The sequence below is a fragment of the Tyto alba genome, unplaced genomic scaffold (assembly GCF_018691265.1).
Source record: "Tyto alba isolate M040663 unplaced genomic scaffold, T.alba_DEE_v4.0 Super-Scaffold_8, whole genome shotgun sequence".
Classification (NCBI taxonomy): Eukaryota; Metazoa; Chordata; class Aves; order Strigiformes; family Tytonidae; genus Tyto; species Tyto alba.
Genome location: NW_024881329.1, coordinates 22,064,843 through 22,123,147, shown reverse-complemented (window position 1 = coordinate 22,123,147; position 58,305 = coordinate 22,064,843). Strand labels below are relative to the sequence as shown.

Sequence of the window (58,305 nt, the reverse complement as noted above, 5' to 3'; positions counted from 1 at the left end):
TCCCGGCTCCTCCATCACCTTCCCCGTCCCCAAAATCCAGCATCAGGCTCCGTTTTCTGCTTGTAACCTAACCCATGTGCCAGCGGGTTCTGTTTGGGGGTGCACATGGGGTGGGGGAATTCATGTCAAGGACAGAGCAAGCATCCGCCACCCTCCTCCTCGGTGGGGCAAAGCCACCCCTGCTTCTCTTCTCCCCCCTCTTTTCACAAACCTCTTGTCATCAAGCAAAGGGCTCAAATATTAGGGCAGGGGGAGGCAGGGCTGTTGCACAGCCCCGTCTGTTCCCCACCTGATTTTCCTGAGGAAAAAACAATTCTGTTTTTTAAAAATAACCCTCTTTCTGTGCCTAGTCAAGCATTTGTCAAAAATAGCTCAAAGAGCGCCGGGCCTTCCTTCTGAGAGCTGCTGTTTGATTTCTGGGGGTGCCACTGCGATTTACCTGCAGCTTTTACCTCGTCCACACCCAGTTTTGGGTTGGGTTTTTTTGGGGGGGTGGAGGAGGACATGCCCTGCCAGGCCACCTCTTGCTGGAGCAGGCAGATGAGCCTCCTCTGCACACCTTGGGTTCTCAGAGCTGTCAGAACAGGCAGAAGGTGGGTGCAGCCTCATCCCAGCACTTTTACCCCAAACCCTGCGGGCACTCCTCACCCCAGGGGAGCTCTCACTGGCCACAGCGGGGACACCAGAGTGTGGCTCTTCTGGGAGACCCAGAAAACTACATTTACCCATTGGAGAATGAGAAATAGCACAAAAACCTTCAGGAATCACCTTCCCTGAGCCAGGAGCTGCTCAGATTTTCCCCAAACCTTGCCAGAGGTGAGGAGGAAACACCTTACACCCTGCATCCCTGGGGTGAGCTGAGCATCCCAGGCTGCTCCGCTTGGATGGAGAAGAGAGGTGGCAAGGGACAGCTTGGAGTTCAGGGGTGAAAATACCTCGGTTTAGCACCCAAACACCCCAAACGTCAGCACTCAAGAGCTGCCCCAGTGTTATCTTGGCTTTTACCGGTGTCAGATGGGGAGTTTGACTCTCTGGACTGGCACAGGGGTGGAAGCGGGGACTGAAGAGCTCTTCTCTAGTTGTGCACAAACTGAAGCAGTTGGGGATATCACCAACACATGGCTTAGTGGGTGGAGCTGGCTGGACATTTCTCTGATGGAAAAATGACAATTCATCAAAAGCAAGATGTTACGCATAAACACAGTCCATTTCTACAAAGAGTTTATTTTGAAAGAGAAATTGGGAGGGGAGAAGCACTGAAATGAGATCAACACATTTTGCTTTGGGCTTTTCAAGAAGGAGCACTGAGTTTGTTTTATAAAAAAAAAAATCACTTTTCATTTTAATATTTCACATTATAGAGTCTAAAGTAATTTGCTTTGCAATTTCACTCAGAGAAAAACATTGAAGTTCCAACTCTTGTTCTTCCTCAGAAGTGGAAGAAAGGAGGAAGGAGAAGGGAAGAAAAACCTCAAGTATTTCCAATGAATTTAAAACATCCAGTTCCCCTTCCGGCTGTCTTAATGAGATCAGTCTTGAATCTATAGGAACCCTGCTCAGAAAAAAAATCTCATTCGAAATGTTTTCTCAACAACAACAAAAGATTAGGAATGGAAATGCCCATGGGAAAGGAGCAAGTTGGAGAACACATTTTTTTTTTTTGGTGGGGGAGAGGGAGCTGTTGGAGAGGACAAGCATGAGAAGGCCCCATGGGATGGGGGAAGGGACCATCTGGAACTACTTGTTGTAGACGATGCAACATCACAGGGAGAAGCACCAGATGAAGCGTGTTGAGCCTCCCCTGCAGCCATTTCAGCGGGAGCAGTCCTGATTTACCCCACCAAAACCAGCCCAGGATTTACCCCGACAGTGGCGCTTCTGTTCCCAGCTACATCAGGGAGCACAGGCCCCAGACCTTCAGGGAGCTGATGCTGCCAGAATAGGCAGCTTTAACTCTGGGTAAAAAGCAAATTCAAAGCCTTTCTATGCAAAAAAAAAAAAAAAATATCTAGAGGAAACACAGCAGCAAAGAGGTCGTGGATGAGACCTCCCGAGCAGAGCTGATCCCAGCCCGCTTCCCTCGGAGGAGGCGGCCGCAAAACGTTGGAGATCTGCTGCAAACCTGTGCTAAGATGGGTGATCCAGAGCCCTGCAGCATCCCCGAGGACGAAGCTGGGGCTCACTCTCCCTTCCACGCAAAGTGCCACCATCACCACCTCCTCACATCAAAACTCCTTCCAGGAGAAAGCAACGACAACAAGGGAGGCTCTCGGTCCTCCCTACTCATACCAGACAAACCAGTACTCGAGACAAGCAGCGTAACTGGAGGGGAAAAAAAAAAAAACCACACCAATCCTTTCAGACTTTTTTTTTGGAAAACGCTTCCAACCATGGGAAAATAAAATCGGGTAGAGTTGGAGGGATGGCCAAGTCCTGGCAGTCAACCCCCTGCTCCTCCTCTTCATCCCACCCTTCCAGCACCCGCCTGGGGGTAACGCTGCCTCCTGCTCCCCCTGGCACGCGGCTGCTTCCCCGGCAGATTTTTAGCCACCACAATGGTGTAAGGCAACGGTGCCGGGCCGATGCCAGCCACATCCCGGGCTAACGCTGCCGCCCCTTTTGTCTGAGGGGCATTAAAACCCCAGAAACGTTGGGGTGGTGGTGGGGGACCGGGAGGCTGTCAGCGCGTGATGAGTGGCTGCGCAGCGTTTACCCGTCTGGCACCGGTGCCCCTCGCCACAAATGCCATTGGCAAAGCTCTGCACAAACATCTTTTCAGGGCTCGCCTGGTTCTCCCGGCTGCCATAGAAACCCCTGTTTAGCTGAAAGTATATTAAAGGGTGGCGCTGGCCCTCGCGCTGAATTCATCACATTGTATTCCCCCAGAAAAAAAAAAAAAAAAAAAAAAAAGAAAGCCCACCCCTTTGTGCCTCTGCCTTCGCTTTCTCTGTCCAAGGGAGATGGTCGTTCTCTGGTTTATTTTGTACTTGCAATTGCATCCCCCCACCCTCCCCAAGTGCGGCATGGCCCTGGGAAGGACCGCTGCATCCCACCAGCCCTCACCTTCTGGCCTCCTCTCTCTCCACCTCCCCAAACACCACCAAGGAAACACCAAAAGGCTCCTTAGAATTAAAAATAAATCAGATCTGAAAAAGCTGGTGTGGGGGGGTAAATCCCTCCCTGCTCTTCTCCACCCGTTCCTCCCCAGCACTGCTGACAACCATGGACTAAATCCGGAGTTGCAGTCAACTGGTCCCAATAGGGTTTTTTGAGAGGCAGGGAGAAGCAGGCAGAAGCATATTTAGTCACATACATCCTTTTCCTTACAGAACTGGGTTGAATAGGAAGTTTCCAACTTGAACAGCAACAAAAATGGTATGGAATACATCTCAAATACAGATAAACCACTATGGAAGGCATGACTTGTTAAGGTATAAGCCCATTTTTCCCCAACAGCTGAGCAAGCACATCCCCTCAACACAAGCAAGGACCTGGCCCCCAAACCTCGCCGTTTGCAGAGCAGCTTTGCCCACCCTCATCAGCCCAGGAGGGACCTCGGGGGCAGCAAAGAGGTAATTTAGTCATTTCAGGCGCATCGGACTGCGCGAGCTGGGAGTCACCTATTCAAGCAGATTTCATGCCCTGCCACGGGACGTATCTCTCTATCAGGGCGGCCGGTGGAGGTCTCGCAGCAGCACCCGTGATCCACCTCCAGCCTGCTTTGCACAGCAGAGCCCTCAGCCCACCACGGCAAAGACCCAAGCAGCCCTAGGATACTCCAAATTTACACCAACGGGTCAAAAGTCCAACTGTGCTAGTCAAAAAGCCCCAGCGCTTTGGGGTTATAACCTGTGCTTTCACTTCCAGAAAAGGGAAACCTCTCTGTTTCTTGCAGAATTTGCTCATGGCTTGTGAAAAATTCTCCTGCAGTTTTTTTCCCCCCTAGAAGGTCTAATTTTGTTGGACATCTCCTCCCAAAGCTTCCCATTTCAGCAAAAAAGAATCAGTTTTGCCCAAATTTATTGGCTGTTATTTTTAGCCAGTTCCCTCTGCAGAGCAGTCCCTCAAATCGAAACTGAACTTACTCCTTATTGCTCACATCAGTGCCCGCAGAGGTGGCTGAACACAGCCGCTACCTCAAATCTGCCGTAAAAGTATTTTGTAAATTTTCAAAAACCTCTTACCAATTTAATTTTTAAACCATTTATTTTACCTCCACTGACAATAAAAGCAGAAAGGATCAAAGCCAAGCCCCTTTGTGGCTCAGGGTGCCCCTGCCATCAGCGTGCTTTGTTCAGAACACCCTCAAAGAAACTCTTGTTTTGGTCAAGAGCCAATTATAAAAATTGGGTTGGGGGTTTGCTAAGCTTTAGAGGTGTAAAATTGTCATCACATCAGTAAAGCTACCAAATGGCCATGCACAGGCAGTGTCTAACTTTGCCTGAGCAGAAGGAGAGCGGATGGAGGGGACATATCGTTGCCTAAAGGCTGATGGAGAAAGGCAATTTCTCAGCTCAGGAATGAGCCCTGCATTCCCCATCCCTCCTGCATTTTCCCTTCCCCTGCCACACGCAGCAGGTCCTGGGTTAGGTCCTCAGGAGCACAACCTGGGGTTTGCTCCCCCTCAACAGCTCAGCTGAACCCCACAGACACCCTGGGGGGCTCGGGATGGAGGTTGGGGTCCACCTGAGCCCCACACAGCTCCCCAGATCCCAGCAGCAGGGCCAGGACTGCAGGCATAGCCCGGATCGACCTGACACAGGTGCAGCAGTGTGACCCAAAAGCCGTCCCCTTTCCCAGCCCCACGGGCAGGCAGGGGGGAGCTGGGTGTCTGCTCCGAGGTGACACCAGCACCGAGCATCCCATGGCCCCGCAGCGCCCTACAGCCTCGCTGCAGGGATGCACGCACCCCAAATGGTTTGCTAACCTCCTCCTTGTACTGTAGGAGCACCCACACCCGGAGCCTCCAAACCCACCCCCTGAACCAGCACAGGGCAGCCATCAGTGTCCCCCACCGTGCCCCCGGGGAGCAGAGGAGCCCCCTGCTCAGGCCCACGCCGGCGCATCGGTCCCACTCGACGTCACGGTGGTGGGGGGACCCTGCCATGCTCGTCTGGCCGCTCTCCGCCGATCTGCATCACAAAAGCCCCATTCTTGTGAACTTGGGCGACCTCCCGACCTCGCCAGCTCGGGGAGTGAATGGCTTTAGTCTGCCACGACCATCATGTCACTTTGATTAGTGCGTGAATAAACTCTCAATCCCGGGCTGGGGGAGGCAGGGCTGGCGGGAGCCGCGCTGGCTCGCAGCCCTGGCCGTGGGGATGGCACCCTCAGCCCAGAGCACCCTCACCCCTCTGCCAGCCAAACCAGACCACGTAACCCACTGCCCTGCGTGCAAGGAGCCAGTGGCACCAAATCCCACCTCAGTGCTTGGAAGTGGGGGGAACCCCAACCCCTTCCCCACCACTGCCACCTTCCTGCAGGACCTTGATGGCGAGCAGAACAGCCAAAATTAAAAGTTTAAGGACGCCCAGGGAAATATCACCAGTAACCCTCGTTACTTCGGTGCCAAAACTCAGGCAGCAGCACCAAAAGCATCGGCGGGGAAGCTCCCTGTGCCAAACCCCGCTGTAAGCACTATTTGAGCAGACGGGCTGGATCCAGCCCAGGTCCCTTCAGCCCCCGAGGGGTTCACAAAGGGCTGCAGGAGCCTCCGAAACATCTGATTCTTCCCCAGTTGCACAGGGAAAGAGCAGAGAGGGTAACGACCTCTCCCCAGCCCAGGGCAGGATTTTCTGAGCACACGGATGCCTCTGGATCCACGGGAAGCTTGGCCGTGTGTTTGTGACAACAGGCAGCCAGTTCCGACTCACCCAAAGGAGGGATGGGTGCTGCGGGACAAGAGGGCTGCCCCTCACCCCGAGGATGCTCCGAGCTCGCTCAGGTCCAGCGACCTCATCCAGCTCAGTGGGGGCTGGCCACGCAATCCACCACCACCCCACGGCTTCACTTCAGAAATCAAACATCATCTCAGGGATCAAAAAAGTTTGCAAGAGCTGACAGCAAGCTTTTGGGCATGCAGAAGCTCATGCTTTTGGGGGAATATCTGGGGGATTTTGTATTTCAGGAGGCCCTGAAGTACATTTCAATTTACAAGCCAACCTTCAGTACATAATGAGTCTCAAACATCTGCTTTCGAGGAGAAGCTGAACTCTTTCACATCCCTCCCGCTCACTACGCGTCCCACAATATCTAATAAACCCAGAGTTGTTCAACATCTATCAAAACTGCCAAAATATCACCATTTTAAGTCTAAAAATGCGAGATCTGTGGAAAAGGGTTAGGAAGACAGTAAATTAGGCCCTGCACGAAGGGCTCTACATGGGAAGCTAATGACCTTTTGTCTCTCCTGTCTACAGACGGGCCTCATTTGCATGTATGCAGTTGGAATAATCTCGCCCATATTTCAAGCGCGTGGCTGCATCCCCGCGTCCTCCTCCAGAGAGGTTCCCTCCCGCTGTGCATGCCATTATAATAGTGCAGCCACTTCAGACTGCCTTTAAAGCCACCTAGACACCAGCCAGGCTTCTCCAGCCCGACGGGAGGCTTTCCCCATGGAAGAGAGAGAGAGGTTTGAAGCCCCATATGGGACAAAACCGAGAAGTCCCAATGTGGCACGGCTGGGAGACACTCTGAGCTGTGAGACCCCCACAACAGTGCCCCTACCTCGGCTGTGGGGAGCACCCCTGGGCTTTGGGGGAGCTGCTCCAGTAACAGCCCCCATCCTCCTCATCTCAGATTTACAGGGCTCAAGTGTTTTACCAGATCCCTGTGCTGCAAGCTGAAGCCCTGGGATGCCCTTTTTTAGGTGCTTTGGGGATATTTTTGAAGCAATTCCCAAAGGTCAGATTAAAAATGTTGGGAGGGGAAAATCTGGGTGGCACTTGAGGTCTCTCCCTGCTCATGTTGCTTCTCTTCAAAGCTTGGGGGTATCTCAGAGCCGGTTTAACAGCCCAAGGAGGAGCTCTGAGCCTGACCAGGGGAGGCGGTTGTTCCTGGGGCCAGAGCAGCTCTTTGCAACATCCACAAACCCAATTCCCACTCTAGATGTGCGGCAGGAAGGCGGCTGCGCGACACCTTGCCCAGAAAAACCACCTGGCAGCACTTGGCTTCACACTGTCCAGCCTCACCCACTCGCCCCACAGAGATCCCAAGAGCAGGATTAGCCCCGGCTCAGAGAAATCAGGATTACAAGAGCCAGAGCAACGCAACTCGGGTAAACCCTGGCTGCACCCTCCATGCCAGGACCCCAAAACACTGAGCACCAACCCCCTCACTTCCCCCCCAGCCCTCTCCAAAGCTTCCAGTGTTAAAAAAAAAGAATTCTCTCTCATTTATACCAAGGTCCCGCTCTACTATGCCCCAAGACCTGGTCTCAGCCCCTCTCCCTGCACCAGGATCAGGCCCGTCCAGGAGCAGAGCGGCTCCACTAACAATGATGCCTCCGGTTCGGGCGCTGGGAAGGCAGCGCCGTGGCAAACACAAGACCTCAGACAGGCAGAGCTGTCAATCCGGCCCCGATCTCTCAAAAGATTGATTAAGGACAAAAAAAAAACAAACAAAAGAGAAAAGGGAACTTATGGACATGAGCTGAGAGGCGGGGAAAAAGGGGAGGGGAAACGAGCCTGGCCAAGTTAAAATTCCGACGGAGAAGTTGCAGCTGAACTATAGAGTCTAGACAACCATTCACGGCCCCGGCCCCAATTGTTATATAGCCTCTATTGTCTTAATTAACCATTTTAGCTGAAATGGGAGCAGACAAATCTTTTCTTCTCCGTTCCACCCCTCCTCTGCTGCACACTCATGCAGACAAACACACAACCGAGTCAAGTGCTTTGATTTAAAAAACCCCTCAGCATACACACACACACACACCTTCTTTCGGGGAGATCTTTGCAAGGTTCCTTGAGAAAATCACTCCCCAAACAAGCACGGGGAGAGGGGCTAGTTGGAGGTGGGGAAAAAAGAAATGCAAATCCTGACGCAACGTGAATGGGAACAAATGGGTTGATTCTTTTAATCTCCTAATGTGCTTAATAAAGCATTATTGCAATGCAAATTTTATTTTAATGCTGTACATATTTTATTTGACATGCTGGTAATTTTAGTTGGCTGAACAATCCACTGCTTTGTTTTACAGAGTTATTTCTGTTTGGGGGGATATTTTTGAGGGTATCATGGGACTTCTGCCAACCGATACCCCCTGGGAATCTCTGCAGCACTCTTCAGAGGCTTAAGCTAAAAAATAAATAAATAAGAGGGCCAAATTCTCCTCTCATGACCCCAGTAGAAATGCAGAAGCAATTCAGAAGCGCTTCTCACCCCCCTCTCTGAACCTTCGCAAGCCCCACAGCCTCTTTTCACTCCTCCCACCGGTTGCCTTCCTGCCCACTACATCACATTTATACTGATTTAACAGAATTTCAGTGGAAAAAGCCCAACCAGCAAAGCAGGCGGTGACCCTCACCAAGGCCAGCAGCAAGAGACTCTGCCCTGGGAAGGTGCATCATGGCAAGAGGACCTTGGTGCAGAGCCCTGCCCAGTCCTGGGACTCTCCACCCCAAATCAAAGACAGGGCAGAGCCTTTCATCCCTCCCATCCAGCCTTCCCTAGGCTTGGTTTGGGATTTGTCTTCTCTGAGGAGTGTCTGCCCCTTCCAAAAGTGTTTGCATGAAACGTTCCCAGTCCCCAGCTCATGGTCTGCACGTTGCTAATACTGCCCCTTCCTCACCATCAGCTGAAATTGGGCATCTCAGCAGAGACACCAGAGCTGCACCAGCTTCCCCTAAAGAAATCAGGGCTTTACAAATATTTTGAGAGCCAGCCGTGCTCTGAAGGGGGGGAATCTGCCTCATTTTATGCCAGTGTGTCAAGGTACAAACCTGATTGCAAAAGAAAGAAATTAGTGACAATTATAATCATCGTGTCGGGCTGCAGCTCTCTAATAGAAAACTGTCATTTTGGCAGGATAAATGCAGCTCAAAGAGCTCTGTAAAACAAACATAGATGTGTGCAAATGTGCAAGTTTGTGAACGCTCCCGAGTCCACTCGGAAAGGTTTTTTTTTTTTTTTTTCTCTCAACACAGAACTGAACATCAAACTGGTCCCCAAATGGAGCGAACCCAGAAACTATTCTGCTCCCCCATTGAAACCCCCAGAGAGGAGCTAAAGGGCAGGGAGCAACCACATCAAACACTTTAGGAGCCAAGAGGCACGGGTGGAGAAGCCCAGAAAAAAAAAGAGATGAAAAAGCCTTTACTAAATGCATCTGTGGGGTCCTGGAGCTGGAGACCCCCACACCAGTCTGCAACCCCTTCCCATTTTCCTGACCTCTTCCTGCCACAGCATTTCATCAGCACCGCTCTGACGATGGGGATGGGCTCTGGCAGGAGAGGAGGGAGCCAGAACTTTTGCAAAGACCTCAAGCGCCGAGGAAGCATGCCTGTAAATCCAGACCCCAAATTCTGCGTGGTAACAGATTTAGGATCAGGCAGGGAGCTCCCCCCATCCTCCACACCGCCCTCTGCACATGCAAGCCTTTGCTGCTGGAGGGGTAGAAACCAGAGGCACGAAGAGGGTCAACGGTCTTCCCTTCACTTATGGGGGAGGTTGATCCCTCCACAGTTAAACACAGCAGCTCAGAGATGGTGTCAGGAAGCCTTCTGGCTGCTGATCACCACAAGGGAACGGTCGCAGGAAGAATTAAGGGGATTAATGTGGTCCAGGAGCTGCTTCTAAGAGGTTTGCCACAGCCCAGAAAGCTGATCTGCAGGGCAAGGAGGGCCAAGCAGGGACTCCTGCCCTCAACCGAGGGAGCACAGAATCTGCAAGTCAAGAGAGGTCCAAAGTGTCTCCTGGCCTTTGACAGTCCTCCTTCAAGACTCTCCACGGCTGTGCAAGCCCACCGAGCTGTCCTTCGTGCCCCCTCAGCATGCAATGAGCAGCATTTCTAGGGAGAAAAAGCCAGTTCTGCCTACTCACATTCACAGCCAGGACTGCAAATTCCCATCTCACTTCATTCCTACAAGGTACCCAGGGCACATGGGAACAAGGACGACAGAGACCCCACGCTTTGAGCCCTGCTGGGGATACCTGAGACCCATTGTGCCAGTTTGGCCTCCAGTCACCCCACGTCGGGGGTCCCACTTTCCAGCTACTCAGAGCCAGCAAGGCCAACTGTGCTCCCCTTCCCCCCTACATCACCTTCACCTGGGCACTGCAGCCACTACAAAAACAATTTCGTGAAGGTCTTCCAGAAGAACAGACCCTACAAATACAAGCAGGGTCACCAACTGCCTCAGTAAAACTGTTCTCATCCTCAATAAAATTGCCAGACCCTTAAGAAACCTAAAAGTAACAGAGACCAACCTGAGAGGCAGGAGGACCAGCGCTGGAATGGATGCCCACCACAGCAAGGGCAGCAGCTGAGATGAAGGTAGAAAGAAAGCAAAGCTCTTCTGTGCCCTCCTTTAAATAGGGTAACGGCCCCAGGAGCCCAGGCTGGCCCTGCCCTGTTCGCTCATGGCTCTCAGGTGTCACCTCCTCAGGCCCAGGGATTGGATCACAGCCTGTTTCCACCACCCAGGTGATAACACTCCCCTTGCTGCCCGTCCAGCTGGGGTGCAGGAGGCACCTAGGGCAGGTGGAGCTGGGGTGGTGGGAGCTTGGTGCGTGATCTGACCACTGTGTGCATTCTCCGTGAACCACAACCACACTCCATCCATCACACCTGTGGTCCAACCATCACATGTGTGCTCCAACCATCACATGTGTGCTCCATCCATCACATCCATGCTCCATCACACCTGTGCTCCAACCATCACATGTGTGCTCCAACCATCACATGTGTGCTCCATCCATCACATCCATGCTCCAACCATCACATCCATGCTCCATCACGTGTGCTCCATCCATCACATGCATGCTCCATCCATCACATGTGTGCTCCATCCATCACATCCATGCTCCAACCATCACGTGTGCTCCATCCATCACATGCATGCTCCATCACATGTGTGCTCCATCCATCACATCCATGCTCCATCACATGTGCTCCATCCATCACATCCATGCTCCAACCATCACATGTGTGCTCCATCCATCACATCCATGCTCCATCACATGTGTGCTCCATCCATCACATGTGTGCTCCATCCATCACTGCATGCTCCATCCATCACATCCATGCTCCAACCATCACATGCATGCTCCATCACATTCATCCTCCATGAATCACAACCACACTCCAGCCATCACATGTGTGCTTCATCCATCACATGCATGCTCCATCACATGTGTGCTCCATCCATCACATGCATGCTCCATCACATGTGTGCTTCATCCATCACATGCATGCTCCATCACATGCGTGCTTCATCCATCACATGCATGCTCCATCACATGTGTGCTCCATCCATCACATCCATGCTCCATCCACCACGTGTGCTCCATCCACCACATCCATGCTCCACCACATGTGTGCTCCATCCATCACACCCATGCTCCAACCATCACATGTCTGCTCCAACCACCACGTGTGTTCCCATCATCACATGCATTCTCCATGAATTATAACCACACTCCAACCATCCCATCCATGCTCCATCACATCCATGCTCCATCCATCATGTGCATTCTCCATGAATCACAACCACACTCCAGCCATCACATGTGTGCTCCATCCATCACATGTGTGCTCTGTCCAGCCAGGCCTGGTTTAAGGAGGGCTCAGCCAAGACCTGTGCCCTGCAAAGAGAGGCTGGAGAGGTCCAGAGGATGTCAAGGGTGGTGTTGCCTCTGCACACACACCTCAGCCAGCACACCAAGGTCTTCATCTGCGTTAAAGCCCCCAGGCACGCTCTTAATGTTACCTCTCTAATAATAATATTTCATCTGCCTTATCTGATTAGGTTAGTCTCATTTGATTTTTGCAAAACACCTTTAATCACCTTGCAAATTCCCCATCATTATAAACAGAGCCACCACAAACATTTTCAGCAATTCAAGTTTTATTTTCAGCAATCCTTTTTTTTTTTTTTTTATGCAAGAAAGGCAGTTGTAAAAAAAAAAATATTTTAAAAATATGAACAAGACAGAGGCTGAGAAAACATTAACAAGGCCCTGTGCTTTCTGCTAAAGTGCCTTCATTTCATTATCATTAAATTTGCCTAGTAATTAGATTTCGGTACATGAATATTTTAAAAAAATGTAACAGACAGGCTGTCAAAAAAACCCACGACAACATCAATTCAATAATTTTTTTAGACAGAGACATTCATAAGCAATTAACACAGATTTCCTGGGTTTGGGGACTTTCTTCCTTTCTTTCCTTCCTATTTTTTTTTTTTTTTTTTTTTTTCCTTCCAGCCTCGTGTTATTCACCTGAAATCAAAAGAGAGAGAAAATCACTGTAAACATCAGCACTTCCACGTCTGCTATTTTTTCCCCCCCCGTCTGCCAACACGCTAACAGGATCCCGGTGCCATTTTTCCCTCTCGCCGGCTGCGCGGAGCCCTCGCTTAGCATGCTCCGGCGCTCCTCTCCCCCGCCTCCCACCCCAGCCTTGCTAAACACAGGCAGGCGCAAGGTTGGGTCATCCATCAGACCTCCCCACTCCTGCAGGACCAGATTAAATTAAGGTTGCATGAAGCTTCTGTCTTGATCTTCAGGCATTTCTGCTGAAAACAGTGATTTTGATCACTATTTGCATAATTGTACAGTTACGTATTCAACCGGGTCTCTAATTATACGATCTGTGTTCAACACTGCTCCAGACGAGGGGAGGCTTGCGAGGGGCATACTAAACCAGCTCTCCCCCCAGCCTGATCCTGGCTCCAGGTGAGCTCAGGTACGACCCCCCCCCCTCTTCCCACAGCTCCTCCCTGCAGGTTTGTGACCACCAAATCGCGGTGGGGACAGCCCTGTGCTTGTTCCCCCCCACCACCACCACCCTATTTGTGTGTGAGATGCACTGAGAGCGACGCCGGCCTCGGAAAAGAGGGGTTGTGGTTGGGACGCCAGTCCCAGCTCTGCAGCTACCAAAACACCCCCCCTGCAGAGCCACCACCCTCTGATTTTCGCTCAAAGGGACGCAGTCGAGGTGCAACACCCCAAGCCTCTCTCTTCCCCATGTTGCACCTTTCCAACAAGACCAAAAGGTAGATGGAAAACAGCGTAGTCCCAAATTTCCCCCATTTTTTCCCTCCTCAGCAGTCCCAGAAGAACCTCACATACCGGAAAGAAATCCAGCCTGGGGGCTGTTTGCTGGGACGATTCAAGATCTGAGCAATTTTGGAGGTGGGGGTAGCACGAGGTGGGTTCAGTCCGTGCCTGGAACCAGCACAGACCCCAGACTGAATTTCCCATACGACTGACACGGTGCCACCGACCCCACGGAGATGCCCGGGAAGGAGCTGGTTGCTCACGATCGGCTTCTTGCACTTGCAGGGGGAGGCAAGTTCCTGCTCCCTCCTGAACCCTTCACTTGGAAAGAACCAACATCTGGAGGGATTCTATTTCAGCCAGAGCTTCCAAAGTTCCTGGGTTTAGTCCTAAATCAGAACCAAACACTTGAAATACTCTAGAAAAAGGGTGTCTTTCCTCTGCACATCCCAAGTCCTTCAGAAATCAAGTCCTTATTTTAACTGAGCCCTCGAAAGCCTGGCCAGACCCCAGCGTTATGTCTGTGCTCTCCTACAAGAGTAAGTACATTTGGCCGTAAGCTCCACTTGGGACAGCTCAGGGTTATTGCAGACAGGTAGCCAAAAAGATCTTTGCAGGTCTTAAAGAGCGTGCGTGAGAGCTAATAAGTGTGTTGGGAAGAGAAAACAATAACAAAAATCCCCCCCAAAGCCCAATTATTTGACCTAAACATACACGGGTGTTAAAAATCTATGTCTGTTGTTTTTACTATTGCTATCATCATGATCATCATCTCTGGCAAATTAAGAATACACAAAACAGCCACACACAAAGAAAATCCTAGACCTCAACTCAGGTCATGCCTTCCTAAAATCTCCTTTGCAAGGTTTTATCGGCAAGAGCAGGGAGTAGAAGCAGTTGGTACAAGCAGCTGAAAGACCAAATCAAAAGCATGTGAGCAGATTAAAGAATCAATCTCTCCGTTTGATGCAGAGGAAATCCCACTAATTATAAAGAAGGGGCTTATTTCCTGGAGTCACTCTGTTTGAAGTCATCAAAACTAGTAATACTTAATTACTCTACTTTATGGAATATATAACATCGAGCCCCTTCTCCCCCTTGCCAGTTCTCTGATGCCATCGTTGATGCTTGGGGTTCCAGGGGGTTATGGTGATGTTCCTCCTGTACCTGTGCACTTATTTATTCAAATGAAGCCCTTAACAGCCCTTGCATGAGCCTGCGGGGAAGCATTTAAACGTGCTTTAAAAGGAGGTTATAATGAAAAAAAAAAAAAAAAAAAAAATCCAGAGTGATTTAGCCATGCAAGCTACCTGGCTATTATTGCAAGCGTGTGTGCATTGTGTGCATGCTGTGCCAGCAAACACCTTCAAAATCAGGTATTTAGAATTAAACCAAAGTGAAGGTATTTGCCTCATCCTAATCCTTGTAAAGGGAAGGGGACTGGCAGGGGTTTTAGTGAAACACGGCCTCCACAAGCCCTTAAGTAGCCCTTAGGACCCTGCTGAGCAATCTCTGAATGCCCAACCAAGAGAAGCGTGAGCTGCCAGCTCTTGCTTTATGGGCTCATCTAGATTACGTCCATAGATAGGAAAAAAAAAATACATTCAGGTATTTTGAGGAAAAGAAAGACTGACAGGTAGGCACGGGATCTTCTCAGAAGTGGTACAGAGATATTTAATATCAAGGACTGTCTGATTTTCCTCATCTCTCTAGGTGGCTGTAGGGTAAACCAGGTTCAGGACATGCTTTGCTCAAGGGCCAGCAACTGCCAGTCTCATAAAACACCACGTTAAATCTCCAGTTTCTGGAGCCAGGTGATTAACATGGAGGGGAATCATAGCTTTCATTTTAAAAAAATAGCAATAACCATATTTTTACAGGTCGAGAGAAACCTTGGAAAATGTGACCCAAGAGATTCAGGCAGGGAAAGGCAAGTAAGTTAATTTTCATTAAGTCTTGCCATTCTCGATGCAATCTCAAGGGGAGCTGAACCCTCCCGGGTGCATCCCTGGCACTGGAGCTGCTCCCAGGGCCTGATCCTCAAGCAAAGCCATCCCTGGCAAGGGAGCAAAACCCTCTCCCAGGATGAGATTAGGCTCTCTAAGCCAACCACTCTTCTAAAGGCAACCTCCAGGGAGCAGGTTTCACGCAGAGCTGCCCATTTCCATGGCTGGGGAGCACCAGGACAACCCAGGTTTGGGTTTGACTTGCTCAACCCTGGCTGGTTGTGAGACTTTTTCCAAATCGCTCTCTTTTCCCAACTAAACTGGTAAATTTTGGAGGGGAGAGACAGGAGCACACCTCTTCCTTCATCACCACCTACACCCACCCACCTGGGTCTACGGGTGCTACACAGACATCACTACCACTAGTAGCGATAATAAACCTTGCTGCTCTGTCCTGGAGTTTCTCCCAAATAACTGAGTGCAGCTGGGGGAGCCCACGGGAGACGTGGAGTTATGTGCCGCTGTTTGAAATTCTGCACATACCAATCCACGTCGGGAACGTCCCAGGAATGCTGCTGTGGAGTCATGAGGCTTCGCAGCCAGAAACTGGGGGTGAAAAGGGTATTTTTTCCTAAGACGGAAAGGGAAGAAATCTGCTAAGCCGAGGTTTGACCTGACTGGGAAATGCAACTGGGCTCCACACTGGTTCGGCTGGCCTGAAAAATCCCTTTTAAGATGCCTGAGCTTTGTGAAAGCACCAAGCTGGACCACATCTCTCGAAACCCCTCTGCCTGTAGAAGGACCCTTGCGATTTTGCTGCTGGTGGGAGAGCGGGTGAGTGCCATGCTCAGCAGCATCCTCACCGCGGGGCAGGGGTCGGCATCTCGCTGCTCCCCTGCTCTCGGCTCTGCCCTTCCTTGGTGCTTTTTTTGCAGATTCAGGTCCCAGAAACACTCCAGCGCTGCTGGGCTGTGCGGGAGGATGGACGTGCAGCGTGGCATCCGCACAGACCTGGGGGGATGACAGCTCAGTTTCCAGCCCAGTGACACATCTGCTGTGTCCCCAGTACTGCCTGGCCCCGCCGAGATTTTCTCTGCTTGGGGTTCTCCTTTTGAGAGCGAGCATCCACCTGGAGAGGGACAGTTCGGAGCTCTCTTTGCTGCATCTTTTGCATGCTTGCATAACATGAATCACAATTATATTTCCCTGAGCAACACAGGGAGCATTCCAGGATTTAGCCCCTTGCAGGTGATGGGAATAGTTCGAGCTGGACCTGAAATAAAACGTGCACAGCTCGGTCCCTCTGGAACTGAGAAAAACCCAAGATGAGCCTATCACAGAGAATTTTTCGCCTCGCCTCTTCAGCTCTGAGGTATCAGAGGAAAAGAAGGATCCGCTGCGAGGTGAACATCCCCATCTTTGCTGGCTGGTAGGAGAGCAGCAAGAAAGGAATTGGATTTTATCCAAAGAGGCTTTCTAGGGCTGGAGATCTTCCCCGCACTCTGTCATGGGCACAGGCAGCAGCGAGGAGCAGACCCGGGTCTGAGCTCCAGGTCTCTGACAACCTGCTGCGAGTGGGAAGGAGCCGGGGCCGCAACCCCCTGCTGCCCGAGGGACAGGCCCTGGGCAGACAGACAGACTTAAACCCCCGCCTGGTTCTAGCCCTGTCCTACAGCAGAGCTCCACGCGCTGCTCCTGGCAGCAGAACACAAACTAAAGTTTTGGGGGCTGCTTCTTTGCTCGCTGCCCTGAGGCCACAAGTGATGGACGTTTTCCCCGTGCAACCTCAAAAAGGGATGCAGGCTCAAGCAGAGGGGATTTCTGTCCCTAAAAAAGAAACACACCCACCACACCTAAACCTTTCTACAAGTTAAGGACGGGGGCTTAAATGCCCTGCTCGGAGGGGTGCGGGAAGGGGGTCCCCGTTGATTCTCTCCGGAGGAAGGGGCGAGCAGGTCCCCGTCACCGCTGTCGAGCGAGGACCTCGCCGCAGCCCGGCCGAGGTCTGTTTGTCACTTTTCCTTCATTATTTGCAGTTTGTACACAGGCGTCATTAGGGATTCATTCGGTTTCCCTAGCAGCAGGCATTAGTCTGGCTTCCCTTTCCCCCTTCTCTCGCCAGCGCCCTTTATTTTTAGTGTCTTATTTACAGTTTGACAGAGTAACTGTAACCCTTGCAAGCTACTCCAGCGGCTTTAATCGGGGGAATAATGGGTCCTGTCTGGCGATGAATAGAATTTAGGGGACAGATTGTTCCACACTCGCCCGGTGGGGTAATTTATTTATGTGCGCACTTGTCAGGAGGAGAAAGGGACGGGGGATCTGTATGCGCCGAGGACACTGCCGGCGCTGAAAGGGAAGGGAGAATGGAGCCAAACGCCCCAGATCCCGCTGCCCCCCCACTCCGGCAGCTGAATGCCACCGGTGGCCGTGAACTTGGAAGGGCCGAAAGCCCCATTCCCAGGCCCTCGGCACGTCAGCGGGGCCACCGAGCGGCTGGGCTGCCGGCAGCGGGGCTCGGGGCTCCAGATGGGTCCGGCCGCGGCGGGCAGCCCTCCCCGGCACTGCCCCGCATAGCCGCGGCGCGGGGAGCACGTCCCATAGCAACGGTACAGTAGCAGGAGCACAGCGGGGGTCTGGGAAGAGAGGCAAAGCCCTCGGAAAAATACAGGATGGGTCCAGACAATGGCCCTCTCTCATATCATAAATTACACGGCGGCGACAAAAGGGGACGGATCCTGCCCTCTCCCCCGCGCTCCCACAGCCGGCGTGGTTGCTGGGTGCTGGCGGGCATCCCCTGGGCGTGGGGACGGTGGTGGCATTGCACCTCCCAGCCTGTGGCATCGCCTTCACCTTTTCCCTGTCCCCTGAAGCACATCTCCTTCGTTCCGCAGCATCCCTGCTTTCTGCCCCAAACCGCTGCCTGGGCACCGGGGCCGTCCATCGCACCGTGCCTGGGGTCTCTCAGCCGTGTTACCAGTGCCCAGGAGTGGGGAGAAACAGCTCCTTGGGTGGAGGTGGGATGTTTTCTCCATCTTCTGCTCTTCAGGGAAAAGGACCATTTTGCTCCTTTTTCCTCTCTGTGGCTCGAGGCCGGGGGCATTTTGCAGCTAGAGCTGATGGTGGCAACGTCTCAGCTCAGCTTCTCCCACGAGCTTTTACCCAGTGCTGGTTGGGGCCGGACCAGGCTCCATCGCTGCCATCCCTGCGTTCCCATGCAAAGCAGGACAGCGGGATCCACCAAGGGCCAGGGACACCTCAGCCAGGCCATGGTCCCCCTTAACAGAGAGGGTTCATCCCGCAGACACCCCAGGAAGAGGCAGGACAGACGTGCAGGGGGTCCCTTTGCACCCTCAACTGCCAGGAAGCACCAGGCTAAAAGAGGAGGGGGACTCAGGCTGAGCCCACCGAGACCCAGACATGGAGGTGCTGAAGCTCCATCACAATTTGTTGCTATATCCCTTAAATGTCTCGCCGCTGGGCCTGGCTCTCACCTATGCTTGGTAACTTTGCTTTCCAAAAAAGCCTTAAAATTAGCATGTCATTACACTTTCTCCCCAAAACTCTCATCACTGTTAACAGCAGCCATGTCGGTACAGAGCATCTCTCTGTTCCTGGGGTTTTACCCGTTTACTGATGTACTGGGAGAGATGTTTAGAGCTGGGTGAGCTGTGGGAGTCTGAGCATGGGCAAACATCCAAGCAAGCACCCAGACCCGCCTCACCCATCCCAGGTTCCTTTCCCGCAGGTGAGGATGCTACAAGGACCACGGTTTCTGGCTACATTAGACCTCAAACCATGCGAGCAGCGAGCAAGCGGATGGCACAGGAGGACTAAACCAGACAGAAAGCACCAAGAAGTCATCTCCAGGCCATGGTGCAGAGAAGTGCAAAGTCTTCTCTGGGTCTCCCTGAGCTGGAGAACAGCCCGTGTGATGCTCCCGGCACCGCTCCGCTGTCTCCCTGGGCCCAGAGGTGATCCTGGTTGCTCCGGGAGCAGAGATCTGGCCGATGGCCCCCACAGCCTGGTCCAGCGGCCGCCGAGAGCTCTGAGCCAGGACGAGCGCCTGGGTGTGCCGGAGCAGGGCTGCCCATCCAGCTCTGGCGAGGTGGGGACGACGTCTGCCCGGACACACAGACAGCACCTCGCTCCCGGCGCCCTCCACCAACTCGCGGCTGAGGGACACGCTCAGACCAAGGGCCAGTTTCAGGGGAGACCTTCCCCCTTGGCAGAGGGAGCAAGACCTCTCCTTGCTCGGCTGAACTCAAGCCAAGGCAAGAGTCCTTGCTTACACTTAAAAAAAAAAAAATCAAGAAAAAGGTCTTTGCACCAGAAACCCGTAGGGCTTTCGCTGCTTCGTGCCACGGGCGAGCGCTCCGGCGGGTGCGGGCAGCCCGGCTGCCGGGGGTCAAGGGCAGCCCCTGCACCTCTCCATCCCACCGCGAGAGGAGAGCGGTGACAATCAGCAGCGAAACCTGCGGCACCACGGCGTCGGGCCTGGGGGGGGAAACCCCCTCGTCCGGGTACAATGACTGTCTATTCTGCTGATCACAAGCCTAATCCTCTTTGGTTTTTAATTGGCATTTGGGCTAAGCTGATTTAAACCTCTTCACCTTGTTGGGTCCCCCCCTCCCCACTTCTTTCTTTTCTTTTTTTTTTTTTTTTTTTTTTTTTTTTTTTGACCAAATAACAACGCTGCCATCACCAAGTCCCCGGCACAATGACATCTTTGTACGAGGGCGAGAGGAGAGGAAAGGGGAAGGGAGGGGGAGAAGGGAAATGTGCTGAACCCACTCGGAAACAATGCGGAGTTTGTGATTCAGACTTGACCACTGGCAAAGGACCCGCTTCAGCTGCGCCTCGTTAATAAATGCACTGTCCCTTCCCAGCCCCTCTCCCCCTGCCCATCACCTCTGCCTCAGGCCAGCTGCCCACTGGCACGGGCTCTACCTGCAAACCCCATCCCTCGATGGTTGTGGCATCCCCGCGCCCCGATGCGACCCGCCGGAGCGGTACCCACATCCCACCCTGGTCTCACCAGCGAGCTGCCCACGGGGCGATGCGCAGCGGCGGGATGGGGACATCCTGGTGTCCTCTCCACCCCATCCGTCCCCAAAGAGGTGCTGGTGTCCCCGTGCTGGCCTGCAGCCCCGAGCAGCCTGGGTGGATGCTGGTGCAAATCGCGATCTACGTCGTGCTCCAGGCCAGGGTCTGCTGGCAGGAGGAGGAAGAGGAGGGTGTGGGATCAGCCATGGTGAGGGGCTTCTGCTGAGGGTCCCACAAGACAGGTCCTGCTGGCAGCTCCTGCATGGCCAGGCTCTCGCGGCTTTTGGAGGTTGTTTTTTTCTTCCATATAGCCCCCAGTCCTGGGTTCATGTTATAGTGAGCTGATCTGAGCTAAAAACAAAAGCAACAGAAACACCTTTATTACTCTCTTTCCATCTAAAAGACAAAAAACCCTCAAAAGGACCCCAAAAGGAGCCCTTTATTCCTGCAGGGGGGGAAGATACCTCTCACGGGGTTTGAGGATTACAAGCTAACAAACCTGAGATAACAGAAATTAAATATAGAACAAAAATCCCCAATTGTTTGAGACTTTGGGCCAAGTAGACAGTGAGGAAGGTTCTGGTGATCACAGAGATTTTTGGCCCTTCTTTTTCCCCATCATATGGTCACTGGGGTCTCGCACCAGTCCCCGAGTATTTGCTATAGGGACACTCAGCCCATCCGGGTGGTGTGCTGGTGCTAGAGAGTGCCCAGTTTAAGAGCTTATGGAAAGCCTTTAAAAATCAATCAATCGATCAATCCACTTACCAGGAAATTCCCTGCAAACTTTCACCAGGGCCAGAGACCTGCGATTCGCCAGCCAGAAAATGAGCAGAGCATCACGGGGGGGGTGAACGTGGGTGAACGCTCCTCCCTGACAGGAGAGAGAGAAAAGAGGATGGGAGCGCGTTAAATGTCAGCCCTGTCCCCCTCTGGCTGGATTACACCAGAACAGGGAGATTACGGCCACGTTTCTGGCAGAAAAGGGGAAGGAGGAAGAGAGAAGCCAGTTGGGAAACTCGCAGCGTCCTTGCGCGTTTCCAAAACCGCGCCAGGAGGGGAAGCGTCAGGGAGCCGCGTCGAGGGAAACCGGCGGCCGACCGAGGAGCCCCGTGACCTCAACCCCGGCGCTCGGCGGGGTTTTCCCCTTGTTGCTGCAGTAGGAACCACGGGGGAGAGCTCCGGCACCGGCACCGGCACCGGCACCGGCACCGCCTAAAAATAACAAAACCGAGCAGCCGCGCCCCTCGTGCTGCCAGCCACCGCTCCGTATTGCTTTGGAGCACGCTTACAGAATTATTTTTTATTTTAGCACTATATTAATAGTCACTTTATATATTTTTCATCTGTATAAGCTCTACTTTCATCCACGGCTATTCACAGGCTACACACCGATTTAAACGCCCAGTGCAGAATTTACTTGGCTTGTTTAACACAGGAAGGCACTTGGGCCAGAGAAAGAGTCTTTTCTCCTGCCCATTAGTCCCATAAATCATGGATAACACTACAGAAATCAGAGAGACAATCCGATTCTGTGGAAATGAAGTGATGAAGAGCAAAGAGTGGCACTGGTGGGAGCAGAGCAGGGATGCCCAGACCAGTCTTCTCCTTCCAACCCCACTTCCAGTGTGCTTCATCCCAGGGTAAGAATGAGAAAAAAGATAAAAATGAAAAATAAAAATCCCCCCAGCACGGACCAAAGGTTATAAATAAAAGCAGTGAGAAATCAACTAAGTAGATGCAGCTTAGCCAAATCGCTAAGAGCCTTACTGCATTTTTGGAAGCTTTAAGAAAGTATTTCCCATTCCTGAATGAGCAAGTTTGGCCGGCGGAGGGGAGTGTGGGGTGCGCACCCTTCGCAGCTCGGGCCGGGGACACCCTGTGACCCCGCTCTGCTTCGGGTTCGGAGCGTCACCATCCCCGGGGACAGTGGCCAAGGCCACCAAAAGGGATCTGATGGTGACACTTCCCCATCCCTTCCCACCTTTCAGACCCCACCAGGGACCAGGATTGAGCCGAGCAGCGTTTCCCCGCGGGGATGACCCCAGCCAGGCACGGCTGGGGCTCCGACACCAGCCCACCAGGAAAAAAAAAAAAAAAAAAAAAAAAAAAAAGTAGTGATTTATTTTCCTTCTAAGGATAAATTTCTGCTTATTTTTAATCTGCTTTCAAAATTCCCATTGCACCAGGGTTAAACTCGCTTGGTGTATTTAGGCTTTTCAGTTTCTAGGTCTCATGGCAACAGAGGGATGGGGAGAAATTAAAAAGAACAACAAACCCAGCCTCATGTAACCACAAGCCTCTCACAACGGGATCTTCAGATAAAAACACCCCAAAATATTTCAAGTGCTGTAATAAAATTAATCAGTTCACACCCCACCAGGTTGTATGTTGTATAAAGTGAGTTTTCCCCTCTCATATTCACCTTAGTGCAATAACTTTGTACCCACAAATCATCTGGGCCAGGTGAAGCCTCTCACGCCTCTGCCCATCACGCACAAGGACGGGGTGAATAAACTCGTTTCACGTTGATTTTTCCCCACCCTCTCCTAAAGAGCTATGAAATGGTCTCAACAACCGAAAAATTAAATTTTATAGTCCAAAAAACGGGGAAAAAAATAAATTAAACAGCTGTTTCCCTAATACTATTGCAATACACAAAAAAATAAATGTCATCTATTGAGACTAGGAAAAAATTCTGCAGCCGAGCCTCAAAACCCACAATATCCCCATGTGGTGTGGAGGTCATTTTAAACTATAATTAAAAAAAAAAAAAAAAAAAAAAAAAAAGCAACAATCTGGTAAAAAAGACTGTACACTCGCCTTCAGTACCATCCCTGCTGTGAAAACTGAAGATGAAACAAAAGGAGGTTGATTTTTGGGTGTGGGTTGGTGCTTTGCGCGTGGCCCGGGGTTGGGGGGAGTGGGGGGGTGTTTCGTGGCCACGACGCCCCGTGCCAAGACCATCGCCGGCGGGAAAAGGAAAATCCCCACGGCCGAGGCCGGGACGAGCACCCCACGGAGCCCAAGGCCGCGGCGAGGCCGTGGTACCTGGGGTGCTGCGGGCAGGATCCATCCCCGGCCCCGTCCCCGGGATGCTGCGGGGATGCAGCCGACCGCGTGGCGAGGACCAGGGGGGGAAGAGAATCGGCCATTTTACACGTCAGCTGCCTAAAATGGTGGCTCCCACCTTTTTTTTTTTTTCCCCCTTTCTGCTACCGTTTCAGCACGCATGCACCCGCGGGGAGGGGAGGGAGAGGGGCCGCAGCCCCCCGCGCGTGAGGGCGCCGGGAACAGGAGCCAAGATGGAATTAGAGGGAGAAATTAAAGGAGGGGAAGGGGGGGAGAGGGAAAGGATGCGCTTCGCCTCGACACGGCCTATCTGCCGTTGGCTTTTGTGCGTCCTGCGGAAGGGAGAGGCAGGAAGGCATCGAGGGGGGGAAAAAAATGGGGGGAAAGAAGGGGGAAAAAAAAGAGCATTTGGGCGAGGATGGCGAGGAGCAGGGATGCGCGTGGGGTGCGGGGAAAAAAAATCTTCCCTTCTTTCTTCGCCGACCCCCCTTCGCCCTCCCCGCAATCCCGCTTTGACTTTTCCCACAGAAGTAGCCAACCTCCAAGAATGCAAATGACATTCATTATGCAAATGCATGCAAATCAGGTTTAACTATCGGAAGAAGGGCTCGGAATTTCTAATGGGTTAACTCTTTCGCGCATGACCAGGATAACAAGAGCCCCGTGTCTTCCTTGGGGCTTTGTGTTTCCCCGTCCATCCCTGAGCACCCCGACCTGCACCCCTCAGTGGGCGCCCCGTGGTCCCTGGGGAGGGAGTCGGGTGGAACAAAGCACCAGAAAAAAAAAAATCCCAACAACAAAAAAAAAAAAAAAAAAAAAAAAATTGGTGTGGGAGCGGCTGCCCCTTCGTTAAACGCGCTGGCAGGAGACAAAGCAGGCTTAAATGCAGAATTGGAAAAAAGAGAAAGGAAAACAAAAACAAAAAGAAAATTAAAAAGGAAAACAGAAAAAAAAAAAAAAGGAAAACAGAAAAAATGAAAAGGAAAGCGAAAAGAAGAATGAAAAAAAAGAAAGCGAAAGAAAGAAAAAGGAAAATAAAAAAAATAAAAAGAAAAAGGAAAAAAGAGAAAAATATTAATTCAAAAAAAGTAAAAAATAATAAAGAAAAATAAAGGAAAAGCAGGCCGCTCTCGGCAGAAGCTGGAACCCTCCCTGCGATGCATCGGCAAAAGGTTATGGAGCCACGAGGGTTCGGCTGTTTACATCCACCCCGCTCGCCGGGACGGGCACTGAGCCACCGTCTCTTCGTCTGCTAGAAAAAAAAAAAGTCACGAACCACACTGAAATCCCATGCTTCGGGGTTTTTTTTTGGCTTTTGCATTGCGGGGAAAAAAAAAAAAAAAAAAAAAAAAATGACACAGTTTCGCCCAGTGCTGGATGAGCCCGGAATCCTGCGGGCAGGGAGGGGGGGAGGAGCAGAGGGGGCACCAGGGCCCGATCCGCATCCCCCTGTCCCGCCCCGGGATGCTCCCAGCGTGTCGGAAACGTGCACGGCATCAGCACGACTCGTGGGACCGCCACCCCGCTCTTCTGAAACCTCTGGAAAAATCCCAATTCCCCCCATTCCCGCCCCCAAAACGCAAAGGCCTCGGTGCTGGGAACTGAAACAGAGAAATCCCGGGGGCATAACCCCGCACTCAGCAAACGTAGGGATTGCAGGAATTATGAATATTACAATGAGCTGCAAAGCAGAGAAATAGAGGCATTGCATAGTTCTAAATATTTTATAGCAATGCTGTTATTGATCAGCAATAGTAATGCATTTTAATATTATTGCTGTGGTTTGCCTAAGAATTATGCCTCATCTGCGCTAAAACCTCCTGATTTTTCTGTTATTTTCTATAGCTCCTTCCAATACCCACATTTTTTTTTTTTCCATCTGCTCAAAAACTCTTGTTATTTAAACTGGAAGCTGTTGGGGGCAGGAGCAATAATCTGTGCTAGGGCAAGAATTTCCCAAATTTGAGAATTTTCTCAAATTGGGAGGGGTCTGGCTAGAGACACCGTAAAAATTATTGTTTTACAGGCAGTCTGGTGTGCTCTGAAATGCATGAACCCAGAACTACTGGACAGTTATTAAAAAATAAACCTTTTTATTTCATTAATCTGCTCCCAGCCTGGTAAGGCCTCTGCAGTGTGTAAAATATTCAGCACCCGGCAAACCTCGAGGGTCAAAAAAAAAAAAAAAAAAAAGTGAGTCAGGCCCTTCCCTACTAAAAAAAAAAATGAGGGGGGGAATAAATAAATAAAATAATAATTAAAAAAAAACCCAGGATTATCAGCAATTTGGGGTTTTTTATTTGTCTTCTGGCCTCCAGCACACTGGCAGCTTGACATCTGTGAGCCTTGCTCTGCTCCCTTAATCCGCTTTCGACTCCAATTTCCAGGTTCACACATAATTCCAAAACTGGAACGGGGTGATTTTTTTTTTTTTAATATTGGAATTTTTATATTAAATAAATAAATAAATAAATAAATAAAAATGGAGGCTGAGAAAGCCAAGTCCTGTGCAGAAAAAAGGGCTGGAGGGATGTTGGTGGGTGCACCAGTGTGTGCCCAGCCGGCGAGGCTCGCACTGACAGCTACTTATTGCTAATGACTAATATGCAACATCATTATCATATCACAGTGCTGAGAAAGCAAACTTCTCTAATGCTTCCTTACGAGCACACAAATAGCATGTAAATTGTCATTTACTCTGGATGGTAACTAGTTAGGATTCACTTAGCAAATACCTGGTGTCAAAGGCATCCCTGGAGCTGCGGCAGGACGGGCTTCAGGCTGCTGCAAAGAAAACCAAGTTTGTGTTTTTAGCACGGTGCCAGCAAGGAGCACTGCAGAAATTGCTTGATTTCTTAAAACCTCCCTTGCGAGGTCACATGGAAAGGGGTTAGGCACCATTTTCAAAACTGATTTTTAGTTTATTTATTTATTTATTTATTTTCCCCGAAGAGGGCTCCTATTCATTCTCCTCTCTTTTCCTTCACCTCCCTTCTCCATCAAATTTCATTAATCACATTTATTTCAAACCGATTTGCTCTGTTTGTTCCCCATCCTTGCTGCACCTCTTTGGCCCTGGAAAGCTCCAGCATTTTTACATCCCAAAGGCACCAGGCTGCAGCCTCTGAGCACGGGGGAGAAAAAGAGGTGCTGTGGACATTTTCAGCCTCTACATCTCCACCCCATCAAAAATTCAACTTTCAAAATGTTTTAATCACTTTGCATTAGAAACCGACTGCCAAATAACACACGCTGGGAGTGTTTATCCACACAGGGGGTGGAATGGAGCCTGGCAGCTTTGACAGCAATTCCTTGTGCACAGGGCTCTGGAATATGGCTGGAAAGAAGGAAAAAAAAAAAAATAAAAGAGGGGGCAAAAAAAGAAAAAATGGCAAAGGAAACATATTTCTTGACAATAATTTCAAGCAGCTTCTCAACGAGGCCCAGGGCCTGCACGTCCCAAGAGAAGTGTGCAAGGGGAGCAAAATCCCCCGTGCAGCCGCTTTCTTCCCCATTTTTACCAGCAACCATTTAAAAAGCCACAAGCGACTGCCCAGCCTTTGCCACATGCCAGGCTCTTTTCTGCCAAAAAGCCCTGTTTTCCCCCCAAAAGTCCCATTTTCCCTCTTTGCTGGGGGGGGGGGGTCATTTCCAGGTGGGATGCTCAGCGCTGGGTTTTGCGCAGGGCTTTTCCTAAGCCTCGCTGTGGGGAAAAAACGGGCTGGGAGAAGGCACTGCTGCTCTTTGAATGAATCCAGCATCCGATCAAGAAAAATTAGCAAGGACAGGAAGAAAATATCCTGGAGAGAGACAAGTGGAAGCACCGAGTCCTCGGGATGGGACATGGGGCAGCAGCCACCCCAAACCAACCTATCCAGCAGAGAAAAGCCTTTAAAATCCCAAATGGCTGTGGCAAATCTCTTGGGTTTCCTATCATGGAGGACTTTTGTGGATTTTTTTTAAGACAGATCTGGGTTTGGGGCTATTCTAGGTAGCAGAAGGCATCCCTCCTGCATGCTCACCGGTGCCAGGATGACCCTGCACCAAACACTCGCTAAAGTACTTGCCGGGAGAATCCTGACTTTTCACCACTCCCATCAAGGACAAGAGGAAAAGAGGAATTTTGCAGTGGCGACTCAAACTGCCTCACGATAGTCGATGCTTATCACCTCTCGGGATGCAACGGGATGTGGAAGTGCCCTTAGACCATGAAGCAATTTCCCCTGGGATCACAGAAAGGATTGGGGTTTTGATTATCAGTCCGTAAAAAAGCAGGAGGCAAAGGCTCTCGATACTGTTATTTTTGGAGGCACAGGCTCCTGATACTGTTATTTTTAACCAGTTTTAATACATCTCACCATGCTCTTTTTTAAAGCCAGCTCACCAACCTTTCCAGGGCCAGATTTTTTTTTTTTTGCCAGACTCAATTTTCCAGCGCCTGGGGCTGCTGATACCCCTCCAAAAAAACCCCACAAGAAAAGAAACCACCAAGCCCACCACCCTTTTTTCTAATTTTCCCAAAGAACCGGAGGGGCGTGAGCACTCGAGAGTCAAATTTGCCCAGGACCCACGTCCCCTAAGAAAGCAGGGCTCATTCGCCTTCCACAAACTCCGCAGCGGCAACAAAAGTCCCTTTCAAGCCCTTCCAGACGCAAGTCCTTCAGCTCAATTAGTCAGGCACACAGAGACACAAAAAAGCCTCCCTTTCAGGCTAGTGGCTGGCCGTGGAGGACAAGGGCGAAGAAAGGATCTTTCTCCCACGCTTTCACTGGGTGTCATAACAAGCAGAAAGCCCTCTTACGGGGGGATTATTGGAGATAAGAGTCCAATGGAGGAGCTGGTGCAGGAGCTGGGGCTGCAGAAGTAAGGGAGGAGGGGATGGGGATGGGGTTTGGAGGTTGCAGCTCCCAAGGTCGGGTGAGCACGGCCGCTGGCGGCATCGCGCTCCATCACAAATGTTTAAAAAAAAAAAAAAAAAAAAAAAATTACGATATTCCCCCCCGCCCCGGTACACACGCGCAGAATAATCCCGGTTCTCCATGGCAACCTGCTCCGTGGCCATCCCTCGCACCGGAGGAGGGAGGCAGCTTGCCTTCACCCCGGCCTCACCGCTGGCTTGCCCTGGAAAAAACCTCGGCCGAGATGGGCGGCGGGGCCAGGCAGCACAGGCAAGGCCTCCTCTTGCTCCCTGCTTCTCCAAAAACAAGCAGTTATCTCAAGCAAGGAGCATCGAGAAGGTGCACAGCTCTGTGGCAAAGCTCTCCCTTCAGAAACCCACCCAGCCCTGCTGAGGCTCCTAGAGATGGATGGGTTTAAGATTAAACAGAACTTTCTTTTCATTAGAAAAAAAAATTAAAAAAAAAAAAAAATAAAATAAAAGCACAGAGGCTGGGTGGGTTTTGCTGATCAAAGCCAAAACAAAGGGGAAGAAGGGAGAAAATCCTCCAGAGAATGGGGTTTGTCTGCAAAATCATGAGGTGGGTCAGTGGCCCAGGGCCACCCATCCTCTGTGGTGCATGGCCAGCCCAGCGAAGCATCCCGAGCCCTCAAACCTCCCCGCAGCCAGAGGGGTCAAACCCTGCACCTCCCGGCCAAGCCCCAGCACATAGAAAAGTCCTCTGGATATCATCAGAGCCTTGCAGGATTAATCAAAGTTCCTGAGTGAATTGTGTGCCTAATTCCCATAAACAATCAAAGTTACACTCCTAATTCCCCCCACGGCTTTTCCATTGACTCCATATGTGGCTGCGGAGGCCAGTGCACTTCCAGCCTTTTTCAAAGACAAGTTTCCTCCCCCAAAACAGGGGGCACAGAGGCAAATTCAAAGCAAATGCTAGAAAATGTAGTTTTTTTTTTTCCTCCTGCTCAGCCCTGAGCCCCTGCAGATCGCCGCTGCGGGATGCCCCTACTCCCAGCACCATCGAGGAGCGGATGGCGAGAACACCCAAGTTTAGGGACGTTTTACAAGGACCAGGGAGGAGATATAAACTCTCCAGCTCAGGGACAGAAAGCTGAGAAACTCTCTCAGAATACATTATCCTATAATTGTAGGGTTTCAAGCACTTTTCTCCCAAGCAGCTGGTGCCTGCTGATGCCGGAGAAAGGTTATTTGGCCCAGATGCATTCCTGCCCGGTTCAGCCCAGGAATCCCTAAAACAATCCACTCCTATGAAATACCGTAAAAGCTGAATATTTCACTCTTACCTAAAATAGTAGGAATTTACTAAAAGCCAGAGGGGGAGGAACAGATGAAACAAAGCAGGCTCCTCAGGGAAATCTCTCCCTCCTTTCCAAAGAGCACCCAGTGCCTCCAAAAGTGTGACGAGCATCTGAGGGACCCCCTCTTCCCTCCCCGTAACTCACGCACTGATCCAGGAGCCTTTTATTTTTTCCCCTAAAGGGATGACTTTTGAGCTTCCAGCAGGCAGGAACCTGCTGAAGGTCAAATTAAACCTGGTTTACCTGCATTTACCTGAGCAATGCAAGGCCACAGGATGAGCCAACAGCCCCCACGGAGCAACACGCAAGGCTCAGGGCCAAGCCACCCCACCACAGCAATGAATACCCAGTCTTTTGCATCCCCAACACTTATTAATCAGCTGCATTTTTTTTTTTCCCTTCTAAGAGTCTGCCTTTTCTCCCTGTCCCAGAACAAGCTCAACCTCATGCCCTCTAACTGCCTGCAAAAATTCCTCGCACAAGACCAAGCAGTTAAACCCAGCAGATGCACCCAGTGTGGATGCTCCTTCCTCCTGCACCAGCATCCTGGCATTGCCCGCTTTGTCCCTGCTCTGGCAATACTAAAAGCCCTGAAAGTGGAATTAAAATGATTTTTACACCTAGCCTGGGCTGTTAAAGCTGAAGCTCAGGCCACGGCCGTCACTGCTGGGTGAGGATTACACAGCTTAGCTTTACAGTTACAGATGCCAGGTCCAAGTCTGGTCTCAGCTGTAGCACGATAAATCCTGGAGTTATACGGCAGCACGAGACTCTGATCCACTGATAACCAGAGATGGATTCAGCCAGGAGCACTGATCCAAGGCCTCCCCATTAGCCTTGCAGACTTCAGTACATAAAGACATCCCCCCCCCGGCCCCATCCTGGCCCCAGGATTCAGGGGGTCCATGGCACCGCCTGGCACAGGGCTCCTGAACCAAGATTTCCCAGCTTTTTTTCTGCAAAACTAACCATGGCCATCACAGGTTTGCAGATGGTCAGATCCTGCCTGCTCCAAAGCCCATCGGCTAGCACCCTTTCCCACTTCATTTTGCACCACAGGGGGAAAAGCGGCAAGCAGGGAGGCGTCAGGACTCACACGCACATGTCCCTTCCTATCTCTGTCCCCCCAGATCCCGCAAGGTAAGCCAGAATGCAGCCCCAGGACTATTTTTAGGGTCCTCCCCCCCCCCCCCCGCCACGCTGGCAGCACTGTCACATGAACCTGGGCCAGCAAAACCTCCCGCAGCGGCGGCGGGTGACGGGGAGAGGCGAAGCTGCCACCGCAGGCGGCGAGAGCCGCGGCTCCGCTTTCACATCCAATCACCCCGGCTGCATCTGAGCGACCTGCCCGCCGGCGAGCCGTCGCCTCCGAGGAGCCTGAAGACCACGGAGCTCATCATTTTCCTTCCAGCTGTCCCCCGCCTTGGGGCACTGCCACCCGCTTTTCCCCAGGCTGGGTGCAGGAGAGCCGTCCGGTCCCATTTGCTGGCTGCCCAGCACCACGCTTGTACCCCGGGGTGAGGAGCAGGGGAGGGGATTTGAGAAACCCCCTCTCCTTTTTCGCTCCTGCCATAGAGAGCTTGCTACTGGACATCCCAAAGCCATCGCAGGGCGTTTGCAAACCACCTTGCCAAGTGCCCTGGCAGCCGGCCCATCTGCAAAGCCACGGCGGGGACAGGGACCGGGGTCAGCACGAAGAGGCAGCTGCCCGCACCCCTCCTCTGGTCCGTGCACCGAAATGGGGGGCCCTGGGGCCCAGGGCTCAGACGGTTAATTCAGAGCATCACCCCGGCCTCCGTTCCCACACACCCGCCACTTGCTGAAATTAAAGCAGGGCCTGATCTGATTCCTATGGCGGCTTAGCGCGCCCACTCAGCCGGTTTATCATAATCCCGACATAAAAATCGTTCCCTTGAAAACGCTCAGGGGTTTTGAAGCCCTGATTGTTTGAAGAGGAAAGACTCTGTTCTCGGCACAAAGACGAGCTCCCCTCTCAGCCCCGGTCCAGGGACTGGAGGCTTCAATAAGCATTTTTGACCCCTGTAGGTACTGGTGGCAGGAAGCCTTACGCTTTCTCTTGGCATCACCCCCAAACCCAGCCTGATACGAAGTTCCTGGACTGAGCATCGCACACCCCCAGCACCCCAAAAGCAACAGAGCTTCTGCAACCGAGCCACCGCCGCCTGCCCACCCCTGCCTCAAGAGCATCTCTAAAAACCATCCCATCTCCCATGCAAATCCGGCTGTGAGAGCTTGGAGGGAGGAAACATATCTATAGTTTTCCAAAAAATATAGATCCCCACACATATATATAAATATACATCTATATCTCCTGTCTATAGGACCTCTTTGTGGTTGCACTGCAGTGCCTTTCCACACCTGCCCACCCCACAGCGCGCGGGGCCCACGGGACCGAGAGTCTGGGGAGGAAAAGGGGCAATTCATCCTCCGTGGAGACCTCAAAGGGCTTGAGCCACCAGGGCCTCCTTTTGTTTTCAGTTTAAAATTGGAAAAAGCCAGCAGAAAATTCCTTCAGCCTGGAAATGTCTGCTTTCCTCAAACACAAACAAATCCTGATTTTTTAAAAATATTTTTAAGCTATTTTTCACAGTTTGGGGCTGAGAATTTGCTAATGTTATTTGTAAAAATTACAAATGTTTTATCCTTCACAAAAAAAAAGTTAATATCCACTAGCAGCATTGAGCAACACGGGTATTTCTGCATGTTTGCCAGTCCCCGACCTGCTGTGCCGGCCGCAGCGCATCGCTCACACGATGAGAGTGGTGCAAAGGGGCTTTGGCCTCAACAGCAAAACTGATCTGCAGCATTTCTGCATCCCTGGCATAAGCATTAAAGACAGGAGCTAAAGGCAACTCAGTTGCTAGCTCTTTCCTGGATGGAAGCGATATATTGAATTAAATTAATAATTTTCAAATATTATATTTGTATAGGCTAGTTCTTCTCAGTGACTCACGGAACAACAGAAAAATTAGTATTGCGTTTGCGCCTTTTTTTTTTTTTTCCTCCAAACACACTGTTTCTAAGCATGAAAAAGAACGTGGAGAGCTAATCTCTCAATCCAGAACATGCAAGCATATCTCCTATTAACGTCTCCAGCAGTTATGTAGCCATAAGGGAGAACAGAGTAGACAGTGCTGAGTGTTAACCAGTCAAATCATAGTGTCCAAGCAAGCTTAAACGGCCACATGTAAGCTGCAATTTGGATCAACGTCATGCCAACACACTGGGCTTTCTTATTACTGGTGTACTCCAGCAACAAATTGGAGAGAAAAGGGGGAAAAAAAAAAAAAATATAAAATCAGCTGTTTGCAAGACTATTCCAGTTCATGTTCCCAAAGGCCTTCAAGAGAACCAAGCTCTCAGCCACACAACCAGTCCCGCTGCTGGGAGCGGTCACCCACCACAACAAAAATCCAAATTAAAAAGAGAATCTCCACCCGCCCGGAGAGCGAGCGGCTCTGACAGCGCCCCTGGACTCCGGGGGGGCTGAGGCAAAACTTACGGCCCCGCGACCCCCACGGGATCCACCCGACAATCTGCCCCCACCGAAGGGCAGCGAGTGGGGTGCAACTGGTTCCCGTTCTCCCTGCCAGACTGGGAGCACAGAGGGAACGGCGAAGACCTCGGGATGCTTTAGCCGTGTCCTCGAGGTGAAGGCGGGGTTCACGACCATTTCAAAAGGCCCTTTTTGCAGCAGAGAATGAGGCGCACGAGCTCCGGGCTGGGCACGGTGGGGTTTTTAACCCATCCCCTCCATCGCCAACCAGCATGGGCACCTCCTGCCCCGCCACGCACGGGCTCCCTACGTTGCGCAATTCCCCGCCGAGTTTTTTCGCCCTCGCCCCAGTTCGCATCCCCCCCCCCCCCCCTCCCCGTTCCTGCTGGTGCCTTTGTTATCCCCCAGCAAGTGACACCATCAAACATCAGCCTATGGCGGGGCCGCCTTGGCCCCGCACGGACCACGATTGGCCACCGCGGAACACCAAAAGATGATCGCACCGCAGCGCTTCCAGCCCCTGATTGGCCAAAAGGGGCTTTTTTTTTTCTCCCCCTTGAACGAAGACACCGGCCAATGGTGGGTGGCACGTGGCAGCTCACCAGCGCTCGCCCAGGAATAAAAGTCCCTCGTCCCCTGCGCGCTCGTCCCTGGGCGAGCCACCGAGGGCTTACGGGCCACCGCTCAAGTGCCGGTGTCCGCCCGCAGGCACATCCCAGTCCTGGTGGGCACCAGCTCGGCCGGCAACTGTTCTCCTCCCGGCTCGGTTTGCCTCGGAGGGGTGAAGGAGGAGAGCTCTGTGCGGTGACATCCCGCTGCCACCAAAGCCAAGGGTGTCCAACTCCATCCTATAAGTTGCTCGGGGTACGAGCATCCATGGAGGACGCTCTCTCCCCTTCCACGGACCAAGGCTCGGATGCTCTCTGGAGCCGGTCCCCTATCGCCCTGTCCTCTGTAATGTCCCCTTCCAACTGGGGACAAGCCACCAGGCCAGGAGAGCGGCACTTTGCTCTCACCCAAGGGAGGAGCAGCATCGAGGCTGGGGAATAAAACAAGAGCTTGTAAAAAGTTCCCTACGCCCCTGCCACCGCCGGCGTGGGCTGCAGGAACAGCGCCAGGAACAATAGCAGCACCTAGATGAACCTCAAAGGGAAGACAGAAAGGAGGTTTTCCTCAAGCTTTCCCCAAGCAGATCATTACAGGGTGTCAACACAAGCACTAAATTATTCTGAATTACAGGGCCATGGGTGAGGGGGAAAATGTATCTTGTTTATTAATTTAAAATCATCATATGAGTAGGATAAATCTCTCATATTACACCCAGAACTACAGCCTTTCCCTGAACAAGGTACCAGGGACAGTTTTTTATGCCTTTCTGTTTTGTGGGTTTGTTTTTTTTTTTTTTAAGAAAAAAAAAAAAAAAAAAGATCCCAATGAGCACATAAGCAAAACGAGCGGGTCCAGCACAGGTCAAAAGTCATCTCTTTCTCTACATCTCTCACAAGACAGTTTTCATCAAGTTGCAATCCTATAATTTCTCCTTTCCAAAATTAGTTCAGGTGCTGTCACTCACATTTTGTTCTTTATTACTATGATTTTTTTCCCCCCCCTTGGAATGACCATTCTGAGATTATATGTTATCTTAATCCATCACAAAACCTTTGTGTTCTTCTAAGCAACATCAAGACACCTTCCCAAATAGGTTGTTGTATTTTGCAGGTGGCATCTAAGGCAACCAGTCTGACCATTAAAAGCAAGCGGGAAGCACCCAGTTCACCTCTTTGACCCAAAATTCCCTTCTGTGGTAGAGCAGGTAAAAAAAAAAAAAAAAAAATCTCAGTTTCCATAAGGAAGAGATTGACATATGATCCAGTGAAAGGGGTAAGGACCAGCATGGATTTTCAGCAAGGATAAATTATATAAAATCAAGTTCCCCAATTAGTCTCATGTGGTTTCATACACAAATTAGATAGATAGATAGATAGATAGATAGATAGATAGATAGATAGATAGATAGATAGATAGATAGATAGATAGATAGATAGATAGATAGATAGATAGATAGATATTTTTTTAAAAAAACCCCGATCTTGGAATCTGGAGTCCATTCAAAGAAATGCTAATATACAAAGGGTTAAAAGAAGAAAGAAAGCATTTGAATAGAGGTACTAGGGAAGAAAAACAAAGAAAACTGCAAGAAACCATTTTCCAAATCACCATATCCTTCTTTCTAATCCTGATATCAAGTTATATCTGTCAGGGAAGAAAATGAAACATATAACAGATAGGGAATGGGAGGGGAAGGGGGAAAAAGAAAAAATAATAATTCAGCGCTCATATTTGCAAAACAACCATTAATAAACATTGCTCTGTTGCTGCTTTATTAAATAGATAATCCAACACAGTAATCTGTATTGATTTATGGATTCTCTGATGCTATACGACTGGTTATGCAATGAAAGTTCATCCTTGATCTGTAGTCTGTGTCCTGGATTTAACTAATTCATAATCTGATTGGAAGTTTTACTTTGTTAATTCAATTACAGTTAACAGCCGAGGAGAGAGCGGCAACATCCTTGTCTTTCTCAAGACAGACGTTTTCTTCACATGCACAGAATCAGTAAACTGTTTCTTAAAATCATAGGAGGCAAATAGGTTCTTTTTTTTTTTTGAAAAAAAAAAAAAAAAAATCCTACCTCGGGTTTTAATTCCAGTCTCAAAAAGTTGTCTTTTTTCCCCAGTTTTTTTTTTTTTTTCCGCCTCTCATTTCCTTTCTCTTCCTTTTTTTCCATTTCATTTTTTCTCTTCCTCCTCTTCCTTTTGATGAATTTCCTTTCTTCTCCACATCCTCCTCAGGCGTGTAATGGGGTTATTTTTACTTTCGGTTATCTAGCTTTATGAAGAATTGACACCACTCATACAGCTAGATAACCAAAGATAACAACCAACCCCTGAAGTCTACAGCATTAGCAGGAAAAAGCCAACCTCTTCTTCTCCAGGGGGGCTGGGGGCACATGGCTTTTAAGGAAGGAACGAGGGAGGGAAAACGAATAAAAAGAGATGCAAATATTAGCAGCTAGATCCATAATATCAGCCCACAGCTACACCAGTGGCCCTGTTCCTGCAACCCAGCGAGCCCCGGGCAAAGCTCTCCTGAGCATCAATGGGACAGGCAGGATCAGGCCCCTCGAAAATACAGTTTTGAGCAGAATTACAGGATAACCACGCAGGAGCAGCCTATTTTTCTGCCGCGTTTAAATTTGTTTCATTTGCAAACCAAATGATATTCTGCAGGTGCTGAGAATTAAGCCCGCATTATTTTTAATAACTATCAAATTAATGCATTCAAACTGGTAATAATCAAAGCAAATATAATTTGCGCCCGCAACTTAAAATATGCATAAAAGACCAAAAGGACATTTCCCCACCCATAAATGCGTTTAACGCTCTCTAAACAAAATGACTGCGAAAAAACCTGCCGGTTAAAATAAATAATAACTTGTGATGCTTTGGATTCAGCCAAGATCTGGGGGAACAGAAGCGATGAATAAACACAGAAAACACAGAGGAAATGATGAAAGGGAGGGAAGGGAGGAAAGGAGGAAGGGAGCGACTCCTACTCGCGGCTCAGGACCCCGGCCCTGCGCGCAGAGACCGCGAACCCCGGCCACGGACCCGCACCCCTCCTTTTCTTCGGGGGGGGGCCCCGCAGGTTTCCTCCGGTAGGGATCCGCATCCCTCGCCTTCCTTTCCCCGCATCCCTCGCCTTCCTTCGCGGGGAACCGCATCCCTCCGTCCTTTCTTCCTTCGCGGGGAACCCGCATCCCTCCATCCTTCCCTCCTCGGGTGGCGGGGGGGGGGGGGGATACGACCTGCATCCCTCTCCTTCCTCGAGGTGACCTGCGCCCCTCCACCCTTCCTTCCTCCGGGGAGGCACCTCCATCCCTCCACCCTTCCTCTCCTCCAGGGCAACCCGCATCCCTCCATTCTTCAAGGGAGGAACCCGCATCCCTCTCCTTCCTCCGGGAGCCCCGCATCCCTCCCACCCGTCTCCCCCTGCACCGCTCCATCCCTCCTTCCCCCGCATCCTCCTTCCTCGGGGGGCGGCACGTCCACGCTGCGGGAGCGCCGGCTCCTCCGAAACGCCTCGGCTCCGCTGCCTGCCCCCCGCCCCCCCCCCCCCCCCCGCCCTCCACAGACACCCACACCCACCCGCGCCCGCCCTTCGCTCCTCTCTCCCGCGGAGCGGAGCACCGCGCAGGCAGCGCGGGGCCGCGGTCACGGTCACGGTCACGGTCACGGTCACGGTCACGGTCACGGTCACGGCTCCTACCTGCTGCCCGCCGCTGCCCGCAGCCTCTGCGCTGGGGGGGAGCGGCGCGCGGCACTTTTCATTCATGCTTTCACACTCCCGGCCCTCGCCGCCGCCCCTCATTGGCTCGGCCCCGCCTGACGTCACCTGCCCTGACTCCCACCCCTCTGCAGCGCCTATCGGTTCATCAATGGGCGGGGGAGGGGCCGGCAGCGGCGCGCACACGCGCGTCGCCGCCACCCATCACCCCCCCACCCCCCCCCCCCATCCCTATCACCCCCCATCCCCAACCTCCCCTTCATCAGCCCCCCCCCCCCCCATAGCCACCATCCTCCCCATCATCACCCCCCCCACACCCACCGCCCTCACCGTCATTACGGCCAAACCCCCCCAGCACCACCACCGGCACCCTCAGCACCCTCCTCAGCACCCTCAGCACCCTCAGCACCCTCAGCACCGTCGCCTTCAGCACCACCACAATCATCGGCAACACCCGCAGCACCATCACCACCATCACCACCACCTTCAGCACCACCATCATCACCACCACTACCATCACCCTCAGCAACACCAGCACCCTCAGCACCCTCAGCACCCTCATCCCCCTCCCCGGCCTCCCAGGGGGCTCAGCCTCTCCCACCCGCAGCCACTGCCCGGACTGGGCCGCACTGGGCGGACCCGGACGGAAATCGAACCCTTTGAACCCCTCAGCCTCTCTATTAATCACCCTTCGATTTTCCCTGTTAGAATACAGATAGCATCAAAACTCATAACAAAAATTTTCCTCAAACAGGAACGGGTGTTTGGGAGCGGGTTGTTTGGTTTTGGGGCTTGTTTTTTATTTTTTTCCTTTTCTCTTAAAATTCCTCTTTGCCTTGATTTTTTTTTTTTTTTTTTTTTTTTTTATTCCTACTGTGGAAACAGCCAGGTTGGGGCTGCGGGTTGCGGGTTTGGGGCAGGACAGTATTCATGAGGTTTCCCTCCTTCCCAGAGCCACATTCTCCTGCTGCACGGTCAGTGGCACATCCTCCCCCATCGGGCCCCTCTCTCCCAGTTGCCCCCACTGGGAAAACAGGAGCCCACTGGTCTGGCTCCCGTCAGGCCCAGTGTTACAGCCCTGGGAGTGGGGAAAGGACGACAGGGGACATTTGGGCAATAAAACCCACGGGGCGAGCAGGGAAGGGGCTGGGGTGGCACTATCCCAACCCTGGGGGGGCTCCCAAACCTACCCCGGGGGTGTCCCAGCAGCCTGGTCCCGCTTCCCCCCAGGGCTGGGGCTTTGCCCCGCCCTGGACCCTCCCCGTGGCCTCCAACCTGTGACCCCCCAGCTGCATGAAGGGCTTTTTTTGGGGGGGGCGTGGGGGGGTGTGAGCCTTTCCCCCCGCCCCCCCCCCCCGTGTTCATTTCCAGCCCTGGTTGGGGGAAAACCGGCGGAATTCGGGAACATCCTGCCGACTGCTCACTGCGGGGGGCCCGCAGCACCCATCGGGGACTCCCCTGGGGGCACCCGCGGGCACCCACCCCACCCCCCCCCCCAAGCCACCCCACGAATTGCAGCTCCCAAGCTGCAATTTAGGGCAAACGGCCCTTTCCGACCACTTCCCCGAGCCGTTCGCCCCTCCGAGGCAGGTGTCCCCCGTGATTTCTCCCTCCGCGTTTTCCCCCGTGACCCACCTGGGCCGCTCTCCCCACGCGAGCGGCTGTTCCCCCGTGGGCAGAGCCGTCGGGGCTGGGGGTGAAGCAGCGACCGGAGCCGGAGCCGCGGGGCTGTCCTGGAAGAGAAGAGACGGAGGGGGACGGTTAAAGAGCGGCAACGCCGAGATGGGCGCCCACGCAGCCCCCACGCGTGGCCGGTCGCAAAGTGGCTCCGCGGGGGCCCGGCGGGCCCGACTTTAACCATTCCCCACCCTCGCTGAGACGGGTTTTTGAGGACACAGCCACACGCCTTCCCCTGTTTTTATTCTCCTTTTTATTAAATCCACGTAAAAAAAAAAAAAAAAAAAAAAAACAAAAAAAAAAAAAAAACCAAAAAACCCTATATTTTAGGGTCCTGCAGAAATTAAAATTATTTTTTTAACCCGCCAAAAGAGGAAACACGACAAATATTGCTATTTATCCCGAGACACGCTGCAAAGACACGGATTCAGCTTTCAAACTTATATTCTCCCTGGGATTATCCCGATGACAGTGCATTTTTTTTTTTATTTATTTTTTTTAATATTAACATCGCGTTAGACACATTCCGATCCGGGAGGATTTAGGGTAGGACACCAGCGATTTGCAGAAGATGTTCGGGTGTATTTTGAGTTTCATTAGCAAATAAAAACCTGCTCCACGTTTTGCTGCTTTTCTATAAAGTCGCTTTAGGCAAACTGAAGACAGACAAAAAACGCCAATAAATACAAGGAGCCGTTGCCGCGATCGCGGGATCACACGATTCACGACAGATTTTAAGATTTCCAGCCCTAAAATTAGCACGCAGACCATTGCATAAGAAAAAACTTATTTTGGGGGGGGCTGCCCAGGGCTAAAAATGGAGCTGAGCTGGGCAGGACCTGACCTGGCGGGTATCAAGTGCCGGGAATTCACGCACAAACCGAAAAAAAAAAAAAAAACCAACCGCTGCACGATTTTATTTTTTCCGTGTAACATTTGAGCACGACCTCCTCTCCTTCCCCGCGCCAATGGGGGGAATTAAGGACAGACCTCAGGGATGCGTATTTTTAAGAAAAATAAGGAAAATAAAAATAATAAATAAATTTAAAAGATTCCTTGGCAAAAAAATAAAAAATAAAGCCGGGTGCCCGGGCCGGGAGGAGGGTTTCGGCCGGGGCATGGCCAAGGGCAGCTCCGAGGCTCTTAGCTTGCCCCGAATAGCTGCTAAAAAGCCCCAGAAAACCCCCAAATCCCCTTATTTTCGGTGCCTTCCCGGCCTGCTGCCAGGGGAGCCTCGGCGGAGCCGCCCCAAGGCAGAAACTCGCGGGGAAGGGTCAGAAGCAGCGCGGACCTGAGTGGCGGGGGGGGGAGGAGGGGGGGGGGAGAAATGAAAGCAATTCACCATCACGAGAAGTTTGCGAGGGGGCAGAAATCCCTTCCTTGCCCCTCCGCTCCGCACCCGGCCGCGCTCAGACGCGGAGGGAGGAGGAAGAAGCGCGTAACCTCCGCGCTGGGTCTATTGTAACGCGGATTGCAGCCGCGTCCGGCGGGATTTACTTATCGGATAACGAGGTGCGGATCGGGGGGGTCCCCCAGTTCTGCTTATCGCCCCCCCCACCGCTCCTCCCCCCCCCCCCAAAAAAAAAAAAACGGCAAAAGCGGCAAAACCCGGCCGGGATCGCGGGGAGTGGCCCGGCCCTGCCGCTTCCAGGGCCACCCGTGTGCGTGTCCCCACTCAACGCTCCGCGCTGCGGCCCGGCCCCTCGCAGCACCTGCGGCCGCTCCCGCGGGGAAACCGTTTGCAGGAGGGGGATTTGAGGGAACACCAGCCCCCCCACCCCCACCCCCCCCCCCCGCCACGGGCGCGGGGATCGCTCTGCGCCCACGCACGGCGAGCATCCTGTCGAGCAAAGCACAAAGCCCCGTGGGCAGCGTCGTTGCCTGCTCCGTGCCCACGGCCGGGAAATTCACTGGGCGAGGAGGGCAACAATGAGCCCACGGACACGCGTGGGTGGGGGGGTGGCGACGACCGGGAAAGTCTGTATCCTACCAGGCCTCTCCTCGCACCCGCCGCTCCCATCCCGTGCCCACAGCGGCGGGGGGATTGCGGAGGGGGGGGGCCTCTGCACCCCAAAATTTAATCTCCAAGCCGGGGGGGGAGGCAGTGCAGTCCCACACACACCCGGAGTGGGTTTGGGTCACCCCCGAGACCGTGGAAAAAAGACGCTGGCTGCTGCCGAGGGGAGCGGGCCGGGGGTATTTCCATGATAATCCCGGCCCGGGGTCGCCGTGGAGGGAGGGGGCGCGGGAGAAAAATCCGGGAGGGTCGGGGGGACCGTGCCCGGGCGTCCCCAAACTTTCTTAGCTCAGATGCAGGGATGCCGGGGGGGGGGGGGGGAAGGAGGAAAAGGGGGGAGAAGGAAAAGGCGGGGAGAAGGAAAAGGGGGGGAGAAGGAAAAGGGGGGAGAAGGAAAAGGGGGGAGAAGGAAAAGGGGGGAGGCTCCCACCTGCCCCCAGCGCTTTGGAGGCAGCGCCGAGCCCGCAGCCGGCCCCGGGGGGATCCGCGTCCCCGGCCCCCCCCGCTCCCAGTCCCGCTCCCAGTCCCGCTCCCAGCCCGGCCCCGCAGCGCTGCCGCCCCCAGACCCTAAAAAAGCTACTTTAAGAGACGGACCCCTCCACCAGCCCCCCCATCTCCGCCGGCTTCCCCCCTCCCTCCTGTTTTTTGTTTGTTTTTGTTTTTTTTTTTTTTTTTTTATTATGATTTTCTCACCAAGTCCAATAAATTGCGCGGCTCGTCTGGCCTCAGACGTGTTCAGCAACCCAAGCCCCGCGGGCTTTTGTTCCGCCAAGTCTCACATTGTTTGTCCGACTGCGGGGCCGGCCCAGCGCGGTACGCGGGGGGTACGCGGGGGGCTCCGCGGGGGTTCCGCGCCCCGGCCCGACCCGCCAAACCCACGGAGGGGAGCGATGCTTAGAAGGGGGGGGGGGGGGGGGGGGGGAGGTGGAGGGGGGGGTGTCCCCACTCGGCCGCCCGCTCTTCCCTCGGGGTTATCTCACCTCGGGGCGGCGGGGGATGCTCCCGTAGGGTCCTGCCACGCCCTGCCACGCCCGGCCCCACCCGGCCCAGCCCGGCTCGCCCCCACCTCGCCAGTCCGCGGGTCTTCGCGGTGGCCCCGAGGCCGGAGCCGGCGCCGGAGGAGAGGGGGCTGTGCCCGGCGTAAGGATATATAGGAGCGGCCGAGGAGCCTCCACGTAGCCTATACGTAAAGTATACGTGTTATATTTAAAAAAAAAAAAAGTTGCGATGCAAATGCGGGGCCAGCTCCATCGCAAGGGGGGTCCGGAGCGGGGGGGCTACGGGGTGAGGAAGCGGGGGAGGGGAGCCGCGCTATTTCCAAGCTTCCTTAACCTATGTATTACTGGAAATCGATCAGCGAAGCACAGCGAGCCTGGCAATTAGGATCTCATTACCATATATGCAAATATGGCAACCTCTCTCTCCGCAGCCACGGAGGAGAGGAGGGCTGAGATGCGGCGAGTGTTTCTCGGCGAGGCGAGGAAACCGTCAGCGGGGTTTGGGGTTGGAAATTGGGGTGAGGGGTGCGGGGGAAAGGGAGCAGGTGGGAAAAAAAAAAAAGGTTGTTTGTGGGTATTTGGGTGGTTTTGAAGGCAACCGGCGGGGCCGCGGGTGCACAAAGAGCTCGGGGCACGCAGCCACGCGCGTCCGGGTCCCGCGTGGCTGCTCCGAATTATTAATTAAAATAAAATGTCCTCCCTTTGAAATAAACTCCCGGCGAGCAGTACGGCCCAGCCGGGCTCCTCTGCGCTCCCAGGAGCCCCCCAAAACCGAGGCGATGCCCCCAGCCAGGGCTGCGGGCTGGGCGCCGGGAAATCACCCGTGAATTAGGGGAAACGCCGGGACCCCGGGCCCGGCACCGGCCGCGCACACACGCTTAGAGAGTATTTGCAAGGTAACTACTGACTTTTTACCTTTTATTAAAAAAAAACAAAAACCAAAAAAAAAACAACAAACCCAAGACCATAAACCGGTGCTTTTCTGGCGCACACGCTCGATCGCGAGTTCCCTTGTTGCAATAAAGAGTTACCTGCAATTTTATAAGCATCGGCGGGGGTTTTTGTGGCTTTTTTTTTGTTTGGTTGGTTGGGTTTTTGGTTTGGTTTGGTTTGGTTTTTTTGTTTGTTGTTTTTTTTTGTTTGTTTGTTTGTTTTTTTTTTTCCCTTAAGAAACACAGATTAGGAGCAAAGTCCCCCTGGCATATACTGAATGTTGATCAAACCTGGGGGTGTCACGGCAGGAGCAAGGCAGGGAGCGGATTTCTCCCACGGTGTCCGTCGTGGGGGGGGACCGGCAGCGTCTCCTACCGTGGCATTTTATGAAGTTATCCCCGGCTCTGTGCTTTCCCCCCTCTATTTGGGAAATGACTTTGTTTTCCTCCTTCCACAAACCCTAATCACAAAGAAGAATAATGCCCGTTTCAACTTGGACTCCAATTCTGTTCCTACTTTGGGTGATTTTTTTTTTCCCCCCGTGAATAACATTTTCTCTATTTCGCCAGCTACCCAAACCCCAAAATAACGATAATGAAATGAAACCAGGAATCGATTCCTTCCGCTAAGCATGTTTGGGGGATTGGTTTGAATAATAAAAATATATACAAAAATACCCAAAGTGAGCAAAACTGCCCCAAGGGCTGCGGGGAGGTGGCACCGTGCCCCGCAGCCCGGGTTGTTCCTGCTCTTTGCCCGTGCCAGCCGCAGGCAAGCTCAACAGACGTGGGGAAAGAGGTAATTGCGGGGGTTTCTTGCCTTCTTTCTTTCTTTTTCTTTTTTTTTTTTTTTTTTTTTTTTTTTTTTTTTTTTTTTAATTGGGAAAAGCCCTTTTCAGTGGTCGCATTTGCAGCTCGGCAACTGAGCCACTTTTCCCAGCCCCGTCCGAGTCGCTGCTTTCTGCATTCCTCTGCCCCATCCCTCGCTAATTCCTGAGCTACCAGGATTTAATATATATATATATTTTTTTTTTTCATTCATTTATTTACTGTGAATGGCCAGAAATGGAATATAGCCGGCACGGCGACAGGCTTCCTTTACCCTGGGCATCTCCGTTCCGTCGCATTTTATATTTTTGATTTGGTTATTATTTATATTTGGGGACTTAAGCTGCTAGTTTCTACAATTCTCCTGTGAGTTTCGAAACGTAGAGAACACTGTTTAGGAAAGGGGGGGGGGGGGGGGGGCGGGAATCCTTTCGGTTCCCCCTCTCTTGGCAAATTCGCAGTTACCGACGACCAACGAGATGAAGCGTTTTCCCTGCAAAAATCCTCACCCGAGAAGCTCTGGAACCACTTGTCTACCCGCGAGTGGGGACGGCGGCTTCGCCCACCAGATTATGCTAAAAAAGTGGATTTTTTTTTTTTTTTCTCTACCCCCCCCCCCCCCCCCCCCCCCTCCTTATCCCAAAGTAGCAATTAAAGAAAGTGGCGACTTTTGCCTTCAGCCGAGGCTCGGGTGCCGATCTGCTCCCATCTGTGCCCAGACCCGCCACACCTTCATTTTGGGGCTCGCAAAGCTCTGCTTTATTTTCTTTTGTATTGAACTTTAAAGAGGAGGGGTTGGAGAGAAGAGTGAGATATATTCATCCCATCTTTTTCGGAATTACTTCAGAAATCACTGAGGAAATGCTGGCTCTTCCATTTGAAGGCACGCAGCTTTTTCCTACAGCCCAGGAGTTTTGTACCCGTCTCATCTCACATTTATTTTTTACAGCGTCAGTCATTTGCCGTACGGGCAGTTAAAGGGGCGTTATTTAAGGAAAACAGGCGGTTTAAACTTATTTTTTAAGCAAGCTTATGATGGAAGACAAATTCCCGGCTGCGGCGGGGGCGGGGGGGGGGGGGGGGGGGGGAAGGCGGTTAATCTCAGTTGATCACGGAGGATTTTCACCTCGGAAAACCGGGATTTTCGGCGGTCGGTGTCCCGGGGGAGGCAGGCGGGACCCGCGGGGACCCCCCCGCCGCCAGCCCCGCGGTAGTTGCGCGCAGCGGGGGCCGCGGAAGAGCCTCAGGCGGCCGGCAACCCCCCCCTCCCCCCATCCTTCCCCACGGAGCCGCACAACCCCCGCACCGATTAAAAATTACTTGTTGAGATAATGCAAAAAAAAAAAAAAAAAAAAAAAATACCCACCAAACCCCAAGCAAGCCCTTAATTCTGCCCAGAAATGTGCCCGCCGCTGGGCTGGGTTGCAGAGCACAAGGCACATGTCAGGGAGGGGGTGAGTGGGGGATGTTGAGGTGTATGTTCCCCCCCCCAACAGCCCACCCCCCCGATTTTATTTCGATGTGTTTTTGCAAGGTACTGCAGCCCTGCGGGGTCCAGGCTCTGCCCCCCCAAGCCCCAGCCCCTTCCCCCCCCGCAGCCCTCTGCCCAGGTCAGATTGGGGAGAAGCCACACCATACTGGGGAGCTGCAAAGAGGGGGGGTGCCTGCTGCAAAAGGGGGGTGTCTAATTCACCAGCAGCACCCCCAAAACTGCTCAGCAACCCTCGGCGTCTGCGTACACCCCACCCGTGGACACCCCCCCCCCCCCCCCCCGTGCACGTCTTCACTGCAAGCGTGTTCGCGTGCGGGGTCGCGTGTATCATGAGCGGGGTACACACAGGCTGCAGGCGTGTGATGTGCGTGTGGGGTTTGATTTACACACACACACCGCCCCTGGCCCCATCCACCCAAGTCACACCAGGCTCCCCCCCACGCAGGACACCAGCAGGGAGATGCTCTCCGTGTCCCTGTGCAGGTAAAGGGGGAAAATAGCCACCGCAAAATGCTCTTCCCGCAGCCTTGACGGGGGAAAAAAAGCATGATCTCTTTGCTCACTGGTGGGTGCTGGACACCAGTGAGCACCTCCGAGGCCGTGACGGCTTTTCAGGGTGCGGAGAGTCTGCAGGGCCCCGGCATGGAACAGCTCGCATCTTCCCTGGTGGGATTTTTAAGGGAAATTCCCTCATTTTTTGCCTGCCAGCTCAGAGAGGCTCCGTTCGGGAGATGTTTGAGCTCTGTAAGAAATGCTACATATGGCTCAAAGAAGATTTTTGGCTTTTTGAGTATTTGCACTGAGATGTGCACAAACACGTGTGACTGTAGACAAACCGCATGTGCTTATTTTCTATAAACCATGGCCGTGCAACAACCGCTGCCTCTAAAAGTGTGCATTGCTGATACCATGCGACATCCAAATACAGGGTTTTGTTTGAAATTCTCCTCGTGGCCCCAGTCACATCACAATTTGGGGCCTGGGTGCCTGAGGAGGTCAGCGGTTCGAGGATTTGGGGGCAGGAGAGAGGTCTGGAGCTGGGCGATTGCTAAAGAAATGTCTTTGTCTCAGGGCTGAAAAGCGCCAACCCCGTGCACTGCGCTTTTTCTGCGCATTCGCTGGGCATTTTTGCTGCCGCCTGGGCCACGCCGTGCCACCGCTTCAGCATCCTCCCAGACAAAGAAAATGGCAACAAAAGATGCATTTTGAGGCAAGCGGTTGCGCGCTGAAGGACAGTGGCGGAGAAGCCCCGGAGCCATCCCCAGGCCTGTGGGGCTGTGCCAGCCGTGCACGGGCAACCCTTGTCCTGGGCACCCGCACCCTTCGCTCCATCCTCAGCCCAGGCACCCACCAGCCACAGAGAGACAAACCTTCCTCCCCTGAAAGCCTCGTGCCTTCCTCCTGCCTCTCCCCAGCGAGTATTTCCTCTCTAGCTCAGGTGGAGACTTCAGGAGTTCACCCAAAAGGCCAAACCGCAGTTAGATGCCTTCAAGGGCACAGGCATAATGTGGGAGCTTCGATGGGGAAGGAGGCTGGAGCCTGAAAACAAGCAAATTCATTTATCATCTTGGCCTGAGGTGTGATGCTATCCTCACTTTCTGCTCATCCCCAAACCGGTAGCAAAAAAACAGCAGAAAACCCCCAAACGCTAAAATTCCCTCTTCCCGTACTGGAGGGGAGCTCTGTTTTGTCTCGGTAAAATTGGGTAAAGTGTCCCCCCGGCACCTACCCCGGCTCGCACAGCTGCCCGAAGCACTCAGTCCAGCAGGTGCCTTTTCTTCTGCTTCAAAGGGCTTTGATCTGGACAGCTCTTTTGGAGAATGGCGTTTGTTAGTAAGAGATGCCTGGCACGAACGCGGCCTGATTACAGCCCTGCTCGTTAAAAAAATGTTCTCTAGGTATTGAAGGGGATAACAAGGATATTTAAACATTCCCAGCGTGCACCTTTAAGCGGCAGAAAATAAGGGAAATTGCTATCGTTTAATTCAGTATTGCTCCTTTTGAACTCCCACTGGCTTTGCCTGCAATTGTTCCCTTAGCCGGAGCTCGAAGCCGAGTCTAGATTACAGAGGCGTCGGGTCTGCGGGTCCGGAGGGCTGGGAGGGTGAGCACAGCAGGACCGGCTTCCCCGCACGGCAAAAGGCCGACAGGGCTGGTTTCCATTCGGATTTTGAAAGATTTCCCTCAATAGCCCAGAGCAGGGTCTGGGTTTGGGGCCCACGGCCCCACTTTGTAATTACTCTTGTATTTTGTGTGCGCCAGGAAGAGGGTGGAGCAGCGTTTCTTTTTTGTCTGTATCTCCGAGGAAGCTTTTTCCAAAGCGAGAGCAAAAAAATCCACAGCTGGTGTTCGTGGATGAGACACTCAGCCATGTTCTGGTAGGGGGGAAAAAAAAAAAAAAAAAAAAAAAAGTCTAATTTTAGATGTTCTGAAATGCTTACAACATGCATCCCTCCAACTGCCTGGCACGGGTGCCTGGTGGTTATTTCCACCCCAGCACAAGGAGAGAAAAGGAGAGCTCGGCTCCGCTGCGACCTTCGCCAGGCTCTCCCCGGGTGACCCTGGGGGATATTTATTTCTGCCCTGGGGAGGCCGAGTTGTTAATATTTACAGAGAGCAGCTCCTGGGCAGAGGAAGAGTCAGGGCTCCTTTTATTTGAGGCAATTTGCTCAGATTTTGGTTTAGTCCCTCCTGGCCAGAAAGTCTCCAGCCCCCCAAAACCAGCTTTTTGTGAAGCATTGGGAGCCCTAACTGATGGAAACCCAAGTCATCCGACGGCAGCTCATTATTTCACAAGAAGTTCATTATTTCCCAGGTCTTTTGCCCTCAAGACCTGGCTCAACCCCCTGCCCATTTCCCCCCAGGGTCGCCGTGGCACGGTCCCGTGTGCTGGCGGCTGCCCCATCCCTCCCTCCCCACACCCCCCTCCCACCAAGACTTTTTCTGCCGAGTCTGGAGATTTTGGCCCCAGACCCAAACGATTTCTCAGTTACCCATTTAACCCCACAAGAGCTGAGCCGCAGCACCATGTAAAGAGGGGGGAAGCTTTTGGGGGAGCGAAGACTTGGCATCCCCATCCGGAAAGGGGGAAATCTTCCAGAGAGGCAGGACAATGCAACTCAAAGGGCTCGGCGGGCTGCAGCCCCCCGCTAGAGCCAAGCCTTAGGGGAGGGTGAGGGTCTCAGCTTACCCGGCCTCTCATAAAAGTCTCCTCCATTCTAGCAAATAACCTTTATGTCCAGGGACTAGCAAAGTTTGCTTTCTCCCTCCAGGGTTAGTCACAGCAGGAGCGAAAGAGAAAGCAAGCGCTTGTAGGAGGTTCCCTCGGCATAATAACCTCAGAGGAGTTTAGGTCTAAAGACTAAAAGGCTCTATTTACTTTCACTGACAAGGAACAATCTAAGCAGATGTCCTTTGATGGGATTAGTTATTAATCCTTGAATCATGGGTAAATGGGAAAATGATCCATTATTTTCTGCAAAATCCTTCACTACTTTAGATTTCAAGGATGGGGTGGAGGATTGTTAACAGAAAGGTCTCGACCTGTCTGTTTTTGCCGTTTTAAAATGTATTTTTACAGTTTGTGCCGTGGAGCGTGACTCTGAAATAAAAAAAAAAAACAAAAAAAAAACCCAACCAACAAAACAAAACAAAAAAAAAGGTTTTTTGCTTCCACTAACAACTGAGAACAATGCACCATGTCAGACGTTTATCAATATGTAGGCCCAAGCATTCCTCAGATAATAATGCCTATGAAGATGACAATAATAATAATAATAATAATAATAATAATAATAATAATAATAATAATAATAATAATAATAATAATAATAATAATAATAATAATAATAACAACAACAACAACAACAACAACAACAACAACAACAACAACAATAATAATAGTACTTCCCCCCTCCAAAAGCAAGCACACCCTGCACTATTCTCCAAGCAGCTTTGGCAACTCTGCCTAAATGTTTAGATCCTTCCGACGCCTCTGTGTCACGTTAACGGCAAAACACAAGCCGAGCCCCACAATGCGAAGCTTCGCAGGCAGGTGTGGCTTTGTGTCGGCTGTATATTAGAACTGCTATTTTATAAATAGCGTGTGTAGGTGGGTGCAACGCGCTCGGGAGAGGGAGGTATGGAAATAGCTGGTGAGGCACGCCGGGTTGTCTGGGGGGGGGGGGGGGTGGGGATCGATTCCCACCGGGTGTAAAGCTACGCGGATCCTTTCTGGTGTGGATGGAGCTGTAGTCATGCGAGCATCTTCCCACGGGCTGGGTGGGAGAGGTACCAACACCCGGCGCTGCTGTCCCACTCCCGGTGGAGCTCACACCCGTGGGTCAGCCCAGCCCCGCACACCCCGATGGGAGAGCAAAACCAGGAGCGGCACGAAGCAGAAGCCAAAAATTACCAGCAATTTCCCCATTCCTCAGCACTGTGGCCACAGTTCAACTTATCGGAGTGAATATTAATAGCCCCGAGACAGCCGCTCACCCCCGAACTCTGCCTCCGAGTCTCCCATGTAGGGAAAGCAGAAATAGATTCCCAATGAATAATTTACTCCGCTTTCTTTTGATTTGCGTTCTGATTGTACACAGCAGTGCAGGCTCTGAGAGGGGAAAAACATGTTCTGATTAAAGATTTATATTGGGCATATAAATTTGTTGCTGTTGTTTAACTCTACTTCAAAGTTGGAGTGGGGTGGTCTGTAAAATAAACAGTCAGAGCAGCTCGGAGCTCGCGGACAGTCTTCGGGGCGCGCGTGTGCCGGGCGTGCCTGCACGCACAAGTTCAAAGGCACGTAATTCCACGGATACAAACTTTGCAGGGGCTTGCTGGAAAAGTGCTGTCCTAGACATCCTTCTAACATCAAATACAGCCGAATTAGGGATTTCAATGCCCTCTGTTGTCTCACACTGCTGACTCCCAGTTACCTCTCTTGAGCTAAGACCACACCTCAAGAATCAAGAAATAACAGATAAACTTGCGCTTTACTCTTTTACTATTCTTTGACTATTCTTTGACTATTCTTTGACTATACAAAGAATAGTTTCTGGCTGCAGGGAGCGATTATCTTATGTGGGGAAACTGAAATCTGGGGCTGGAAGATGCTTTAACCAAAGGTCATCCACTACACAGGGAGGAACCAAACTTCAGCTTCCAGCCTCCTCCTTTATTAAAACTTAGAAATACAGGAGAGAAAAGCTCCACATCCTTCCCAGGCTGCCAGCTGAATGATCCAAGGCAAAGGATTTTCTCTTTCTTTCCTTCCCTTCCTCTGGCTGCCTCATCCCCGGAGGGCAGAGCTGCTTCCCAGCGCACGCCTGTGCAGAGAGCACCTCCAGCACAAAAGGGAGCCGCAATCCAAATACGAATATCACTCTGTTCCTGCAAGTGCCTTTTGATAAACTCTCAGTATTTCCATCCCCAGCTCCCGTCGGCTTGGGGATGGGCGAGAGCTTCGTGCCGCGGGGACCGGCTCCCACACCGCACAGCCTCGCTCTGTAAAAAAAAAAAAAAAAAAAAAAGAAGCCAAATTTGATGAAATGGCGTTTTCCAAAATAAATGGTTTTGTTTGGCTCTTTTGGGGCCAGCTGCCTGCGTCCAGCCCCGCGTGAACGTGTCGCTGCAAAGCAACAAGGAGCAGCCGGGATAACTTTGGCCCCGGTTTTGGTCCAACCATTTTCCCAGGATGGGGCAACATCCCCCGGGGGCGCTGGGCAACTCCACGGCCACTCAAAATCCGGCTTCGCAAGCCCCAAAGGGGCTGAGAGGCAAGGCGGGGCGACGGGCCGGGTCCTCGCCCCACCTGCGTGGGTTGGAAATCTCGCGGGCTGCCCACAGATCCCGTTTTTTTCCTGTTTTTCCAGAAATTCACACCGACTCCCCGGCCACGCGGTGCGTGGGACTGCGTAACACAGCGACAGCCACGCCGAAGGCCCCAAAACCCCCACGTTGGGGCCCCCAAAACCCCCACGCTGGCAGCCCCGGGTTGACCCCCAGCCACGCACCCCCCCGCTCCGTTCCACGCATGCGCAGCCGCCGTGAGTGACAGCTGTCAATCAGCGGCGCGGCGCGCTGCGCTCTGCCGCCACCTCGCGGCGAAACGCGACCCTGCAGCTCCCCTCCCCCCCCCCCCCCCCCTTCCCGAGTCCAGCATTTAATTGCGAATAACTTAATAAATTTGCATTTTGAGCGTTAAAGGAACTCCGCGTCGGCTGCGCCTGGGGCGGGGTCTGAGCCCTCCCGGGGAGGCTGCAGGTGGAGGGGGTGAGTTTGGGGTGGAAAGGGGATATTCCACCCCCCCACCCTCCCAATTAGTTTTGGGGCGAAAAGGTGATTTTTCACTGGGAGGCAGCTGTTCAACTCAGCAGCGATCCGGCCCGGCTGCGGTGGGGCGGGGGGGGCTGCACTATAGGGGCCAAAGCCCTAACCCCAACCCCATCTCACCAGCCCTAAAACCAGAGCCCCCCCCCGCAGCAGGTGAAGGGGTGCAATGGGGTGCAGGCTCTGCCCCGCACCCCGATACGCTGCTTGCACCAGTTCCCACCAGTGCCAACCCCCTCCGAGAAGCTGGGTGCTGCCGCCCTCCCCGCAGGCACCAACCTCACAACATCCCCGGGGATATCCGGAACCCCAAAATAGCCGGCAGAAAGTTGAGGACCCCAAATTGAAGGGAGCCCTTGGGCAGTCACGCTTACCTGGTATCCTGGCTGGAAGCCCAACAGAAATCCTGTCTCCAGACCACGGGGAGGGTCTCGTGAGGCATCAGGGGATCAGGAGATGCTCCGAATCCCACCCGGAAAAGCTTCGGGTAGGAAATGCGGTACCTGAGCTGTAAGGAGGCTGCGAGGGTCCGTGGGAGCTGTAACACGGGGTGTCTTGGGGTGTCCATCCCAGCCAAGCAGCCCAAGGACTCACTGTCTGCAGGGTCGGGGGGGGGGGGGCACCAAAAATCAGTGCTGGGAACCCCCGTCTCCCTCAAGGGCATCCCAGGGCGCCCATCACCCCGCATCAGGGCTGCCTTCAGGGAGGGGGCTCTGCGCCGAGCAAGGGGCGTCCACGGTCCTCACGGGCGTGGGACAGGACTGGGGACACCTGAGCAGGAAGGTGGGGTAACACAACTCCACCCCCACCTCCCTCCACCCCCAAATCCCAGCTCCAGCATCCCTGGAGCTGCCCCGGCACTGGGACAGCAGTGTCACCTCCAGTCCCTGAGACTGGGTGACACGGGGAGCAGCCCCACCTCACCGGGACTTCTGGCAGGAGCTTGAACCCTGGACCCAGAGCGACACCCCACTGCACCCTGCAACACGGGTGGGCCGAGGAGGGTGGGAAAGAAAGAGCCAGAGGCACAGAAAATTATCAGAAACGTGTATTTTTTTTCTTTTTAATAGTAAACCTCTTTACAACAAATATAGTGAAAGAGTTTCCAAACAAAACTCATAAGAATTTTTCATGGTAATTATTATTATTATCATCATTTTTTTATATCTTTTTTTTTTTTTTTCTTTCTTTCTTATTGTGGAATATACAATAACGCATCACCATACAGCACAAAAAAAGGAATATTGAAAAAACGAAACGGATGTCTCAACCACGTGCTGCAGTCCCTGGGAAGGAGCCACTGATTGTCAAGGGTGCAGGTCGGGAGCAGGGACGGGAGGGGACGGGGACAGGGGTGACGGCGTCCCCAGGACTCAGGAGGTTCTCGGCCAGGCCAGACCCCGGGGGTGCAAATACTCAAGAGAAAGATGGAATTAGTCAAAGATCCCGGTTAAAACTTTACAAGCTCTTGGCGTAAATCCTCCCTCCCCTCCCAACGCTGCTGCTCGGCTTTCGTTGCTTCGCACCCCAAGAGTCGGATGTGGAGAAGGGGACACCCCGGTCCCCGCGTCCCGTCCGCAGGACGAGCGGGACCGTCCCCTGGGTGTTCCAATCTGCCACCCGTGGGCGCAGAATCCCTTGACTCGCACACACACGCACACATACACACACACACACACACGTGGGGAGGAGCATCAGGAAAAAAAAAAAAAAAGGTTAAAAATATATATATATATATTTATAGATACACAGTTTTTTTGTTTGGTTTTTTTTTTTTTTTCCCTTTTAAATTGCTTCTCAAAACAATAAATAAAACTACTCAGGGGAAGTGCACGTTCTGTTTTGTTTCTACCTGTGCAGCATCCTGGGGGGGAAGAGGAGAAGAGCTGCCTGTGCCGATACAGACGGGCTGAGCCGTGTAGGAGATCCAACTAACCATCGTACAGAGAAGTTGAGGAGGGGGTTTATTTTTATTTCTTTTTTTCTTTTAGTGCATCATTTAAAGGGTCTATTCTATTTTACAAAGATTGTTGCAGATACCCCAGAGTATGCTAACACCTACCTGCTTTATTTCCGCTACGGGGAGCCGGGGAGAGCGAAGGGGATGGGGTAAGAACGAGGACCCGACCCAGAGGCTGTCGGGGGGGGGGGGGGGGGCTTGTTTGCCAAGGGGGGAGCAGCAGCACAGCCAGGATGGTGGGTGTCCCCCCGCTTTTTGCCTGCAAACTGCTTGGAAAGCGCCGCGGGGAAGAGGATTCGTGGCCCCAACTGGGTGCCGGGGCCAACCAGGGCCGCTTTTGCCCCTCGGCCTGGAGGGGAGATGCCGGGAGCCCACCGGGACGGGTCCAGCGTTTGGCTGAGAACAGTGACCCACCCCAGCCCAGAGACGCCTCGCGCTTCTCTGCCTCTCCCCGTGGCATCGGGCCAGGGACGTTATCAAATCCTCAGCTCCCGGAAAACCATCCCAGCCTGCTCCGAAGATGCGGCGAGGTGCACGGCGCAGCCTGAGCCACACCACCCTCTTCTGGCTTAAAGAAAGAATATTTCAAAAAAGCCATCGCACTTCCAGAACGGAGCTCAAGGGGAATAAACTGGAAAATAAAGGGGTTTTCCACCCGCTGGGGAGGAGCGGGGAGCTGGGACAACCCTGTCCGCTCCTCCGAGGTCCCACATCCCTGCTGGGAGCGTAGCAGAGAGCTGGAGCCTCCCCGCACACCAGGTACCTCCCCGTTTCCAAGGCTCGCTCAAAGGTATTTCTGGGTGTTGCTGACCTCGCTGGACCCAGGGGTGACATCCCAGCGTTTTGGGGACCCAGTGTGGAAAAGCATCCCTGGTGCTCGAGCCATTGCCAAGCGGCTGCTCCCGGCCGGGAGCCTGGCAGGGTCCGGGACATGGAAAATTGGGGAGCAGGGAGGGATGGGGAGGGGGTGCACGGGAAGAGCCAAGAGGGTTAAACAAGAAATAGCTGTACAATTCGGCCATGTCCAAAGTCAGTATTATTACAATATACTCTGACAAAAATATAATCTCATTTCATATCAATACAACAAAAAAAAGAAAAAAAAAAAAACAAAAACGAAAAACAAAAACCAGTTACCATTGCTAACATATTGAAACTCGCTATTTACATTTACAGTAGCCAGGTAAAATACTACAAGTGAAAGATCAGAGAGAGAGGAGGAGGGGGGAGAAGGACAGACAAGGGAAACAAAATCTCCAGAGAAAAGGAAAAAATGAAGGGGGAAAGGCCCTCTTACATCCCGAGCATGGCTTCTGGCTTCGGACAGGGAAGGGTGAAGGAGGTAGTGAAAACATAATACTCGGTTTATGGGTCTGGTTGAGTTTTTTTGTTGAAGAGAAAAAAAAAAAAAAAAAAGAAAAAAGAAAAAAAAGTGAAGCGAGAGGGGAAGATTTAGAAAAGGTGAAGTAAAATGATGCGAAAATGGGCAAGGGAAACAAGAGCAAACCTTCGGCTGAAGCCCACGGCTACGGACTCACCCGCAGCCCCGGGAGAGGAGGATGGGGATGAATTTTTGCCACTTTGGGTGTTCAAAATCCCCGAAACATCCCCAAATTGTGCCCTCAGCCGGAGGGATGGGAGGGGAAGGCGGGACGTGGCACCGGGGATGGCAGGGACAAGGCATGGCCGGGAGGATGGCGCAAACTCCTTCCCCACCCCGAGGGATGCTCGCCCTGCTCCCCCCTGCGCCCGCAGCGCAGTTTGCAGCATTTCCCCCAGAGCTGGTGACAAACTTTCCGATTCCCGTCCAAAACGTTGCGGGAGAATTTCCCAACTGAGCAACGTAAGGGAGGGAAAAAAGTGCAGGAGGTGGGATTTTCCAGGAAATTGCGGCCGGTTTTTGTAAATTTGCTTTTTTCCCTGGTTTGCTGAGATTTTTTTTTTTTTTGGGGGGGGGGAGGGAAGGAAGAAGAAAAGGGTGAGGAAAAGGAAACATTTTTCTTTCTCCTCGCCCCGCTTTCCCCCACAGGACCACACGCGGCCCTTTGTGACCAGCTCTGGTTTTAACACCTCAGACCCCCCAAGCCCCAGCAGCGGCTCCAGCCACACGACAGCAAAAACCCCCTTCCCCGAGGGACCCCCCCGTCACAACCGCAACCCCCGCAGGGGCCGGGGGTGCCCCTTACAGACACACACCCCCCCCCCCAGGCACCAACCCCCTCATCCAAGCCTCCGACGCTCCTCACCATCCCCCAAAACTGCCTCGTTAGTACGGGGGCACCCCATCCCCTCGCACCCGACCCGGCACCGGCTGCTCACCTCCGTGGCCCCCCCGGGGCCGGTGAGACCATCCCCATCCAGCCATCGGCACCCTCAACACCCACCTGACGCTCCCCCCCCCAGCACCCCGCCCTGATATTTTAGGTTCGAGGCATCACTTGGGGTCCCCGAATCTCCTCCCGGGGTGGGCAGGCCACTTCCCACCCCCATCCCGCTGCTACGGCTGCGGGCAGCAGCATCACCCGAGCCAGACCCCGCAACTTTTTTCCATCCTCCTCCTCCTCCCCGCACCGGCGAGGTGCAAAACCCCCGTTATCCCGGCGCACGCCGGTGGCAGAGGCCTGGCCCGCTCCCCGTGCCCCCCCCCGCCCCCCCCCGGCACGTGGCCGTACCCTTTAATTCTGCATTTCCCCCCCCCCCCCCCCCTACAACGCTGCTCTCCCCCAGCATCGTCCCACCGACGGCCACCGCGGACCCAGCCAGCCCCGTCCCCATCGCCGCCGGCACAAACACCCCAAAAACCAACCGGCTTCGGCTCTGCCAAACCCTGGGAAAGACCAGCCTTCCCGGGGGGGGGCGGGGGGGTCACAGCCACCCCCCCCCAACACCACCATCACAGCCGCATCCCCCAGCCCCGTGGCCCCCTCCCCCCCCCCCCCCCTAAAAGCAGCCGCCCCGGCGCTGGGCTCCCGCATCCCCATCGCCCCGCGGGGACCGGGGCGGGTGGGGGGGGGGGGGTGTCCCAGAGGGGCCGTGGGGTTGGGGGGGTGATGCCAGTGAGGGGGGGGGGGCTGCACCGCACGGCGGCCGGCCCCGGAGTGCAAACCACCCCGGCTTACCTCTGGATCCGGCCCGCGGCGTCGAGCCCCGGCGTGCGCGTGTTCGAGGGATCCACAGAGATTTCAAGAAGGTAAAGATCAGAAACAGACTTTGGTAAGTAACCACACTTTTAGAAAGTAATATATCATTTTTGAAACATATCAGTGCATACTTCTTATATGAAAATATACACAATTGTATTTCATTCTCCAAAAAAGGAACAATTAAAAACAAAAGCAAACTAGCCCAAACACAATATATTAGCTGTTTTTTTTTTTTTTTTTTTTTTTCCTTGTTGTTGTCATCCTTTAAAATTTTTAACGCTACACTTTGTTCAGGTTACACTTTTTTTGTCTTTTTTTTTTTTTGTAAATGTTTTTTTTTTTTTCTTCATGCATTTTACACCTTTATAGCCTTTGAGAATAAATAAGCTCCATTTTGCTTCCACATCTCTAAAAACTGCAGCATTTTAACTATTGTCATTTAAATCGTGCAATTTTTTTTGCAACACCCCTTTTTAAAAAATGGAAAATATATATATATTTTAAAACTAAACCCTATACAACGCAAAAATTCCAAATTAAAAAAAAAAAAAATTATACACAATTGTAACTGTCAACAGTACAGATGAGCACAAGAAATAAAATTAGATCAGAAACATATTTATAGAAGCACAAAGGAGGGTGTTGGTTTCTTAGATTGTCATTCTTCTCGTTGTCTTTTGAAAATTAGGAGGAGTTTACTGGATACTACAGTCTGGGGGGAAATAAAGAATAATGACCCGGACAAAAAAAAATAATAATAAAATAACCCCAAGCCCTCAACAAAACCAAGACCCCCGACAAACCACCCCCAAAACCGTTTCACCGTGCCGGTGGAGCTAATGCCGTATCCGACCCGGGGCGTCCCCGCTTTTCCCACGAGCCGTACTTGCCCGTGGCATCAGCCCAGGGGATCGTCGAGTCCCGCCGCCGCGCTGCTGCGGATCCGCTCCGGCTCGCGCTTTCCCCTCCGGGGAGATCTACACCTGCATCTCTACATAACCCAGAGCGGTTTTATGTCTTGTTTTGCTGTTTTGTTTTTTTTTGTTTTGTTTTGTTTTTTTTTTTTTCCAGGCTCTCAGCTTCAAGGTAGAAGTGTGAACTTGGGAGTCAGGGCATGAAGTTAATGAGCAAAAATGTTTTTTGGTTGGTTGGTTTGCTTGGGTTTTTTTCCCCTCCGATGCTCCAGCGGCGCGGACGGCGTCGAGTGCCGGGGGGGGGGGTGGGGGTCTTCACCGCCTGCTCCCCGCCGGGGTCTCCGGAGCAAGCCGCTCTGCCGGCCCCTCCTGCCGCGCCGCTCCCCAGCGGGGGAGAAACCGTTTGGTTGGGTTTCTTTTCTTTTTGTGAAGAACGAAAAAATAGAAAAACGAGACCGATGAGACGTCGTTAATCCCGCCTAATTTCCAAAGCAAGGCCGTGCAAAGAGCTCAGGTGCGTGTCCGGTGCACCCGGTGTCGCCGGGACGGGGCGGGGGGGGGGTGTCAGCGTGGGCGAGGAGGAGCACGGTCCGTCCGCAGCGTCTCTCCCGCTTCCCGGATGGACAAACGGAGGCGGAGGGA

At 52.5% G+C, this 58,305-nt stretch overlaps 1 long non-coding RNA gene across 1 annotated transcript; it reads right to left on the bottom strand.

Moving 5' to 3' along the window:
- Positions 1–12,084: 12,084 nt before the first annotated feature.
- LOC116962380 lies at positions 12,085–35,967 on the bottom strand. Its single transcript, XR_006164646.1, has 5 exons — positions 35,718–35,967; positions 26,021–26,069; positions 20,982–21,087; positions 20,206–20,564; positions 12,085–12,441 (listed from the first exon to the last, which is right to left on the bottom strand). It is a non-coding gene; the product is annotated as an uncharacterized LOC116962380 (long non-coding RNA).
- Positions 35,968–58,305: the final 22,338 nt, after the last annotated feature.